Genomic DNA, 69,630 nt, shown 5'->3' with positions numbered 1-69,630 from the left:
CTCGAACTTCTGGCCTCAAGTGATCCACCCACCTTGGGCCCCCAAAGTGCTGGGATTACAGGCATGAGCCACCATGACCGGCCAGGAGGGCGTTTCTCACCTGTAAAGTTTGCAACTGTGAGTTCACATCAATTGCCCCACTTTCGGTTCTGCACCTGAGACTTCAATCTAGTTTTCTTGTTTTCCATAATTATAACTGTTCTGTCTAGTAGTGAGAAACCCAGCTCCCATCACCCTCAATATATTTACTTATGGAGTCCTCCTCCTCCATGTATCCAGTCTCCCATTCCCTCTGCCCCACTATCCTACTGCTTGGACTTGGGTACCCTTCTCTGGCTGCTGCCTCCACTGCCCCTACACAGATGCCCCCTCCAACCACGTGGATTCTGCCACCCTACTGTGTCCTCTCTTCCCCACCCCCACATGGACACCTACCTCGACGTTGTTGGCTGTACATTCCCCGTGGGTCTTCCCTTCCATGCAGGTGCCCTCCCTGCTTGGCCCCTTCTTTAATTCAGACATTAAAGATAAATCTGGCCAGGCGCGGTGGCTTAAGCCTGTAATCCCAGCACTTTGGGAGGCCGAGGTGGGCTGATCATGAGGTCAGGAGTTCAAGACCAGCCCGGCCAACATAGTGAAACCCCATCTCTACTAAAAATACAAAAATTAGCCAAGCGTGGTGGTGGGCACCTGTAGTCCCAGCTACTTGGGAGGCTGAGGCAGGAGAATCGCTTGAATGCGGGAGGCAGAAGTCACAGTGAGATGAGATCATGCCACTGCACTCCAGCCTGGGTGACAGGGTGAGACCCTGTCTCAAATAAAATAAAATAAACAAAATAAAGATAAATCCACTTGCATGGAATGATTGGCTCAAAGGCCACACATCTTTGAATACACATTGCCAAACTGCTTTCCTAAGTGTTTGTGCCAGTTTGTCCTGTGCGGAGAATCGCATCTGAGTGCCTGTTTAACGACACCTTTGCTGGCATTGGATATTATCTATATTTTTCCAGTCCCTTTTTCTTTTGGTTTCCTTCATAAGGGATGTGCCCAGGACAGAACAAATTCCAGAGCTCTTTCTGGAGCCATCTCATCCAGCTGCCTGACTCACCTACGTTCATACTCTGATTCGTTTTGATCACCAGTTTTGATCTGATTAACTGGTGAACTGCAGAGAACTAAATCATTGGTATAGTTACCACATTTCTTTAATGAGTTCATGATCCCCCCATTCAAAAAGCAGTGACTGAGCAGCGGTATGATGTGCTGAGTTTTATAGGCATTTGCAAACATGTGTAAGTTACAGTCTCTGCCCTCAAAGCTCTTGTATTCTTGAAAAGGCCAGATATTCAGATGATATTATGAATACAGCATTCATGTGATAAGAACTCCAACATCACTTGGGGTTCAGGTTATACACCTGGAAAGTGGTGCGTCCAAAATCTTCCAGTGCCAATGTTCAGAGTGATTCCACAGTCACACGCTACCACCCTTTAAACTGACCTCCCTCTCCTTCCCAACACAAGCCCTGTGCCCCCACCAGACTAGTCTCCTGGACTCCAAATACACAAATACACTGTGTTTACTACTGATGGCATATCTTATCAGAGCCCCTCTCACTCCTCAAATAGCTGCATACATACGTTCTCTCATTTAACTCGCACAGCGACTCTGTTGAGGCAGTAATTTTAATCTCCCCTTCTTAGATATTGACACAGACTTCAAAGATGGTCTTGAAATGGGGCAGAAAATGGGGCAGAAAGTTGACCTGTGGATATCAGACCCCAAATTGTGTGGGCGCCCTTCCCTTGCCACAGGCAGCTTCATTTGCCACAGGCAGCTTCATTTGCCACAGGCAGCTTCATTGCCAGGGCTTCCTTCTCCATGTCCTGCTCTTCTTCCCGCAGGGACCACCCTCCCTGTCTGCCCAGTGCCTGCCTCTTGGTTTTATCTAGGTCCTATCCATCCATCAAGGTCCAGCTGAAAAGCCCACGAAATTTCCCAGATCCTCCTGGCTGAGATTTCTCCAGGGAAGCTGAATCACAGCCTTTTGTAGGCTTTTCACAAGGTCATCTGGCAAGTTTTTGATGGAGATAGATGGGATCTCCAAAGGAATAATTCCTGGGCCCCAAGCTGACTTCTAGTGACATCCCCAGAGTCATATGTTCCTCTGGGTGGAAACTCTTTTAAAACAAATGTTCACCTTATTCACTGGTCTTGATAAATTCTCCCTGGGTGAAGGCCATGTGGAGCCCTGGTCTGATGGGGACAGGAGGGAGTGTGTGTGAAAAGAAAATTAATTTGATGCTTGCAAAAGGAAGATTCTATCAGGAAATATACCTAATTGGTGTAAAAGGCCACTGTGGTTGTTGGCACTGAGCCACTCTCACCCTGCCAGCCTCAGTGCTTAGTGTATTTATGTCCTTTGTCACCTTCCTAATTGGAAGGAGTCACACTACTGACTCACCATCTTTCCCCTGTTTATGGAAGAGCCATGGGAGGTGGTGTCACTCAAGGTCAAGGGCTCAGAATTGGTCTGGGTCTGCAGTGAGACGGTGTCGTTACCCTGAGAGCTGCCTGGCAGCGTTTGGAAGGTAAATTAGTGTCATCAGTTGAAGACTTGCTGCACAGATGGCCACCTTAGTTGGCATGACATCTCACTTCCTTGTCTCCCCCTCAGAGGAAAATGCCTGAGCTGGCTGGGCCTCGTGACTATGAATTTCCATTACTCCTTTTTTTTTTTCCGAGATGGAATCTCGCTCTGTCGCCCAGGCTGGAGTGCAGTAGTGGTGTGATCTCGGCTCACTGCAACCTCCGCCTCCCAGGTTCAAGTGATTCTCCTGCCTCAGCCTCCCGAGTAGCTGGAACTATAGGCACCCACCACCACGACCAGCTAATTTTTTGTGTTTTTAGAAGAGACAGGGTTTCATCGTGTTGGCCAGGTTGGTCTTGAACTCCTGACCTCAGGTGATCCACCCACCCTGGCCTCCCAAGGTACAGGGATTACAGGCATGAGCCACTGCACCTGGCCGAATTTCCATTACTTTTGAAACACAATGAAATAACTAGAAAGAGAAGCTTAAAATCGGCCCAGTATGAAGAACGTACCCATGAGGACAACAGAGGCAGCAGGATGTCGACACTGTTCTTGGGAAGCAGGCAGCTGGGGGGGCGCTCAGACACGCGGACTCAGGAGCTCAGTCTGCCCCTCATCGCTCTTCCCTTCACTTGGAGAATTCTCTTGCCCCCACATGCAAGTGTCAGGCTGCTGAAAAACTCCTTGAAGCTCAGGCATTTAGTCTTTCTATTCTCCTGTCCACCCTCCTGGCAGGGGCAATGAATCAAATTTCTAACAGCCTTTCTTCCTCTGCCAGCTTGGCCAGGTCCAAAGGGAAGTCATCTTAAAGCTGGGATGGAGAAAGAAAAGAGGTTATAAGCCATGCTCAGAACCTTCTGGGCTCAACTCTAGTGTCTGTTCCCACCCAGCCCCAACCTGAAAAGGCCTAGACTGAGAAAAGCCAAGCAGATCATAGAAAAGCCCTCGGGGACAAGGACCAAGGCCCTTGGCCCTCAGCCGAGCTCGAGCTCCCAGCCAACAGCCAACTCCAATTTCCCAGCCATGTGCACGACCCATCTTGTAAATGGATCCTCCAGCCCTCAGTGGAGCTACCCTGGGGCCCAGTCAATGCCATGTGGACCTGATATGAGCCTTCCCTCACCCCATCTGTGTCCCAGCTGCAGATCTGATGATCTGCTACTTCAGTGAAGCTTTGGGATGGCTTGCTACGCAGCAACACATAACTGGAGCACCAGGGTTCCAGCATTCCCTGAGGGAACCCAGAGGGAGGCTGACCGCTCAGCACGGCCCAGGAAGAGGCCACTGGACAGCCTCGCACAGGCAAGATGACACGAGCCCGTGAGATGGTGTCCGAACGGCAAGCCCAGCGCTGAACACCTTTCACACACCTTTCATGCTTTCCAGCCTCCTCTCCCGCTACCCCTCACCCGTATCCTTTGATCTTGGGAACCTGCTCAGTACTTGGGAGACTTGACCACGCTTGCTGTAGCTTAGTGAATATAAATGGGGAGTAGGAACCCCAGTCACCTTTTCTCCCAAGTCCAAGTCCATTACCCCCGCTGCTGTGGGGCCTTGTGCGGGCTCCCTTCCACACCCCGCACGGTGCTTTGTGGAAAATGGATCCCACAATGGGAACAAGGGGGTTTGGGGTCTAGGAGGAAATCCAAGGGATATGATTGCAACAGGAACCCAGGCAGGAAGGAGTTCAAGGAGATCAGGACCATCAGTGTCACATAGAACAGAGAGGCCATGCAAGAAAAGAGACTAAAGCATCTTCTGGATTTGGGAGAATGGACATGAGTTCCAAGAGCAGGAGGGACAGAAACTAACTTGGGGCAGTTTAGAGTGAGTAGGAGGGAGGAGGTAGAGCCAGTGGGGGCTTGCAGGCAAGCCCATCCTAAAGCTTGTTGAGAAGGGAAGGGAAAAGGTATGAAGTAGCCAAGGGGGAAGGTGGAGGGGCTAGGGAAGATCTCTAGTTTCTAGGCTAGTTTGGTTTTTAAGAATGAAATTGCTGGCCGGGTGCGGTGATTCAAGCCTGTAATCCCAGCACATGCCTGTAATCCTAGCACTTTGGGAGGCTGAGGCAGGCGGATCACAAGGTCAGGAGTTTGAGACCAGCCTGGCCAGCATAGTGAAACCCCGTCTCTACTAAAAATACAAAAAATTTGCTGGGCATGGTGGTGGGTGCCTGTAATCCCAGGTACTTGGGAGACGGAGGCAGGAGTATCGCTTGAACCCGGGAGGCAGAGGTTGCAGTGAGCCGAGATGGTGCCATTGCACTCTAGCCTGGGTAAAGGGTGAGACCCTGTCTCAAAAAAAAAAAAAAAAAGGAAAAGAATGAAATTGCTACACAAGTTTATTCAAGAGAACAGCTGAGGGGAGGGGCTGACCCTAAGGCCTGGTCCCTGGGCCATGTCCTGGTCCAGAATGCAGGAGCTGTCCCTGAGCAACTGTGGACATGCTGGGGGCTGAAGGGGCCCACAGGATGCAGGGAACCAAGCAAGGAAGGAAGTGCCTAATCAAAGGACCGCGCCAGCTCCTTCTGTGCCTGCGTGCGTGCAGGAGGGACTGTGGGGCAGCAAGCCATCGCCAGGCCACCAGCCTGGAAGCTACCTGTGCCTGCAGCTGAGCTCTAACTCTTAACTCAGACGGTCTTCCACAGACCAATAAAAATAGCATTTTCCAAATACAGGTTGATTACCCCTTATCTAGAATGCCTTGGGCCAGAAGTGTTTTGAATTTTGGAAGTTTTTCAGATTTTTAAATATTTGCATATACATAATGAGATATCTTGGGGATGGGACCCAAGTCTAAACTCAAAATTCATTTATGTTTCATATACACCTTATACACATCACCTGAAGGTAATTTTATAACATATTTTAAAATAATTTTATGCAGGCCAGGCATGATGGCTCACACCTGTAATCCCAGAACTTTGGGAGGATGAGGTGGGAGAATCGCTTGTACCCGGGAAGCAGAGGTTGGAGTGAGCCAAGATCGCACCTCTGCACTCCAGCCTGGGAGACAAAACAAAACTGTCTCAAAAAATAAAATGATAAGATAAAATAAAATAAAATAAAACAAAATAAAATAAAAGGTAGCTTTTGGCTACTCTGGGCACACTGCTATGGGGTAGCCCTGCTCCTCAAGGGGCAGTTAAAAAGAAAAAGAAAAAGAAAAAAAAGATGTGCTCCATTCTTTCTTTATGTAAGAGAGAGTAAACCTGGACTATCCACGCTGCAAGTGGCTGTGGAGGGGCTGGCCCGCTCCCCTTCCGCTCACTCCCCTTCCACGCAGTCTCCTCCCGCATCGCCTCTGTGACTGCTGTGCCCAGTCAGGCCCCGCAGAAGCGGCAAGCGACGTCCTCAACCGCAATCTCGGCTCCTCGGGCGCCACCCAGTGGCCTCAGGGCGGAATCTCGGGCAAGCTCGGAGGCGCTCCGGGGTGGCGGGGCGCAGCGCGGCGCCGGTAAAACAACCCTTTGTCTTCAGAAGGCGCTGGTCCTGCCAAAGCAAAGCACCGTGTTTACAGCCGCTGGAAGAGCAGTCCTGAGAAACAAAGCCGCGATTTTTTATAGCCACCGTGGAAACCAGACCCCACTTCCTTCCTCCTGGACCAGGGTTTTATTGATGCGGGCCCTCTTGTTTCAGGGCTGACCTGCTTCCATCTCTCCTCGAGAGACAGGAGAAAGATTGAAGTTCTCTCAGGGAATTTATCAAAGGTTTTTCTGTTCCGGTTACCAAACTGTTACAAACAACTCTCTTAGAGATCTCCTTCTCTTTCTTTTCTTTTTTCTTTTCTTTCTCTCTTTCTTTTTCTTTCTTTCTCTTTCTTCCCTTCCTTCCTCCCTCCTTCCCTTCTTTTTCTTTCTTTCTTTCTTTCTTTCCTTTTCTTTCCTTCTTTCTTTCTTTTTCTTTCTTTCTTTCTTTCTTCCTTTCTTTCTTTCTTTCTTTCTTTCTTTCTTTCTTTCTTTCTTTCTTTCTTTCTTTCTTTCTTTCTCTCTTTCTTTCTCTTCTTCCTTCCTTCTTTCCTTTGCTTCCCTTCCTTCCCTCCCTCCCTCCCTCCTTCCTTCCCTTCCCTTCCCTTCCTTTCCCTTCCGTTCCGTTCCTTTCCCTTCCCTTTCTTCTTCCTTCCTTCCCTTTCCTTTCTTTCTCTTTCATTTTTTTCTGTCTCTCTTTTTTTTTCTTTTATTTCTTTTTTTTTTTTTTTGAGTTTTTAAATAACACTGAGCTTGTGAACTGCCCTTCCCTGCACAGCTAAGAGGAAGAGGCTTGGGGGCACGTGATGAGTGACACCTTCTGTGCCCTTCTGTGCCCTCCTGTCAGGGAGGAAAACAGCTTCTGCCTCTGGAAGGGAGATGCCAGGAAGCTCAGCACCGAACCAAAAGGGACCCAGGTGAGGAGGGCGTTTGGGGCGGGGAGCTGGTGGGCACCATGGGCCCTGGTCTTCTTCAGGCCTCAGTGCCCACCGTCCCCCCACGCCCCCAGGGAGCCGTGCGTCCAGGTGCTGTGACCAACTGAGGCGGGACGGTGGGTGCTAGACCATGAATTCAATTTCTCATAAAGGAATTCAGGAGAAACCATATCAGAATAAAGTTTTCGCCAAATTCAGGAATGGAAATTCCATAACCAATTATTATCCAAAGACGGATGATGCGGGGAAGGTGGCCTTCCCAAGCAGGGGGGTCTGCATTGAAAGTTCTGCTGTGAGTGATCAAGTTACTTAACCCTTTGAAACTCAACCTCCTCTGCAAAGTGGGGACGTCAGTGACACCCACTTCATAAGACTATTGTGAGTTTGTACTGAGGTGATATACACTTAATGGTGATAAATTTTACTCATAGACTTGGAGTATTAAAAAAAAAAGTGCCACATTCAAATTGTTCCCAAATCATATTAAATCAGTTTGCCTCTGTGGTGAGAAATTCAATCCATTGAATTTGAGGTCTCCTTTTTGTCTCTAGGATAACATGAGAGGCATTGGTAACCTTGTGGTGTCCAGAAAGCCAGTGCTGAGCCTTTAGCCCTAGTCCATCAGGGTGATGCCAAGCCCTCGCTGTGCCCAGCTACCCTGGTCCCTAAGACTGTCACCCATGGAGGGCAGGGCCAGGCCTCCCAGGGCCCCCTCCCAGCCCAGCCCTCTGGGTTCCTTCCTCTTTCCTGAGGGGGCTGAGTGTAGGCTGATGGAGTAGGGCTTGTCTTTACTACCAGCAGAACACACACACACACACACACACACACACACACACACGCACGCATCTATTCCGCTGCCAGCCTTGGGAGCTGTCTCCAAGCCTCTGGCACTCTGCACCCTCCACCTCTTGCCCTCCAAGGGCTCTGTCTTGTGCCCTGAAGGAGAGATTTCACACAATCCCCAGCATGAGACTAGAGAGCCCAATACTTGGGATGGCAAAGGAGAAACAAAGACAACAGCAAGAACGACAACGTGGAAAACACAAATTAATTCCTCAATGAATTGCCCTGTAAAACCATAGCACATGTACAAGGCAAATCCTCAGTAAGTGGGAATTGTCATCGATGTCCGAGGCTGGATTGGGGACACATAAGCTATTGTCGTTAGTGCTGTATTATTGCTGTGCTGTGGCCTACTTGGCTTTTCCTTTTGTTGTATGAACCTACCTGCCCATTGGTGCCCTCCTGGTCTGGATGTAGGCCCTGGATAGCAGAGAGCAGCTTGCTCAGAGCTCACTCAGGGGACCTGCCTAAGCCTTTGGTCCCCTGAGTTTCTGGTGTGTGTGTGTGTGTGTGTGTGTGTGTTTTCAGTATCTACAGAGATAAATCAGTTCAAACAAACCATGCTATGTAAGTGAGCTGCCCTTGGTGAGCCCTCACTGCAGATTTGGTCTTTCAACCACAAGACAGAGAACTGTGCTCCAGGGGAGAGAACTGCATTGGGTCAGGAGGTCCGTGCTGTCCTTCAGCCCGCGGTGGCTCTGTGCTGTCCTTCAGCCCACGGTGGCTCTGTGCTGTGCTTCAGCCCGCGGTGGCTCTGTGCTGTCCTTCAGCCCGCGGTGGCTCTGTGCTGTCCTTCAGCCCGCGGTGGCTCTGTGCTCAGCCTCTGCACTGGGACCTTGACGTTCACTATCGGGTTTCTCTCCTATCATGGGAGATGGGGATGGGGGCAGGGGATCCCACCTTCCCTGCCTACTTCCCTGGGATCAAAAGAGGTCACAGGATATTCAGTGGACACGTTCTGAAAATCACTTGTCAGACGAGGTAATTATATTTCAGGTGATAACGTGAGCAGGGAAATGCCAATGCCTGAATCCCTGTGTCACAAAATAGCTTCATACTAGCCTGATACTCACGCACGACAGCAACGCAGAGCCCTGGCCGCTTTCCGGCCTCAAGCCTGCATTCTTCCATGGGGCATGACCGGGCCAACCGTCTCTGTCATCTGTTCCCCGCCTCCTGCCACTTGCCGAGAGTGGGGGCTGTGGAACCATCCCTTGGGGCCTCTGGACCTGTCTCTATCCCACCTTCCTCCTCTTCCACACCCGGCTTCCTGGGCCTCCTGCTTGCGGCAGCCCTGGCCCCTCCTCGCTGACCGCTCCCGCAGGGGAGAGAAGGCTGAGCCTCGCAGAGAAAAAGCTGGCGTTTCATGAACGTGTGTCATGAGCTGCATCATCTCATCAGAACTTGCACAACCCTCTGACTTGGCCATTTCATTTTTACAGATGAGGAAACTGAGGCTCGGTAACGTGTTCAATTTTGTGCCCAAATTCACACAGCTAAGAAGACACAGAACAAGACCCTGCGCCTTGGTCCCTGGAGCCTGTCTCTGCAGTGCCAGAGGGGCTCCGAAGCGCAGGTTTCCACCCCATTCTCTGCCTCTCCTAAAGGGACTGATTTCCAGCTTGGCCATATAGTGTGGGCAAAACACAACTGGCCCCACTCAGTCGCCTCTGAAGAGCTTTCCCAGCCCAAAAGGAAGACACCCAGCTAAGCAGACCAGCTGTCTGCACAGGCTTTGGGGAGACGGTGGCCCCAGGAGGGGTTCCCATTGATTCTATTTAAATAAGGGAGATGTAATAAGTATTTTTTGTCACAATGGTCAAAAGACAAAATGACAACAAATTTAGTTTAAAGATCTTAATTGTGGTCGGGCATGGTGATCCACGCCTGTAATCCCAGCACTTTGGGAGGCCAAAGCGGGTGGATCTCTTGAGGTCAGGAGTTCGTGACCAGCTTGGCCAACATAGCGAAACCCTGTCTCTATTAAAAATACAAAAAAAATAGCCGGGCGTGGTGGCGTGTGTCTGTAATTCCATCTACTCAAGAGGCTAAGGCTGGAGAACGGCTTGAACCCGGGAAGCAGAGGTTGCAGTGAGCCAAGATCGTGTCACTGCACTCCACCCTGGGCAACAGAGCGAGACTTTGTTTCCAAAAATAAAAATAAAAACAAACAAAAAAAACCCTTAATTGATTATTTATTCGTGATTTCAGAATCAGGCAGCCCCTGTACTGGAACAGGTTCAAAGCACCTTGGCCAGACAGCACGGTGGTCAGGCAGTAGCTGAGGATAGAAAATGGAAGGGCAACCTAGCATTGAATGGTTGCAGCTGTGAGTTTGCCTAAGTTGATTCAGTTGGCCACCCATGGTTGACTGAAGCTCAGCTGCTGTAATGAGCTGAGGCTCCGCTGTTTGTTACAGAAGTATACTCCTATGATAGGTTTTCAGTTAGTTTCTGAACTAAGTCAGGCTGCAGTTTGTTATTTCAGGGCTCGAGTGTGGGGGTGTCCTAGGGCCAAGTTTAGGTTAATTTAACACCACTGAGAGACCACGACATGACAAAGAAAAACCCAGCATTGATAAGGCACATCTAGACATTTCACAATACTTCTCAGCCTCCATGACTCTTGTAAATATTAATTTAACCCTCTGGGCAAATGGGTAATAAAATTCTCTTTGTATTAAGGCAGTGGTAAAAGTTAATAGGCTGTAAGCCAGAATCATTCCTGGGAGGTTTTACTGCTGAGCGTGTGAGTGCCTCGGATTGTACTGTGAGGCACTGAGTTTCTATGCCACACTCCATGACGGGAATAGCATTATCATTGCCTCATGTGGCATTCCCGTGATTGTTATGCAACCTGGTACAAAGTAGGTGTTCAATAAACATCATAAGGCCAGCTGTGGTGGCTCACTCCTGTAATCCTAGCACTGTGGGAGGCCGAGGCAGGTGGATCACCTGAGGCCAGGAGTTCAAGACCAGCCTGGCTAACATGGTGAAACCCAGTCTCTACTAAAAATACAAAAATCAGCCAGGTGTGGTGGCATGTGCCTGTAATCCCAGCTACCTGGGAGGCTGAGGCAGGAGAGTCGCTTGAACCTGGGAGGTGGAGGTTGCAGTGAACCGAGATTATGCCACTGCACTCCAGCCTGGGTGACAGAGCGAGACTCTGTCTCAAAAAAATTAAAATAAAATAAAGATAAACATCATTGTAATAAGTATTGAACTCAGCACACATAGCACAAAACAAAAATCTAGGGGCTACAGTTAATATTTTTTTAATGTCCATGGTTCAGGAATGGATCTAGAAACTTCTTCCTTTAGTGCCCTAAAACAGAGATCCTAAAAAACTAAGATGCTTTAGTTTGGGAAGTTTCCTGATCCCTCGTAGAATCTTCCTGATAGCTGACCCCAGTGCTCAGAACCATAACAAATTCTGAATTTTATACAGGAAGTGTGAAAAAAAAAAACCAAATTTTACCGCTGACCTCAACAAAAATAACAACCCCAGTCAAAGGTCTAGTGACACCAGGGTATCTTTTCAAAATGCCTGCAGCCTGGACGCGGTGGCTCATGCCTATAGTCCCAGCACTTTGGGTGGCTGAGGTGGGCGGATCACCTGAGGTCAGGAGTTCGAGACCAGCCTGGCCGACATGAGGAAACCCCGTCTTTACTAAAAATACAAAATAAGTCGGGCGTGGTGGCAGGTGCCTGTAATCCCAGCTACTCGGGAGGCCGAGGCAGGAGAATCCCTTGAACCCGGGAGGCAGAAGTTGCAGTGAGCCGAGATCGCAGCATTGTATAATAGCCTGAGCAACAAGAGCAAAACACCATCTCAAAAAAATAAATAAATGAAAAATAACAACAAGGGCGAAACACCATCTCAAAAAAAAAAAAAAGCCTGCTACCTGGTCACTGGTCACTAAACCTCAGGAATCCAAGGCCCTAGCTCACTCGGTGCTCACGGTTTGAGGGTGACATCTACCTGGTCTCTCTAAAAGAGCAAAAAATCATTCCATAGCATCACTATGAACACTATGAACCATCATTCTCCTCACTTCATCCCATGATCAGTCAAGCCAGGAAGGAAGAAGTCAGTAAGACACTGACACCCTTCCTGTTAGACAGGCAGGAAGACCCGCGCTTCGTTATCACACTGTAAATCAATCCTGACAGCTTCTCTGTGATCCTAAGTCTTCCTGCGGCATTCACTATTTTGTTTATGTCCTTTTGCTTTAATTCAAGAGCCTGTGACCACATCTTGCCCAGATCATGCTCCGCATTAGTAAAGTTGTGGCAGCTGTGGTGTTTGGCTGTTTTTCTTGCCCTCGAGTTAGCTCAAGCACTGGGGCTTTCACGTGCAGACACGCAGCGATGGGTGAGCAAGGATCTGGAGGAGCCTGGAGGGTCTGGGGCTGGTGGGTGGTTCTGGAAACCAGCAACTCTGGGGCCCCACCGTTCACCTGACTCTGCCACTGTCTCCATCTCTTTTTCTTGTGATGCTTCTCACTTCTCCTGCCCCCAGGCAGCCGCCGCATGGTAATCTGCTTGTCATTGTCTATGCCTCCTGCCCAAAGGAAGCCTTATCCTGCAGTGATCCCTCCTAGCCCTCCTGCTTCATTGCCTTTCCCGTGCAGGCTCTCGGGAAAGTCAGGTTCCACTGCTGCCAGCCTGCCTCTGCGTATTTCAGAGAGGTGACCTGGTGGGCGCTGGCAGAGCTCTCTGGGTCAGGCCCCTGCAGGGCCGATGACAAGCCTACCACATGGCCCAGAATAAGACACCACGTGCCCCCGGCAGCCGGGGTCTGTGCAGGTGCAGCTGTGTTTCAGGAGCAGGCTGATGTGGACACATCCAAGACAACAGCCTGGGGCACAGGAGCCTTTCCTCTGCCTCTCTATTTGGGTTTATGCATCCCTTCCTCTGGTCTACTCGGGTCACCAAAGTCCTCCGTGTTGTTGAGTCCAGTGGCCAATTTCCAGGCGCGGTTCTCCCTGACTTTGCGCGGGCTTCCGACTAGCTGTCTCCCTCTCCTCCTGGAAGAAACTCGGCCCCGGGACACCACGCTCGCCTACCACCGCCTGACTCTCCTGGCAGCCCCTTTCTTGGTCTCCTTCACTCTTCTGCCCCTCCCTTTATCATTCCCTAAGCAAGGGCTACAGATTCCTCGATTCCCTCATCGATGTCACCAGTCTGATCGCTTTCAATACCATCTCCACGCTGACGACTGGAATTTACACCTCCATCCCAGGCCTCCACCTGAACTCCAGCTGCAAACTCGCAGCTGCCGACCTTCCACTCAGTTGCCTAACACTCATCTGAAACCTAAAGTGCCCAGACTCCTGATATCCATTTCTAAGTTTAGTTTAATTTTTGTACATTAAAAAATTTAGGCCAGGCATAGTAGCTCATGCCTGTAATCCCAGCACTTTGGGAGGTTGAGGCAGGAGGGTCGCTTGAGCCCAGGAGTTTTGACCAGCCTGGGCAACACGTTAAAACCCTGTCTCCATTAAAAATATATATAAATTTAGGCTGGGCGCGGTGGCTCACACCCGTAATCCCAGTACTTTGGGAGGCCGAGGTGGGTGGATCACCTGAGGTCAGGAGTTCGAGACCAGCCTGACCAACATGGTGAAACCCTTTCTCTATGAAAAATACAAAAATTAGCTGGACATGGTGGCATGTGTCTGTAATCCCAGCTACTAAGGAGGCTGAAGCAGGAGAATCGCTTGAACCTGGAGGGTGGAGGTTGCAGTGAGCTGAGATCATGCCACTGCACTCCAACCTGGGTGACAGAGCTCTGTCTCAAAAAATATATATATATATATGTATATGTATACACACACACATATGTATATATACACTTATGTATAAATTTAATAAAAATGTTTCTGTAGGGAAACATCTTGGTATGTTGCCCAGTCTAGTCTCCAACTCCTGACCTCAGGTGATCCACCCACCTCGGCCTCCCAAAGTACTGGGATTACAGGCGTGAGCCACCACACCTGGCCTGATAGCCATTTCTATCAACTCCTCCCATGATCCTTCCCAAAAAAACCCCTGCTCCTCTGGGCTTTTTTGCAAATGGTAACTTTATTCTTCATGTTGCTCAGACAAAATCTATATATATGATAAAATATCTTAAGAGATATATTTGATACAGTCATCTTCAACTTCTCTTTTCTCTCACTCCCACTTCCAGTCTTCAGCAAATTCTGTGAGTTCCGCCTTCAAAATGTGTCCAGAATCCACCCTCTGCTAACCCACTCCCCGGCTCCCACGATCCTCCTGGCTCATCACCCGCTTCCACCTTTGCCTGCTGCAGTCTCTTCTCAACTCGAGTCAAGCCACTCCGTTCAGATATGATTAGATCGCGGAATTCCTCAACTCCAAACCCTCCAATAGACAGTTTCTGAAATTCAGTCTGTTTCTGTTACTGAAATTCAACCCAAGGTCATACAAGGCTCGCAGGCCCACGGTACCTGGACCCTCGCTGAATCTCTGACCCTTCTTCCTCCTTCTCTTGGTTCTCTTGCCGCACTTCCTCCAATACCCAAACATGCCCCAACCTCGGTGGCCTTTGTTCCTGAGAGATACCCTTATGGCTGCCCCACCATCTCCTGCAGGTCTTTATTCAAATGTTGCCTTCTCTTGAGGCCTTTCCTGGACACCTCAGCTAAAAACTGCCACCCATTCCCTGTAGAGCCCCCCTCCCTTCCCGCCTCAGTTTCCCTCCTGAGGACAGACCACTGTCTAACACCCCACATCCTTACTGATTTATTATCTGTATCTCCCATTGAACAAAGGCTCCGGGAGAGCAGGCATTTCTGTCTGTTCTGTTCTGTGCTGTATCCCTAGCACCTAGAAGAGTGTCCCACATGAGTTTCCATGAATACTTCTGGAATTCGCGAACCCGTGAACATTGCCCTGTTCACCAGTCTTTGCGAGGCAGCTGCTGTCTGTGTGTGCACGCTTTCTCATGGCTGGTTGCTAGCTGTCCTTCAGCCAAAACAGAACCTTTCCAGGGCGTGTTTGCCTGGAGAATACATTATTCACCTATGTGTTGTAGATCGACTGAGAGAGGGATTTTTTAAAAACAATTTATTTACTTTTAGATGGAATGTTGTTCTTGTTGCCCAGGCTGTACTGCAATGGCATGATCTCGGCTCAATGCAACCTCTGCCTCCTGGGTTCAAGAGATTCTCCTGCCTCAGCCTTCTGAGTAGCTGGGATTACAGGTGCGCACACCACCACGCCTGGCTAATTTTTGTATTTTTAGTAGAGACAAGGTTTCACCATGTTGACCAGGCTGGTCTCGAACTCCTGACCTCAGGTGATGCACCCGCCTTGGCCTTCCAAAGTGCTGGGATTAGAGGCATGAGCCACTGCACCTGGCCGAATTTTTTTATTTTTTTTTTAAATTCACAAGACTTTGTTACTCTGTTCCTTCACTGGTACAGTATTAAAAAATTAAGAATATTCACTTCACCCGATAGTCTCATTTGCAACTAAAGATGGTTCTATATGACATGGGCGCTATAAATGTTGGAAAGGCAGTAGAAGAGTCTTTGTCAGGCCGGCGCGGTGGCTCAAGCCTGTAATCCCAGCACTTTGGGAGGCCGAGACAGGTGGATCACGAGCTCAGGAGATCGAGACCATCCTGGCTAACACGGTGAAACCCCGTCTCTACTAAAAATACAAAAAACTAGCCGGGCGAGGTGGCGGTTCCTGTAGTCCCAGCTACTCGGGAGGCTGAGGCAGGAGAATGGCGTGAACCCGGGAGGTGGAGCTTGCAGTGAGCTGAGATCGCGTCACTGCACTCGCCTGGGCGACAGAGCGAGACTCCGCCTCAAAAGTAAAAAAAAAAAAAAAAAAAGAAGAGTCTTTGTCAGAGGCCCTTGGTTACTCACTACTAAAGTCTCTAAGCTTCAAGAAGTTGGACTCTCAGAGAAGGAAGGCATTCTTCGTTGAGGGCCAGGGAGGGCGTGTATGGGAGGCTTGCTGACATTGAATTTGTAGATCTAATCAGGAAACTGCCCGACCACCTGCCAGAAAGCAATTATTTCTATTGTATTGTAATTGTTCCAGCCACATGATAATATGATGATAATCATCATGAGGTCATTTAAAACTATGTCAGAATGACATTTAATTCATAATCCCTGAGGTGAAATTTAGGAGGAAAAAACTTTCTGTAATTTAGTTTAAAATGTCCATATATTGAAATGAACAGTGTTCAGTGTTTACTGCATGACACTTCCTCGCTTTCTCTTGTATATATTTGTCATGTTATATGTTAAAGTATGAATGATTGTCAGGCTCTAGCTGAAAAGAGAGGGCTGTAACAAGTCACCTGGGGTTCTGATTCCTTTCTCCATTTATTCCAGTCACCCCACAGTTGACGATGTCTAGTCCATCCGGCAGGTACAGGGGCAACTATAAAATAGGAAGAGGTTTTTATTACTTTCCAGTCCCGTTCTAAATGGAGCTGGTGACTGCAGTAGCCTGTCAACCTGCTGGTGATAAAACCTTTCAAATAAAACCTTCTCTTCTGCAAAGATAAAGAAAACTAGATTCAGAGTCTAATCTCCTTGCTTCTTATAACCTTCTTCTTCTTCTTCTTCTTTTTTAAGAGCCACTGTGAACATTATTTTTAAAGCCAACAATGAAACTCTGTGCTTCCACAATACAACTTAGGCCTTCAAACACACAGATGCTGCTGCCTTTGAATCACGGCCTCGCTCACTTCCCTCAGTCCTGGCAAATGAAGCAATTCAGAGGGATTGAACTGAAGCCCATCTCTATCCGCCCTGCATCTCCTCTACCTTCCAGGCTGTGTTGCTGAAGGAGACAGCTCAGGGGAGATGGCATGGACGCATGCTGGAGGATCCTGCAAAATTCCGACCAGCCAGCCATGAGGCCAGTGGTGCTGACCCTCTACGCCAGATGGGAAGGCAGAAACACAATCTGTTTCGCTCTGCAAACATCTGGGAACAAAATGGTCTGTCCACCAGCGCAAAATACCACCCCTAAGCAGTATTTCCAATTGTTCTTTTCATGGGCTGTCTTTGCACACACTCAGTGAGGCCAGCTCAAGCGATTATTACTATAGTCCATGCTTTGCAACCACACCCGCACATAGAAAAAGAAAGAAGGCTTTCCGGTTCATTTCTTGATGTCAAAACAACTCTGGCACCAACACATCTGGCAAATACCTTTCTGCGGGCACACCCAAACGAGACCAATATCATTTATGGTAGATGCACACATTCTAAATAAAATACTAGGCCAGGTGAGGTGGCTCATGCCTGTACTCCCAGCACTTTGGGAGGCCGAGGAGGGTGGATCACCTGAGGTCAGGAGTTCGAGACCAGCCTGGATAACATGGCAAAACCCTGTCTCTACCAAAAATACAAAAAAATTAGCCGGGCATGGTGGTGCATTCCCATAATCCCAGTTACTTGGGAGGCTGAGGCAGGAGAATCAATTGAACTCGGGAGGTGGAGGTTGCAGTGAGCTGAAGTCACACCACTGCACTCCAGCCAGGGCAACAGAGCCAGACTCCATCTGTATAAATATATAAATAAATAAATACTAGCAAATATATCTTGGACAAGAGTGAAAAATAGTGCAAATGGGTCCTGTGTTGGTCTGTTCCTGCTGCTGTAACAAAATAGCTTGTATTGGGTAATTTATAAACAATTGAGGCCCTGAACTCCTGGCCTCAAGCGATCCTCCTTCCTCAGCCTCCCAAAGTGCTGGCGTTCCAGGCATGAGCCACCATGCCTGACCTGGAAGATGTGACAGATGAGTCTTTTAGTAGAAAAACTCCCCTTGTGAATTCCTCAATCCAGCCCCTCCCACCCTCACCCCTAAAAATAAATAAGAAGAGAAAAAGAAACTCCCGTGGCCACACCATCGACACACACTTCATGGCAATCCGGAATGTGCCGAACTTCAGGTCTTCGCCTTGGCGGGTGGCCTGTCCACTCCCAGGACCACAAGCTGGTCTCTCTGGTGAGGCTCTAGGGCAGCTGCTCTGGGGCTTCGCATTCTCTTGTTCCACCCTTTTCACGTCGCAGGCAAACTCGGCCTCTGCTGGGCTTGGACTCCATGCAATTGGCCTCAGTGGAAATCGCAGTGTCCTCCAATCTGCAGGAAGGGGTGGGCATTCAGGGCCACAATCCGGGTTTGCCCTGGCAGGGCCACGTCAGCCAAAGTCACATCCACCACGGCCATGAGCACGTGGTACTTGTGCTGCCGCCGAGCACCCTCCAGCACAGGAAGGATGTTGGTCCTCTTCTTGGTCAAGTTAATAACGCGAGGCCAGAGCGGTGGGAGGACTCCACGGCCTAGACTAGACCACCTGGGCCTACAATGTCAGAGACATGGGAGACGGTGGTGTCCGAGGCAGCCCCGAGGGAGAGCACCTGGGCCCTGGCTTGATGTGGAAGGGGTTCCATGCCTGGGACTCCATGCTGTCATCTCCTGGTGAAATGGGGACTCTCTCCTCTCCATAAACTGATTCTCCAGGGACCAGATTCTCAGTGACTACTGCATGATCTGATCCTTTCCTCCACAGTCAGACACCTCAGCCCATACGGATCCACTGTCACATTCTTCCCAGACTGCTTTCCTCCTCCATTCCCTTCCATTTCTTCCATTCCTCCTTCCTTCCTTCCACCACCACCTTCCTTCCTCCACCACCTCCACCATCCATCCTTCCTGTCCATCCTTCCTCCACCCTCTTCCTCCACCTCCTCCACTATCTTCCTCTTCCCCACACTCAGATCATTCCTTCCTCCCCTCTTCCACCACCTCCCCTTCCTCCCCCTCCTTCCCTCTATTCCTTCCACCTCCACGGACTCAGTCCACCAAAAGCCTCCTTATTTCCCTACCCACGGACACCAATACCCCCCTCACCAGCTACCCCTAGGGACTAAAACCTGGCTTCATGGTGAGCCCTGACTTGTGCAGTTCCAGAATCCACAACTCCACAAGTCTGGGACTTTCGCACATGGGAAAGAGTGGAAGACATTTTTAAAAACAGGAGTACTGAAGAGCGATTTATGCCACCATGCAGTTCAGTGTGTCTTTTAAAGAATGCTGCAATAGCTATGCAATTTTAGGAGTAACTACATCCAATAACTGTTAATGCAAGTAATGCATTTTATTAAACTACACAAATACTTAATAAAACAGTAGTACTATTGGATTATCCAACAAGCAGATCAATGAAACAAAATGTATTGAATGAAAATTGAGTACGTCGGCCAGGCACGGTGACTCACATCTGTAATCCCAGCACTTTGGGAGGCCGAGGTGGGCGGATCACCTGAGGTCAGAAGTTTGAGACCAGCCTGACCAACATGGAGAATGGAGAAACCCTGTCTCTACTAATAATAGAAAAATTAGCCTGGCATGGTGGTGCATGCCTGTAATCCCAGCTACTTGGGAGGCTGAGGCATGAGAATTGCTTGAACCTGGGAGGCAGAGGTTGCAGTGAGCGGAGATCACGCCACTGCACTCTAGCCTGGGCAACAAGACTGAAACTCTGTGTCAAAAAAATAAAAAGAAAAAAAGAAAAAAGAGAAAAAAAAAGAAAATTGAGTACCTAATATGTTCCAGGCACTGGGCACTACAGAACCTATGTTTACATGTGGTTCCTGCCTGTGAGGTTAGCTATAGTGGAGACTGACCCTCAGTGATGCTGTAGTAACTAATGACCATAGTGGTGGGGAGTTGGGGGAGGTGTGATGGGTAGAATGATGTCCCCCAAAAAGATCTGTGCACCTGAGACCTGTGAATGTGGCCTTATAGAAAGAGTCTTGGCTGAGTGCAGTGGCTCACACCTGTAATCCCAATACGTGGGAAGGCCAAGGATCGCTTGAGCCCAGGAGTTTGAGACCAGCCTGGGCAACATAGCAAGATTCTATATCTAAAAAAAAAAATAAGAAAAAAATTAGCTGGGTGTGGTGGTGCACACCCATAGACCCAGTCACTTGGGAGGCTGAGGTGGGAGGATCACTTGAGCCCAGGAGTTCCAGGCTGCAGTGAGCCATGATTATGCCACTGCATTCCAGCCTGAGCAACAGAGTGAGACCCTTTCTCAAATAAAAGAAAAAAGAAAAAGAAACACTGAGTGTGCCTAAGCCCCTTGAGTGTGTATTCTGTCATGCCTTTCCCTCTAGAAGATAAAGTTTGATAGTAGAATTGTTATAGATTTCTATCCTTGGATAAAATACCCAGAGATGTGCCTCGTCACTCCGGGCCCAATCCCCGAACAGAAGGCACAGCCTCCCGACTCTCCCTAGACCAGAGTTTCTCAGAGTATGATAAACACAGCACCTGAAAGCCTATGTTAAGGTTTAAAATCCAAGACCCACGCCCAGATTTCCTGAATCAGAGTCTCCTGGGGTGAGGCCCACGAGTGTGCATTTTGAAAGATCGTCTCACGTATTTGGATGCACACTTAAATTTGAAAGCCCCTGCATTCACGCATCTATGACACCCCTTCTCAGCTCTAAAGCGTCTGACCTACACTGCATTCTTGATTCTGTTCCCACCTATCAACTGAGCCTCCAACTACCCATCTAGAAAATAGAGAAAAATCTTACCTGCCACTAGGTCCTTGTCTAGCATTCTTTGAAATCCTGAGATCGGAGGGTCCAGAAAAAGGAGCACTATTATTTATCCACCTTCACTTACCAGAGATAGCCCTCAGTGTTTTCCTTCCCTATTTGTGCTGGAATTTGCCAAAGTCGGAAAGGCCTGGGAGCCTGGAAGATCCTGGTTTCTCTCTCACTCCACGTACGTGGCAGGTTAACAGAGTCTTCCTCTGTCACCCAGGCTGGAGTGCAATGGCCCCGTTTCGGCTCACTGCAAGCTCCGCCTCCCAGGTTCAAGCGATTCTCCTGCCTCAGCCTCCCGAGTAGCTGGGACTACAGGTGCATGCCACCACGCCCGGCTAGTTTTTGTATGTTTAGTAGAGACGGGATTTCACTGTGTTGGCCAGGCTGCCCTCCAACTCCTGACCTCGTGATCCGCCTGCCTTGGCCTCCCAAAGTGCTGGGATTACAGACATGAGCCACCACGTCTGGCCAACAAGGTAAGTTTCGTGGGCTTCAGATGTCTCTTTTTTCCCCTTCCTTGAAATAATTTGAGTCAAATCTGGAGACTGCCCTCAGGCCCAGTTGAGCTCCGAGGAGTTTGAGCTAGTCAAGTCTCCAAAGGATTCATAGCCAAGCTCTGAAACTGGTTACTCCACAGGAAAGCCCATCTACCTCCCAGCACCTCAGGGGCCCACAGCGCAAGCAGGTGAGCTGGCTGCAGGATTGAGAGGCTGCTCAGTACATGGGGTTACTCGTTTAACACTGCAGCAACCCCACGAGCTGGGGTTCATCCTTTTCATTTTTGAAACAAGAACAATGAGGCTCAGAGAAGTTAAGTCACACGACTGGTAAAGTGGCATCGTTGTGATTTGTGGTCGACAGCATCCTGTCTGTGGACAGGAGGCACACTCTGGCACTCAGCATTGAGTAGTCCGGGATGCAGGGCCCTGCCCCAGGCTCCAGCCAGGTCATCGCCATGGTGAGTACTGGCTCCTGCTGGTCCTGCAGGCTCAGGGAAGGTGCTCCACACACATTTGGTGAGAGCATGATGCCTCTACCTAGGAGTGGCTGCCTGTTCCTGAACTTGAGCTGACTTCTCTCTTACAGGCTGCCTGACCCCAGAATGTGCTCCCCGAAACTATCCATCCCGCAAGCCCCACTCCTCTGTCCCACTATCAGACGGGACCCTATGTGTATTGGAAACCCCCTCCACTTCCCCACCAACTGCTTGGCTACGATACCAGCTGTTTTCCAGGCAGGTAGATTCCAAATGTTTAGTTTGCTGGACTGAATTTCCCTGTGGTCCCTACAAGTAAAGATTTATTGTTTTTCAAGGGCCTGACCCATCTCAGTGTGAGGATCTTTGTCAAGGGCTGGGCCTATTCCTCCCACCGTTTGACTGTGGCTAACCATCCTAGGCCCTGTTTCATTCTCAGACAGGACAAGGTGCTGGATGCCTGACTCTTGTGCAGGGACTTGCTACCTACAGAGATCACCAGCCTTCTGAGATTCTATATTCCTTTTCTCCTGGAGATCCCATTCAAGTGATTGCGAGTAACAAAACAGCACTAATCCCACAATGCCAAGGATACAGAGGTGCATTCAGCAGGCTAGGTATTTCAACACATTTAGAGAAGATGGGGAGGGTCTGAAGCGATGCAGGGAAAGCTGCCCTCCAGAGGGGACGTGTGGCCGAGCAGACGGCTGAGCTGCCGGGCACAGCGCCAGAAGCTCCAGGTGTACACAGCTCAGGTGTGACAGAGGAAGGAGGTGAGAGGAGAGCGAAAGAATGAAATGCAATATATATATATATATATATTTGTATATTTCATTTTCTTACAAAAGCCACACATGCTTCTGTAAAGATTCAATGAATGCTGGAATGCCTAAAGTAAAATGAGTCATCTTTGCCTGTCACCCTCCAATAGTTGGAATGTACTTCCTCGGCATAATTACGGTTAACAATTTTTTTTTGTGGTGGGGGACAAAGTCTTGCTCTGTCGCCCAGGCTGGAGTGCAGTGGCACAATCTCAGCTGACTGCAACCTCCACTTCCCGGGTTCGAGCAGTTCTCCTGACTCAGCTTCAAGAGTAGCTGGGATGACAGGCGCGTGCCACCACACCTGCCCAGATGATTTTTGTATTTCTTTTAGTAGAGACAGGGTTTCCCATGTTGCCCAGGCTGGTCTCAAACTCCTGGCCTCAAGTAGTCCACCCACCTTGGCCTTCTAAAGTGCTGGGATTACAGGCGTGAGCCAATGTGCCCAGCTGACTGTTAACAATTTTTTAAATCTCTATCCTTGAATTTTCGTTTATTTTTTGAAACACATGCAAACACATGTATTTGTAGATTTTTAAAACATAAAATAGGATCACACTATATGTTTTAAAATGTAGGTTTCATTATTATTCAGGTATGGTGAGGCCAACTAATCAGGAAACAACTGCTATTAAAAACACAGTTTTGGCCAGGCACGGCAGCACGTGCCTCTAATCCCAGTACTTCAGGCAGCCAAGGTAGGAGGATCACTTGAGGCCAGCAGTTTGAGACAACATATTGAGACTTCATATCTACAAAAATAAAAATGAAAATAATTAGCCAAGCACGGTGGTGCACGCCTGAGTCCCAGCTACTCGGGAGGCTGAGACAAGGGAATCACTTGAGCCAGGAGTTGGAGGCTGCAGTGAGCTATGATTGCGCCACTGCACTCCAGCATGGGTGACAGAGCGAGAGCCTGTCTGTCTCCAAAGAAAAGAGATAGTTTATTATTCCCATTTCCTGAGAGGAGAGGAACACTATAACAGGCAGGGCCACTTGGGAAAGTGCCAGGGTCAATCAGAAGGCAGCAGGAGTGAGGGCAAAGGCTGGCCAAGAGCCTTTATTGTGGTTTCCTGGGAAGAAATGGGCAATGCAGTGTCAGCAGGACAGGCAGGTACAGGAGTGCCTAGTCTGAATAATGGATATAGGCACTACCCCAGTTGCTTGTGCCTGGGCCTGGTGTGATTCGAGCAGAGGGACAGTGGCCCAACCTGGCAGAGGTCAGTAAAGGCGGGAGGTGGCAGGGATGGGTTCTGGATTCATGAAAATGTGAAGTGCATTCCCAGGGGAGTCATTTGCTGTTGTAGGAATTAGCCAGCCTGGGAGGGTCGGTTTCTCCATGATCAGCAACACCTTAAGATGCCAGATTAGCAAGAGTACAGAAAATTAAAAAATAAAAATGAAAGGTTAATATGGCATATCTCTAACTTTTAAGCTAAATGGTATAGTCAGGCTGGGCACAGTGGCTCACGCTTGTGATCCCAACACTTTGGGAGGCCGGGGCGGGCAGACCGCTTAAGGCCAGGAGTTGGAGACCAGCCTGGCCAACATGGTGAAGCCCCGTCTCTACTCAAATACAAAAATTAGCTGGGCATGATGGTGCACACCTGTAATCCCAGCTACTCAGGAGGCTGAGACAGGAGAATTGCTTGAACTCGGGAGGCAGAGGTAGAGGTGAACCGAGACCACGCCACTGTACTCCAGCCTGGGTGACAGAGCAAGACTCCATCTCTAAGCATAAATCAGAATAAATAAGCAATGTATCCAGAACAATAGTACATACATAATGGCTTGTTCTTTTTAATAACTTCGTCATATCCCATAATTTGGATGTTCCCCATTTGAATGTGAATCCCATGAAGGGACAGTTTTGTCTCCTTTTATCCAGACTCAGAGTAGATGCTCAAAAATATCTGTCAAATGAACAAACAAATGACCCACCATAGACTCAACCACTGCCTTATCAACAGATATTCAGATTATTTATTATTATTTCAGACAACACTTCAATAAACCTATCTGTATCTATAGTTGTCACTCAGTATCCATGGAGGGTTGGTTCTACAATGCCCCAAGTCAGATACGAAATCCCCTGATCTAAAATGGCATAGTATTTCCATAGAACCTACACACATCCTCTTGTACAGTTTAAATAATCTCCAGACTATTTATAATACCTAATACAATGTAAATGCTACATAATTTACTGTTTTACTATATTGTTTAGGGAATAACGACAAGAAAAAATCAGTGTATGTTCAGTTCAGACACAACCACCATTTAAAACACAAAAAATTTCCATCTGTGGTTGGTAGAATCCATGGATGCAGAATCCAGGGATATGGAGGGCCAACCCTACATCTTTATGTATTCGAATTAGTTAGGACGGGGCTTGGAGAGCAAAAGAATGACCCAAATAATTGTGGCTTAGCCAAGATAGATTTTTAAAATATTTGCATTCATTTATTTTTATTTCAATAGTTTTAGGGGTACAAGTGGTTTTTGGTTACATGGATGAACCGTGTAGTGGTGAAATCTGGGTTTTTAGTGCACCCATCCCTGGAATACTGTACATTGTCCCCAATAGGTGATTCCTTATTCCTCACCCCCTCCCACCGTCCCCCCTTCTCTGTCCCCAGTGTCCATCATACCACTCTGTATGCCTTTGCATACTCATAGCTTAGCTCCCACTTACAAGTGAAAACATCTGGTACTTGGTTTTCCATTTCTGAGTTACTTCACTTAGGATAATGGCCTCCAGTTCCATCCAAAGTGCTGCAGAAGACGTGATTTCACTCTTTTTTATGGCTGGGTAGTATTCCATGGTATACATATACCACATTTTCTATATTCATTCATTGGTCAGTGGGTACCTGGGTTGGTTTGATATCGTTGCAATTGTGAATTGTGCTGCAATAAACATAAGTATGCAAGTTTCTTTTGATATAATGACTTCTTTTCCTTTGGGTTGATGCCCAGTAGTAGGATTGCTGGATTGAATGGCAGGTTGGTCTACTTTTAGTTCCTTGATAAATCTCCATACCGTTTTCCATAGAGGTTGTACTAATTTACATCCCCACCAATAGTGTATAAGTGTTCCCTTTTCACGACATCTGTGCCAAATTCTTTCTTTAAAAAATTTTTAATAAGGGCCATTCTGACTGGGGTAAAATGGTATTTCACTGTGGTTTTCATTTGCATTTCCCTGATGATTGGTGATGTTGACCATTTTTTTCACATGTTTGTTGCCAAGATAGATATTTCACTGTCTTATGTTCAAGAAGTCTGGAGGAGGTCAGGTCAGGACTGGTCTGGAGCTCCCTGGATTCAGGACTCAGGCTCCTGCTACCTTGCTGTCTCTGCCCTTCACAGCTTCCACTCCCAAGAATCTTGCATGGCCCATCTTGCTCCCAGAGCTCCAGCCAGCAGCCTGTATTACAGGAGGAAGAAAGAAACAAGTCCCAGAGAGCATCACTCCTCCTTTTAGAGGTTACTTCCTGGAAGCTGCTACTTCTGTGCATATTGTATTGCCAGAACTGCAGTGCAAGATCAAACCTAACTCTAAGGTGTGATGGGAAACATCATTATTCCAGGTGACCATGTGCCCAACTCAGCATCACAGGCTTTGTTACTGAGGAAGGCAGGGTGGATGGATATCAGAAAACAACTTGCTCTTATTTCTGTCAGATAAATTTCCAGAAGTAAAATTGTTGTGTTGAAAGGTACATGCATTTAAACATTTTTAATAAACACTGATAGATACTTTCAACAAAGGCTTCAGTAATTCAATCCCAGCAACAGTGAATGAGAGGATCTACTTCCTTACTCACTAACATGGATGCGGGCAAGATTCTTTTTTTTTTTTTTTGGCAGGAGGGGAACGGGTGGCGGGGGACGGAGTTCTTGCTCTGTTGCCCAGGCTGGAGTGCGGTGGCTCAACCTCAGCTCACTGCAACTGCTTCCCAGGTTCGAGCAATTCTCCTGTCTCAGCCTCCTGAGTAGCTGGGATTACAGGTGCTTGCCACCACACCCGGCTAATTTTTGTATTTTTTTAGTAGAGATGGAGTTTCACCATGTTGGCTAGGCTGGTCCCAAACTCTTGACCTCAGGTGATCCACCCGCCTTGTCCTCCATAAGTGCTGGGATTACAGGTGTGAGCCACCATGCCCGGCTGAGATGCAGGCAAAACTTTTTTCTTTTTTTAGATGGAGTCTGGCTCTGTTGCCCAGGCTGGAGTGCAGTGGCACGATCTCCCCTCACTGCAAGCGCTGCCTCCCGGGTTCACGCCATTCTCCTGCCTCAGCCTCCCGAGTAGCTGGGACTACAGGTGGCTGCCACCATGCCCTAATTTTTTGTATTTTTAGTAGAGACGGGGTTTCACTGTGTTAGCCAGGATGGTCTCGATCTCCTGACCTCATGATCTGCCAGCCTCAGCCTCCCAAAGTGCTGGGATTACAGGTGTAATCCAGGTGTGAGCCACCGCGCCCAGACTGCGGGCAAAACTTTTAAAGACTGATAATCTGATAAGCAAAAGAAGCTATCCCACTGTCGTTTTGGTTTGTATTTATATGATTACTAGTAAAGCTTAACCTCTTTTCACATACTTACTTGCCGTTTTCTAGTACTCTTCTATTAACTGCCTTTTTTTTTTTTGACAGGGTCTCACTCTGTCACCCAGGCTGGAATGCAGTGGCATGATCTTGGCTCACTGCAACCTCTGCCTCCCGGGTTCAAGCGATTCTCCTGCATCAGCCTCCCAAGTAGCTGGGACTACAGACGTGCACCACCACGCCTGGCTAATTTTTGTATTTTTAGTAGAGACAGGGTTTCGTCTTGTTGGCCAGGCTGGTCTCGAACTCCTGACCCTGGGTGATCTGCCCCTCTTCGGACTCCCAAAATGCTAGGATTAAAGGCGTGAGCCACTGCGCTGAGCCAAAACACAGTTTTAAAATCCTTGCTATACAGAATGTCAATGAGGAATCCTTTGGTTGCAAGTGGCAGAAATCCCCCCCAAACTAGCTTTGACAAAAAAGGGGTTCATTGGTATGAGAAAGAAAAGTAACTCAAAGTGGCCGGGCGCGGTGGCTGACACCTGTAATCCCAGCACTTTGGGAGGCCAAGGCAGGCGGATTACAAGGTCAGGAGATCAAGACCATCCTGGCGAACACGGGGAATCTCAGTCTCTACTAAAAACACAAAAAATTAGCCAGGCGTGTAGGCGGGGCCTGTAGTCCCAGCTACTCAGGAGGCTGAGGCAGGAGAATGGAGTGAACCCGGGAGGCGGAGCTTGCAGTGAGGGGAGATTGCGCCACTGCACTCCAGCCTGGGTGACAGAGTGAGACTCCGTCTCAAAAATAAATAAAGAAAGAAAGAAAAGAAAAGTAACTCAAAGCAACCCTAGGCAAAAGATGCAAAATGTATCAGGCCCAGAGACATATGAGTATGAGACTTCAGTCGTGCCCCCTGCCATGCCCCAGGGCCCTCGTTTAAAGGCATTTTGTCCTTTTTCTTCCTTGTAGTTTCCAGACTAGCTGATAAATGGCCTAAAATGTTATTACAGATTAAAGGTGAGGTGGCTCATGCCTGTAATCCTAGCACTTCGGGAGGCCGAGGCCGGCAGATCACTTGAGGTCAGGCATTAAGACCACCCTCCTGGCCAACATGGTGAAACCCCATCTCTACTAAAAATACAAAAATTAGCTGGAAGTGGTGGTGCACACCTATAATCCCAGCTGCTCAGGAGGCTGCGGCAGGAGAATTGCTTGAACCCGCGAGGGGATTCCCGTGGTTCCAGTGAGCCTAGATTGTGCCACTGAACTCCAGCCTGGGTGACAGAGGGGACTCTGTCTCAAGAAAAAAAAAAAAAAAGGTTATTACAAGTTATATAATGTGACCCTCACCCATCATCTTCTTTTTCCTAGAATTCGTGATACAAAGAACAATGTGTAGTGAATCAGTAGCTTATTTTCATGTTATTTTAATGAACCAATGTAAGAACTGCCCCTTCTTTTTCTCTTTAAAAACTTACTGGCAACTGGCCGGGTGCGGTGGCTCACGCTTGTAATCCCAGCACTTTGGGAGGCCGAGGCAGGTGGATCACGAGGTCAGGAGTGGTCACAAGACCAGCCTGGCCAAGATGGTGAAACCCCATCTCTACTAAAAACACAAAAAATTAGCCGGGCCTGGTGGCACGTGCCTGTAGTCCCAGCTACTCCGGAGGCTGAGGCAGAGAATTGCTTAAACCTGGTGGGGCGGAGGTCCCAGTGAGCTGAGATCGCGCTGCTGCACTCCAGCCTGGGCGACAGAGGGAGACTCCATCTCAAAAAAAGAAAAACACAACAAAACTTATTGGCAACTGCTGCTAATCGAGCATACATTCAAGACAACTGCAATCTGTCTCCCAGGTTGCAGTCCTCAAATTTGGCACAAATAAACTCTCTGCTTATATTAATTCTGCCTCAGTTTCTTTCTCTAGGTCAATAGGATCATTGATAACACTATCTAAAACAGTACTGCCCCAATGAATAACCTCTCTGCTTATATTAATTCTGCCCCAGTTTCTTTCTGTAGGTCAATAGGATCATTGATGACACTATCTACAACAGTACTGTCCCAATGTGTTTCTTTTTTCTGTGACGGAGTTTTGCTCTTGTCACGCAGGCTGGAGTGCAGTGGCAAGATCTCGGGTCACTGCGACTTCTGCCTCCCGGTTCAAGCGATTCTCCCTGCCTCAGCCTCCCGAGTAACTGGGATTACAGGAGTCTGCCACCACGCCTGGCTAACTTGTATTTTTAGGAGAGACAGGGTTTCGCCATGTTGGCCAGGCTGGTCTCGAACCGCTATCCTCAGATGATCCACCTGTCTCGGCCTCCCAAAGTGCTGGGATTACAGGTATGAGCCACTGTGTCCAGCCCCTAATGTGTTTCTACTTCTGTTCCTTTCTCTTTAATAAAACGTATCACTATAAGAATGATCTGTAGGTCTACATATCCATCCATGCGTGCATCCACCCATCCATGCACCCCATCCATCCACCCACCCACCTATCACTATGTCTTGGTGTTTTCTTCACCAGAGCTTCACAAGGACCGAGACTTGTTCGCTGTTGAATCCCATTGCCTGCACAGAGCAGATGCTGACACCTGACCCTCGCTCTCTCCATTTCTGGGTTCTGTAGCTGCCTGCTCCTTCACGATTGCATTCCACACTCTGTATTCTGTGCATCCAAAGGATACACACATTCTTTTCCCAGTTGTTCCAGCAAAAGTCTCACAATTGACTTTCACTGACCAGGCCTGGGTGATGTGTCCCCTGGATCTAGTGATTGGGGCCAGCCCCATACAGACCACAGGGACTGCGAGAGGGAGAAGAGCAGAATCCTGGGGAAATCAGGGAACTGTTATCAGACGAAGGGGGACAACAACACAGATCCATTCTTTGGTCAGGCTGCTTCAACCATTTAGGAAGAGGTCAAGGAAATGTATAGACACAGACACACTGAGGGCTGTAAGAATTCACATGTGACAAACGTTACGGTGGAACAAACAGGAGAAAAGCACAACCACTCGGGCCGCATCCCTCACCAACGATTTCTTCTTTCGCAAATGTTCTAGTGTTTGTTTTCTTTCTCACTGCGATCTCCTAAGTCCAGCTCTTGTCAATACACATCCCTTAATCGAATAGAAATGGTGTATTATTAACAGTAGCAGTATTTATCAAACATCCACAAAATGCTAGGCAAGATGCTAAGATATGCATCAGGATTATCTCATTTTTAAATTTATTTTTTATTTTTATTTTGAGACAGGGTCTCACTCTGTCGCCCAGGCTGGAGTACAGTGGTGCAATCAAGGTGCACTGCAGCCTCAACCACCCGGGCTCAAGCGATCCTCTCACCTCAGCCTCTCGAGTAGCTAGGACTACAGGCGTATGCCACAACGCCTGGCTAGTTTTTGGATTATCTCATTTTATCCTCACAACAATCCTAAGAGGTAGTCACCACTGTTGTCCCATTTTACAGATGAAGCAAGCAAGGCTCAGAAAGGCTCAACTCCCTTGAGGTCAAACAGCTGGCACGCTGAGAAGGAGATCCTCGTAAGCTTGGAAGCTTTTCTGCACGGGCAGGGCAGAGCAGGCAGAGCAGGACTGGCTTGAGTGTGGGACCGCAGAGAGAAGGAACTCTTAAGACACAGGGCTGGGTAGGGTCTGCACCAAGAAGGATGGCTTTCTCAGTCCCCCAGGAGCAGGGGTTTACTGGCCTCAGGGGAGCTCAGGGCCTAGTCAGCAGACTCGAATGCAATCCCTTAGGAATGCCTAGCGTCCCCCACTGCCTCTCTCCTCCCTTCCGAATCCAGAACTGTGAGAACGACCAGGAGAAACGGACTGAGCCCCAGGCCTGCGCTTTGGAGAGGCTGCCAGGGTGTGATTTCCTCTGCACTGCTTGGGCCTCTGGCACTTCCTGCCAGGCAGGAGATTTCTTGAGACTTCAAAGGCGGCACACAAGAGGAGTGTTAAGCAGATTGAGCACTAATAAAGAACTAACGCCTAGCACAATCACAGCTTCCCTGTGATTCCTGAGTGGCGAAAGCACAAAGAAGAAATGAAAGTCTCTCGCTAACCTTGGGAGAAGCTAAAACATCCAGGAGCAGATTCTATGCACAGTAACGTGACAGAGTTCACAAAAAGGTTACATTCACATTTAAAGCCACCGAGGCCCATGCTCAGCCGCATTGAGAGAGGTATCACCATACCCAGAGAAAAATGGCCTCCTGTGGAAAAAGCTAAAGTCATATCATGCATATTATTCTGGAACAAAATAAGTAGAATAATATACCTTATATTTCTAGAGTGCTTTTACTGTTTAAGGATTTTAATACAAGAGCAGCCAACATTATCTTGTTGCTTTCTCGCATTTCCTTTCTAAAAATTTCCTTTAGTATGTTCAAAACCACCTTCTTGCTTCCAGAAAGTCGTAAGAATAAAATTACATTTCTCTCTCTCTCTTTTTTTTTTTTTTTTTTTGAGACAGCTCTGTTGCCCAGGCTGGAGTGCAATGGTGCCATCTCAGCTTACTGCAACTTCTACCTCCTGGGTTTAAGTGAGTCTCATGCCTCAGCCTCCCAAGTAGCTGGGATTACAGGCACCCACCACTGCACCTGGCTAATTTTTGTGTGTGTATATATATATGTATATATGTAAAAAATATATGTATATTTTTAGTAGAGATGGGGTTTCACTATGTTGACCAGGCTGGTCTTGAACTGCTGACCTAGGTGACACGCCTGCCTTGGCCTCCCAAAGTGCTGTGATTATAGGCATGAGTCACTGCGCCGGCCGAAATTGCATTTTTAAATGTAAAAGCCCCTAGAAGGAAGGAGACTAAATACAGTTCCCAGGCTCCATGCATCTCTCCCCACAGTCCTACATGGGTCTCCATGTTGAAACCTCAGGGTGAGGGGGAGGGCAGGGGAGGGAGTCACACATCAGTGGCCAGTGTGGCTCTGAAGGAGGTGCTGCTATGTGGTTAAAACTCTTCACATTGTGGTATGTACAGTCTCGTGTTGTTTTCTTCTTGCCTTTTCAAGCATTGTGAATTCCCCAAATGAGTTTAACTGTAAATCAACTTGGATCCTGGATCCTTTCTTTGTATCTGACTAGGGGACTTCAAGTGGTAGCCTTGACTAGCCTTTTCTCTTCTGGAGACCAGGCTCGTAGAAACAGTACTGACCTGGAAATTGTGTTAGTCACCGCTAAACGGCCTCTCTGAGCCTCAATTTCCTAATCTTTCCTAAATTTCCTAAAAATGAGGACACAGCTTCAGTTACCCCTAAGGAACCTGCCTATAAAAGAATTCCATGAATCCATGATGTCATAAGACAGCAGCCCCCCACTTTTTTGGCACCAGGAACTGGTTTCATGGAAGACAGTTTTTCCATGGATGGGGATGGGGGGTGGTTTGGGGATGATTCAAGCACATCACAGTTGTTGTGCACTTTATTTCTATTATTATTACATTGTTATATATAATAAATAATCACACACTCACCATAATTAGAATCAGTGAGAGCCCTGAGCCTGTTTTCTACAACTAGATGGTCCCATTCGGGGGTGATGGGAGACAGGGACAGATCATCAGGCATTAGATTCTCATAAGGAGCTCACACCCCAGATTCCGCACACCCCAGATCCCTCACACCCCATATCCCTCACACCCTAGATCCCTCACACCCCAGATCCCTCACACCCCAGATCCCGCACACCCTAGATCCCTCACATCCCAGATCTCGCACACCCCAGATCCCGCACACCCCAGATCCCTCACACCCCAGATCCCACACACCCTAGATCCCTCACATGCGCAGTTCACAGTAGGGTTCTCACTCCTATGAGAATCTAATGCCGCTGATATGACAGGAGGTGGAGCTCAGGTGGTCACGCGAGCAATGGGGAATGGCTGCAAAGACAGATGAAGCTTTGCTCACTTGCCAGCTGCTCACCACCTGCTGTGTGGCCCGGGGTGGTGGGGGGACCCCTGTTATAAAAGAATTGAAGTGTTTAGAATTGAGTAATTCGATTTGAATTACTTTCCAGTTTTTTCTAATAGTTCTTCCCTCCATCCCCCAATGGGTATATGACATCTCCTCTCTCTGAACCAGTAACTCAAGCATATATGAGCTCTGTCTTGAAAGACAACCAATGGTGATGCTAAGTCCACAATGCTATGACCCAGAGCCCCTGAGGCCAGGCCAGCGTCCAGTGAGCAGCGGGACAGTCCACACACACCAAGCTCCTCTCGTGAGTCTAAGCTGAAGCCATCAGCCGCAGTGTCTGACTCTACCTACTTGCTTACTAAAACGTGCCACCAGAGGCCTTCCCCCATGATAAGAAGTAAATTCACAGCCTTAGGGGTGATATAACCATGTTCTTTTCCCTTCCTTTCTAGTCCTAGTTTCAGGTGGCAGTGATAAAAGGAGTGTTCTCCTCTTAAACGGTAGATCAGAAAAATAAATGAATGTGAATAGATATCCCCCGCTCTCCTCAGTCTGTATCAAAGCCCTGGGGAATCCATTTTTACCACACTGAGTCTCACTGAAGTCAACAGCGTAAGCTCCTGCATTCATTTCCATGGGACTCGGCATTGTGAAAATAATTGGATTGCACTGCACCCTAACATTCCTTTCAGGAAACAGAAAATGTGCCTTTGCTAGTAGGTGTGGTGAAAACTCGTCGGAGTGCTGGTAGGTTTCACCCTGTGTTTTCAGTATTGTCTTGTCAAGAGCAGTTATTATCAAGTCCCAAATGAGCCTGGAAGTACAACCCTCAATGAGGTGTTTAAAACCGCCTTCCCTACTGAGAAAGAAAACACTGCTTTTGTTCTTGTTTTTAAAATTAACTGCATAGTATTACCACTATCAATGAGGTGTTTAACATCAAAATTGCCTTCCCTGGTGGGAAGAAAAACACTTACTTTGTTTCCTTTCTTAAAATTAATTGAGGTTTTAAAAAACTTATCCTTATTCAATCAAGAGTCGCATAAAAGGGAGAAGAGACGAAAATGGGATTTTAAAATGTTGTCTTTGGTGGCCCATCCAAGATTGTCAGCCCATTCTTCCTGCTTAGGCCACTTGCTGAACACTTTTCTTTGCCTTTGCTTCATTTCTCCCCCATTATATTTTATAACCTCGGCCTCATCGGTGTAGTCCTTGGTAGCGAGCTAATCATGAGATCTTTGCAGGAATGACTACATTGATCCACGTATTGGTTTTTGTGTGTTTGGTTGGTTGGTTTTAAGATGGAGTCTTGCTCTGTCACCCAGGAGTGCAGTGGTGTGATCTCGGCTCACCTCTACCTCTGCCTCCCGGGTTCAAGCAATTCTCCTATCTCAGCCTCCCGAGTAGCTGGGATTACAGGCACATGCCACCACACCCGCTAATTTTTGTATTTTTAGTAGTGACGGGGTTTCACCATATTGGTCAGGCTGGTCTCAAACTCCTGACCTCGTGATCCACTGGCCTTGACCTCCCAAAGTGCTGGGATTACAGGAGTGAGCCACCGCGCCCGGCCTGATCCACATATTCTTTATTAGTTTGCAAATTTTCCACAAGGCTGCTCTACCTATTCTAAAAGATTAAAGAAATTGCTTATGAAAAGTTAAAATCAGCCTGTAGTATTAATATCTAAGGGGGCTTTGGCAAATATGGCTAACGATGCTCCCTTCCCTCATTTCCTCAGGGGATTCTAGGGGCGGTTCTAACCTTTAAAACTGTCTCTGCCTCTGCTTGAGGCATGGGAGTTCTATGGTCACTGTCTTTTACAAGATGCAGCAGAATAGAGAAGGCAAGAGAAGCAAAACCCTGACTTTTATGGGCATAATAACAGTAGGTTTCGGAGGACAAACGAAGACCCAGGCTACCTCATATCCAGATAAGAAATTATCCAGTGGAAAGGAAAACTCGAAGGGTGAGGGGGGAAGCTAGGGAATTCGACTGCTGGTATGGTTCCCTGAAGAGAGGCCCCTTGTCCTGCCTACCTGTACCTCCAAGGCCAAATTGTAACGGGGCCGGGGGCGGGAGGTGGGGCAAGAAAGGGAAGCAGAGAGGTGGGGAAGGATGATGGCAACCTTAGAAGGTTTGGGGGATCCATGAGTAAGGTGACAATGCCCATTCCCAGTAGAAGGCAGCGAAGCTGCAAGATCTGGAGCATCCATCCCTTCTCCCTGGCACGGCACGGAGGAGTAGACTAGAAATGACGGCGTCCCATGTGTGGGCAAGTGAACTGAGAGGGCCTCATAGAGAACCTGTGCTCCCCAGCACAGGGCAGTAGGCGACAGAATGTTCACCCGTGCCTGAGAGAGGCAGGAGCACAGCAGGGAGAGTCGCCTGACCTAAAGAGGCGCTGCTCTAGGCATAGGGAGGAAGCAGCAGTGGCCTACGTGGGCCTAAACCTGGTGGGAAGATGGCTATTTCAGGAGATGCCTGGGAGCACCGCACCTTGTCCCTGACCCTGCCCTTGTGCCTCAACACTGTGTCAGCTCCCTGGAATGGATACTCAAATTCGTACAGGAGAAAGTAAAAGCTTGAGGTGACTGAAATTAAGTTTCCACCATTTGGTAGGATGGGACGTTAAGATAGAAGACAGACTGAGGCCGGAAGCGGCAGTTCGCGCCTGTCATCCCTGCACCGGCTTGAGCCTGTCATCCCAGCACTCTGGGAGGCCGAGGCGGGTGGATCACCTGAGGTCAGGAGTTTGACACAAGCCTGGCCAACGTGGTGAAACCCTGTTCACTACTAAAAATACAAAAAATTAGCCGGGCGTGGTGGTGGGCCCTTGTAATCCCAGTTACTAGGGAGGCTGAGGCAGGAGAATTGCTTGAACCCAGGAGGTGGAGGTTGCAGTGAGTGGAGATTGTGACACTGCACTCCGGGCTGGTGAGAGAGCAAGATTCCGTCTCAAAAAAAAAAAGGAAAAAAAGAAAAGAAAACAAATTTAGTCAGAGAAAAATATTGTAGCTACGTTTGTTTACACACCTTGAAATTATGGACAGAGATTTGTACCTACCATACTCAGGACGTATTTTAAAAAAATGTTATCTGCATAAACGAAAAAGAAACAATTATTAAACTTTGTCAATATTACCAAGTAAAATCTAAGATGTTTCTAAAGTTCATTAATTGGATTTAAACTATGTGCCTTTATATACATCATCTCATTTACTTCTTATGATTTGTAGGTACTGGTATCCCCTTTTACAGGTAAGGAAATGAAAACTTAGAAAAGTGGAATAATTTGCCCATGGCAACAATGATGGTGATTAGTAGAACCAGAATTCCACCTCAGGAATGTCTGACTCCCAAGTCTATATTCTTGACCACTAAATTAAGCTCTATGCTGTTCTTTCCTTTGGCTTTCTAGATCCCTCCAGGAACACTCCTTTCTTCTTCCTCCGCTGCTCACATTTACAAGGCAATCACACATTCATGAACTGCAGCCCTGGGTACAAAAAGCACAAATTTTTTTTATCCTTCCTGCTCCTAATTTCCAAAGGGCCCAATAATTAAGTGGATTATTGTGGTTATAATCTTAGTTTTTGGATTTAACAAGTCTTTTTTTTTTTTTTCTTTTGAGACAGAATCTCACTTTGTTGCCCAGGGTGGAGTGCAGTGGCGCCATCTCGGCTCACTGCAATCTCCGCCTCCTGGGTTCAAGTGATTCTCCTGCCTCAGCCTCCTGAGTAGCTGGGATTACAGGTGCGCACCACTATGCCCGGCTAATTTTTGTATTTTTAGTAGAGATGGGGTTTCATCATGTTGGTCAGGTTGGTCTCAAACTCCTGACCTCTGATCCGCCCACCCTGGCCTCCCAAAGTGTTGGGATTACAGGTGTGAGCCACTGCACCTGACCGGAAGTCAGTAGAACGACTATATTCTTTGGTTTCCTGTTCTTGCTCTGCCATTAACCAATTGTTTCAGCTTGGACAATAAGTTAACCACTCTGAACCTAGGTTTCCTTGTCTATGAAATAAATGCAATCTCTAAGGTCTTCCTCCAGCTTAAACTTTCCATGATTCTGAAGAATCAGGATCAAGTTTACTGTTTTATGGGAAGCTGAACTGCAGTTCTCCAAATACTAACTCTTCTCTGATCTCCATCTCTTTCCTACATTTAAATCTCCCACATTCTGGGATGAGGGATAGGTGTAGAGCTTTACAAAGGGATGGGAAAATAAAATCTAATAATATCTCACCTTGTTGGCATGAGGAGGAACATGAAGACTAAAAAGATGAAATTGTCTTCAGTAAGGCTCTATGAAACAGCATATAAAAATGTAAAAATTAGTATAAAAAGGTTTTTCACTTTGGCTAAAATGGAAGCCATCCTGACAGCAGTGCCTCTTAGAATTGCCTTGTGTCATTTAAACCTGCTTACTACTATCGTTTCTTTAATATCTCTTCTGGTATTTGGCCATCCTTCTGTTCATATTGTTGTTATCTCCATTTCCTTGAGTGTAAATTCTTTTATTTATTGAGTTTGTTATTTTCCTTTCATGATACTGACCTTACTCAGATATTTTATCATTCTTAGGGCTAGTGCATGACTCAGACCTGTACAATCATTTCATACACCTGACTAGAGTGTTTATGTAAGGGATATATGACTCAACAGGACCAAAGAACTCCCAACAGAACCTTAGGACGTTGGCAGAAACTACCAGAAAAGAGAAGCTCCCTTGCTCCTGAAGTTGCTGAGCTATGAAGAATGTATGCTGTGAGCTAACAGGAACCCTTTTGCCACTCTGTAGGAAGAGCTTGCCTGAAACTGTTGAGACAAGAGAAACAGGTTTCCTGACTATATTGTTTCAGTACCCGGATCCCACAGTCTACCTCGGGACTCTCAATAACACGGCCAATAAATTCCCTTTTTGTTTCAGCACAAGCCATTTTAAATAATAATTTTTTGTCACTAGCAACTGAAATTAATCAAACGAGAATGTGTGAACCTGTAGAGAAAGTCCATAGTTCTCTAACTTCACATCAGTAGATGCCCAAGGGGCCTTTTTGTTTTTTTGAGATGGAGTCTCACTCTGTCGCCCAGGCTGGAGTGCAGTGGTGCGATCTCGGCTCACTGAAACCTCTGCCTCCCTGGTTCACGCAATTCTCTGCCTCAGCCTCCCGAATAGCTGGGATTACAGGTGCCCGCCACCACGCCCGGCTAATTTTTGTATTTTTTTAGTAGAGACGGGGTTTCACCATGTTGGCCAAGCTGGTCTTGAACTCCTGACCTCAGGTGATCCACCCGCCTCAGCCTCCCAAAGTGCTGGGATTACAGGCATGAGCCACCGCATAGAGGTCAATTGCGATACTACAGGAAAAGAAGGTAAAGTGGAGTCACATCTGATTTCCATTTACATGCCGGTTTTAGAAACTCACCCCCATGAAAGGTATAACTTCACAATCTACTTAATCCTCACAGCAGCACACAAATTTATTAACATTTATTAATGTTAAGGCTTAATGTAAAAACAATGGCGTAAATCCTGCAGATAAGTAGGAAAACTTCAGAATTATCTATCTGTTGTCAATTTATCACGAGAGATTGGATTTTATCCTAAAGGCATATTTTGGGAATATCCAAATATCTGCAATATAGTCTCTCCTTCAGAATTTTCCTACATGATGCAGAAATCAAGAGCTACCTGCCTGAAGTTGACAGATTAAAAAATGATGATTAAGTATAATATCTGAATTTATGACAGGTAGCCAACGGGAAAACAATAAAAGATAACAAAAATTACGAGAAAAAAGGGTTAGCATAAATGATATGGATTTCTCAGCTTCAACATTCAGGAGTGAAATAAGTACCGCTTAAAGTTGAAAAATTAAGAAATGGAAGTATAAGCACTTAATTTGGAGTTATGAAAATAATCACCCAAAGAAATCAAGAAGAAATGACATGAATGCTGATGTCTACCGAGGGGGACCAGGGTGAGGGACATTGCTTGCTTTCATTTATGCCTCTTTTTTCTATTTAGATGTTTCATTTTTGTGTGCACACATTATATTTTCATTTTATTTTATTTTATTTTTTGAGACAGTCTCTCTTTATCGCCCAGGCTGGAATGCAGTGGCGCGATCACAGCTCACTGCAACCTCCACCTCGTGGGCTCAAGTGATCTTCCCACCTTAGCCTCTCGAGTAGCTGGAACTAGAGGTATGTACCAACACACCCAACTATGTTTTGTATTTTTTGTAGAGGCAGGGTCTTGCCATGTAGACTAGGCTGGCCTTGAACCCCTGGGCTCAAGTAATCTGCCCACCTCAGCCTCCCAAAGTGCTAGGATTACAGGCGTGAGCCACCACGCCCAGCCTGTAATTTTAAATTGGCCAAAAAAACTATGTTCATCTAGGCAGCCTGCTCTTCTGCCCTCTAAAATATGCATTGCAAGCATTCTCTGCACCATCAGATGGCCTACATGTCAACTTCCCAGTTCCAAACTTACAAAAGTCTTCTTTTAAAATAGAGGAAGTGTCTGCCCACCTAAGGTTAATCTGTCTGCCTGTGTGTGAATTCCAGCCACACCTATGTCTTCAGAAATTGCTAATTACCCTCTTTCTCGTCAGGATCCTCAAACTCTCCTTTTCTGTGAGCTGCCTTCAAGCAGTGGAGGACACGCTCAGCCTACTCCCATCTGAAACTGAAAAGCCACCTTGACCCCATGACCCTGTCTAGCTTCCTCTCTCTTCTCCCCTTGACAGCCAAATATCTCCATTTCCGACTCCTGAACTCACTCTGATACGGAGTCTGCCTTCATCACTGCAGTAAAACTGCTTTGGCCAAGCTCACAGGTGGCTCTAATCCCTAATCAGACTGTCACTACCAATCTTCCTCCTACTTGATTTCTCGAAGCTTCTGACAGAGGGGATCACGCTTTTAAATTCTTGCTTGGATTTTCAGGACATCCCACCTTGTCACTGTCATTTGGCAGATTTGTGTCCTCACACATCATTAGCATAAAAGATTTCCCCTCACCATGAAGTATTTCTCACATCAAGTCATAACCTTGGCCATAACTGGAGTATTTGCTCCTCACAAGCCTCTGCACTCCACGTGCAGATCTTCCTGCCAAAGGCTTTCTTGCGTCCACAGTGACATCCAGGAACAGGGGCAATCCCTTCATGGTGCTCCACGGGAAAGCCACCTGCAGAAAGGCCAGCTTGCTGCTGGAATTTTTATTGGATGTCTTCAGACAGATATGCTACAGCACGTTTCAGTGAATGGACTTCCACTTACAGCAGAAAATTTAATCTTGTGAACTCAGTCACTTGTTTGAAACTCAATTTGGGATGATGGTGGCTCTTTCTCAATTCATTAGAATTCTCTCCCTTTTCTCCTCTGAGTAGATTTCTAGTGAGGGCAGTGGAGGGGAGAAGCTTGGTTATCATCCTAGCCTTGTCTCATGCTTTCTTCCCTGTGTACTCTGCTGAGAGTGTAACTGCCTGACCTACCAGCACAAGCAAGGCAGACTGATCATTTCAGGAGAGGTTGAGGGTCCTCTCCTGTTGATGTGGCCTGATGGGCACTGGTCTGATGACTTGCTAAAAACTAGTTGCATCTTCCTTTGCTGACAGGCTGACCACCCCCAGCCTCATTCAATTTGGACCCTGGTGCTTGGTAGGCACTTCACCATTCAACTCTTTCTTGGGAACCTTTTGGATCTCCTCTAGGCCCTGTTGGATATGTGTGTAAATGCGCGCACGTGTGTGTATATATGTGTATATATACACATACACACATACGTATATATACACACACTTCTGTGTTAGGGGCAAAGGAGGGAGCCGTATAGTTGGTGATCAAAGCTACAAAAGGCCCCTCTATGTTCATTTCTAAAGGCCAAGGCATACAGATTCAGAGCACTATTGCGCTGTCTTCTGTCAGAAACTCGGGCAGAGCCAAGTCTTTCTACTCTTAGACCCAAAATCTACTCAGCAATTTATAACAGCCAACACTTCCCTCCTTGCATCTTATTCCCTAATCCCACAGATTTTCCTAGCTATCACCTAAGTCCTCTCACCTTTTCTCTCAGAACATCTCCCCCAGCTCAGAGAGGAATTTGTCTCTGTAGGTGGGAGGGTCTTTAAAAAAAAAAAAAATGAGGCGGGGCACAGCGACTCATGCCTATAATCCCAGCACTTTGGGAAGCTGAGGCAGAAGGATCGCTTGAGATTACGAGTTCAAAACCAGCCTGGACAACATAGTGAAACCTTGTCTCTACAAAAAATAAAAAATTAGCCTGTCATGTTGGTGTCCACCTGCAGTCCCAGCTACTTGTTCATAGTCTTTGAATCTTTATATGCAAAGTCAACTTTTTAAGAATCAAAAAAGAAAAATACATGTATCTTTTCTGCCAAGCACCAGCTTTTTGCAAATGAGTACTCCACCTTTCAGACTCTATTGCTTTTATTATAATTTAAAACAAACTTTGAAATTCAGGCTCTATTTGTTCTCCCTTCAAGGCAATGAAGCCCATGAGTGGGAGGAAGCCTACAGGGCAACAACAAAAAAAGTGAGAACGTCATTATTATTATTATTTGAGATGGAGACTCAGTCTGTCACCCAGGGTAGAGTGCAATGGCGAGGTCTCGGCTCACTGCAACCTCTGCCTCCTGAGTTCAAGCGATTCTCCCGCCTCAGACTACCCAGTAGCTGGGACTACAGGCACGTGCCACCACACTCTGCTAATTTTTGTATTTTTAGTAGCGATTGGGTTTCACTACGTTGGCCAGGCTGATCTCAAACTCCTGACCTCATGATTCGCCCGCCTCGGCCTCCCAAGGTGCTGGGATTACAGGCGTGAGCCACTGCGCCCGGCCGTGAGAACATTCTTGATTTAAAATTCACATATATAATCTAGGTATGCGATCATAGCTTCTTTTACTTGCTATGGTCCATGAAAGGAGAAATCATAATTTCTCCACCTTTTAAATAGCCAGATTTCTGCAATCCGTCCACCCCCTCTAGATTTTCAGCAATTATCTGTGAAAAGGAGGAAGGAATAGCAAACTAGAAGCAAAATCATAAGCTTCAAAATTTCTTTGTGCCTCCGTTTTTATGCAGTTTCTTTTGGTATGGCAGGAAAATGGACAATATTGTTTTCATACAATAGCTGTATTTTGTTCCAGCATGCGCATAAATTACAGAGTTAACCTTATCTGACCTTACCTAAAGCGACCTTTTTTGCTTGATTATTCTGATTCATGCATTTTTACATCAGTCTACATTTAGTGAAAGAAAAAATTCATAATTTATATCATTTAACGTATTAATCTTAAAAGTGCATGTATACCTGGAATGGAAAACGTAATAAGCAAGCTAGCAGTTAGAGTACTTAACTGTGGGAAACGTAAAGTGGAAAAAAATATATAGAAGGAAAATATAGCTCTAACAGGGAGAGGTTTGGGGCCCCACAGATAAATAGGCACATTTCCACTCCACCTCCGGACATCTGCCGGTTGGTGGTAAAGTTGCTGATTTTAGGAAATTCTAGAGACAGAATGTTGTCGGGGTGGTGGTGTGCTATTGACCAAAACAGGAAGGCAACGCCTGGATTAACTAGAGACCTAAGAAACTGCGGGAACAAGCGCAATCGCTGCGGGGCCAGGACTAGCTTCGAAGGCAGCAAGCCTCACAGCAACACGGAGCCGGGTCCTCGTGTGACCTTGCTATGTAAGGAGACCGGCACCCTCATCCTCTTGACGGCGCCGAGACCCCGACGGCCTCGGAACGCTTCGCTGGGGCACACTGAAAGCAGCGCGAGACGCACTTCCCGACATTCTATAAACTTGGAGGCCGGCTTTTGTTTGTTTTGGCCCCGCTCACACACACGCGTCTCAGAGCGGGGACCATAGGCCCCGCGGCTGCTGGCGGCTCAAGGTCCCCCGGGACGCCGCCCTGGAGGACTTTGCCCGCCGCGCCCGGCTGCCTCCCTTGCCGGGCCCTGCCCCTCTCGCCTCTGCTCCCGGCGCCGCAGCTGACCCGGCGCAGGAGGAGGGCGACAGCAGTGCGTGGCGTCACAAAGCGAGGCCAGAACGCCTGGGGTTCCGCCGCGACTCGGTCGTCCCGGGGCAGCCCGACTTGAAATCCGCCCTCACAGGGAGTGAGACGCCCGACGCCCGCTCGCCCCACCCGCGGGGTCCCCTCCGTGGCCTGACCGGGACGCAGCGTCGCGGCGGCCCCGGCGCCGCAAAGCGTCCTGGGAGCGCCGGCTCGCGCCGGAAGAACGCGAGGGCGCGCGGCGGCGGCGAGGTTATAAAAAGGAAGAAGCCGGCGGCGGGCGGAAGTGGGCGGTTCGGCTGCTCCGGGCGCTGTTGTTTGGTCTTTGGGCCTCTGGAGGGGCGTTATCTGGAGGGCCGTCGGTGCAGGCCGCAGTGACAGGGCTGCTCTCCCGGCGCTCCGTGCCTGTCTCCCGGTGCAGCTGTGCTTGCGGCCTCCGCGGCCTGCAGGCCCAACATGGCGCAGGAGGTGTCGGAGTACCTGAGCCAGAACCCGCGGGTGGCCGCCTGGGTGGAGGCGCTGCGCTGCGACGGCGAGACTGACAAACACTGGCGCCACCGCCGGGATTTTTTGCTCCGCAACGCCGGGGACCTGGCCCCCGCTGGCGGCGCTGCCTCCGCTAGCACGGATGAAGCTGCCGACGCCGAGAGCGGGACCCGAAACCGGCAGCTGCAGCAGCTCATCTCCTTTTCCATGGCCTGGGCGAACCACGTCTTCCTCGGGTGCCGGTGAGTGAGGCAGCGTCCCTAACCAGCACGCCCCGTTTTGTCTGCCACCTGCAGACCGGCGCTCGGCGCCCTCCGCGGGACCGGCCTCGGCGGGGAGGGGAAGTTGTGAAGCGCGGGAATCTGCCGGCCCGGCTGCCCTCTAAGGGTGAGAAGGGTGTCCCTGCGAGGAGCCGACATGATTCCCGGACGTCTGTGTGCCCCGTGGTGTGGGGGGAGCTGCTGATAGGGTTGCTGGTGTTAGGGGACAACGCTCTTGGGGACGGGTGCTAGATTTAAGGTTAGTGAGGAGGTGCCCTGCCTCGTAGACCCTGGGGCACTTGTTTATGGAGGTCCAGGAAACAGTTCTTGGCGGTTGGTACACTTTCTTGATTGCAGCCAGGAAATGCAGTTCCTGTGGCCTGTTTTTTGCAAAGCACAAATAGGACCTTAGAAAAAACACTTTTTTAAAAATGACTTTTTCTTCTTTTTCAGATACCCTCAAAAAGTTATGGATAAAATACTTAGTATGGCTGAAGGCATCAAAGTGACAGATGCTCCAACCTATACAACAAGAGACGAACTGGTTGCCAAGGTGAAGAAAAGAGGGATATCGAGTAGCAATGGTTAGCAGATCATAGATGTGAACATACATAGGAGTTTAGAGCATAAGTTTGATATAATTAGGAATTATCGTTATTAATTTTTTTAACAAGCCAGAATTTTTATGTTATCAATAAGTAATAAAGTTGGAATGTTAAACCTAAACTATGTATCTGTGTCTTTAGGCTTTGAATTTGATAGTTTGCTTTGACTGCTTTAGATTTTGAAGTGTCCACTGTTGTCTGATGCTGTTTTTTTTTAAAATATTAGACATTCGTGATGTTATTCAACACTGTTTTAAGAAATTAATGACTCCACACTTTTTAAAGAAACGATTAGTCTTGAAATATTTTCACTTTGTGCCTTTATTTTAATGTGTATTTGTCTCACCCGTTTTATACGAGGTATTCTTAGTCATGTATCTATGTTTTTCTTCTTTTTAGAAGGGGTAGAAGAGCCATCCAAAAAACGAGTTATAGAAGGGAAAAACAGTTCTGCAGTTGAGCAAGATCATGCAAAAACTTCTGCCAAGACAGAACGTGCATCAGCTCAGCAGGAAAACAGTTCAGCGGGTACAGGGGCGGCCATCAAATCAGAGAGTGGGAACTCGGCTCGGAGCGCTGGCATCTCCAGTCAGAATAGCTCCACAAGTGATGGAGATCGATCTGTCTCCAGCCAAAGCAGCAGCAGCGTTTCCTCTCAGGTAACAACGGCAGGATCTGGGAAAGCTTCTGAAGCAGAAGCTCCAGATAAACACGGTTCTGCATCATTTGTTTCCTTGCTGAAATCCAGTGTGAATAGTCACATGACCCAATCCACTGATTCTAGACAACAAGGTGGATCACCTAAAAAGAGTGCTTTGGAAGGCTCTTCAGCCTCAGCTTCTCAAAGCAGCTCAGAGATCGAGGTGCCCTTGTTGGGCTCCTCAGGAAGCTCAGAAGTAGAATTGCCACTGTTGTCTTCCAAACCTAGTTCAGAGACAGCTTCAAGTGGGTTAACTTCCAAAACTAGTTCAGAGGCAAGTGTTTCATCATCAGTTGCTAAAAACAGTTCCTCATCAGGCACATCCTTACTGACTCCCAAGAGCAGCTCTTCAACAAGTACATCGCTGCTAACTTCCAAAAGCACTTCCCAGGTAGCTGCGTCACTTCTAGCTTCCAAGAGCAGCTCCCAGACCAGTGGATCACTGGTTTCCAAAAGCACTTCCTTAGCAAGTGTGTCCCAGTTGGCTTCTAAGAGTAGTTCTCAGACTAGCACCTCACAGTTGCCTTCTAAAAGTACTTCACAGTCAAGTGAGAGTGCTGTCAAATTCTCTTGCAAGTTAACCAATGAAGATGTGAAACAGAAGCAGCCTTTTTTCAATAGACTGTATAAAACGGTGGCATGGAAGTTGGTAGCTGTTGGTGGCTTTAGTCCCAATGTGAATCATGGAGAGCTTCTAAATGCAGCTATTGAGGCTCTGAAAGCAACACTGGATGTATTTTTTGTCCCACTAAAAGAATTAGCAGATCTGCCTCAAAATAAGAGCTCTCAAGAAAGTATTGTTTGTGAATTGAGGTGCAAGTCTGTGTATTTGGGCACTGGCTGTGGAAAAAGCAAAGAAAATGCAAAAGCAGTTGCATCAAGAGAAGCATTGAAGTTATTTCTCAAGAAAAAGGTGGTGGTAAAAATATGTAAAAGGAAATACAGAGGCAGTGAAATAGAAGATCTAGTACTCCTTGATGAAGAATCGAGGCCTGTAAACTTACCTCCAGCATTAAAACATCCTCAAGAATTACTATAATGTGTCCAAAATATCACTGCATACAATATCTGATATTTGAAGAGAAAAACTGACTTTTGTACAGCATAAAACACAGGCTTTCACAAATTTTGTATTGCTTTTTTTCCAGTTTTGCAGAAAATTTACATTCTAGTTCTCTTCACACAGTAGAAGTTGTAAATAATTTATGAATGACAGTACACATTAAAAGGTATGCATTAACAGCATATTAGTATGCTGTTTTATTTGCTGAAGAAAATACTGTCTTCTATTTTTAATGATACGTTAGGTACGACGTGTAGTTCGGTAGAGTTCTAAAATTTTTGTACTACTTTCAATTTGGTGAAAACGTATTAAGTTGTCTACCATGTTTTCTTTTCTAGCTAAATAAACCACATCAAAGAAAAGGGACCACAGTATTTGAATGTTTGAAAGTCTGTAAAGCTTAAGGTTTTAAAAATGTTGCCCGTAATGTTGAACATGTCTGTTAAAAAATAAAAGAAAAAATAGTTGCTTCAAACTATTTTTATGAGAAGTTGTAAGCATTTTTTAGATATAAAGCAGTATAAAGTACTTATTGTTATTTTATTCTGAAGTTGTTTAAAATTCACCATGACTTTGACCGCTGCAGATTCTTTAAGCGGGTTAATTTATGTTTTGAGGTGGAATACAATTTACACTTTTTCTTAAAGACATGAATGTGGGTTTCTATATTAAGCATATTTTGTGACTACTATTAACAGATTGATTTGTTTAGATATTAAATGCTTTAAGCTATTTTACCTTTTCAAGAAGTTGTGTTTTTTTTCTCCAAGTCAGAACCAATTCCTGCAAATAGGCTTCCCACGACTTGTCATTATAAATTAGACAGCCAGGTAATTGTGTGATATACATCTTTATTTTATTTTTTTACAGCAACTTCCTGAGCCAGAGTAGCTGCAAAGCAATTCCCTTCAATTTTCAAATCTAGAACTGGATGGTTTTTGTGTTTACGAATCTTTTAGAATCCTGGAAAGAACAGAGAGCCATGTTCAGCTCTTGATAATGAGCCTATTCAATTTAACTACATTCGTTAGTAATGAAGTGGAATTTTGTTTTTGTCTTAGGTGATTCTGCCTGTGTTTGTCATTGTATATTCTGTTTACTTTGCTTCAAACTGGCCCCAAGATGTTATTTTTGTGGTTTCTGGCTTTCTAGATTCTATTTTTAGATACTGCACATTGAGCAATAATGGTGATAATATACAGAGAAAAGAAAGACCTTTCATGGGCCAATCGTGTTGGAATAGGAAAATTGAACGTAAGCTTAATTTAAGTATGTAGCAGTTACTCCTATTTTGTATTCTAGTAATAAAAACGATACTTTTTTTATGCTTGAATTACATAATCAGATGTTTTTATTTTACCATATAACCTTTAAAAATGATTCATTTTTGAGGGTATTTAATTGGATACCAAAGCTAAAATCTATATACTGTAGTGGGTTGCTTTTATAGATTGCAGGACACAATAACATGAATGTATTGTGAAAGCACTTTTAGTTACCTCACTTTCCTCAGTCTTGGAATGTGTATTTTGTGGGATAATGATTATCAGAAAAGCAAAAATTACAAAGAACAAATAAATTTAATATATCTAATTAGGTGGTTTGGTAATTTCGTAAATTGGCTTGTTTCAAGTTAATATGAAGGTTATTGAAAATATTTTATAGTGACCTTTGATGTGGAGGAAGTTGTTTAGTGTACATTTATGATAATCCTATTTAAAACCCTAGAAAAATACTCTTGGTTAATAACATTTAAAGAATCCTGATTTAAGGGAAATGCATATTTTAGAATTCTGTTACTGAGAGTGAATCCTGGCTCTGCCTTTTACTAGACATGTAACCTCTGGGAATTTAACCTTTTAACCTTACTTCATCTGAAATAGGACTAATAGCTGTCTCATAGAGCATGACTGTTAGAAGAGATGATATATTTAAAGTGCCCAGCATGGTGCAAATATCCCATGGTTTACTTATGTATTCTCATTTCCTCTTATGAGGAGCTCTTCTCATTTGGCCTACTTTTCAGATGGAGAAACCTACACAAAGTAATTTGGTCAAATAATTCAAGGCCATGTCTGATTTCAAAACCCAAGCTCAAGTATGTTGTATTGCGTCTTATCATTGTCACTTCTCTATATGCTGAAATTTCTGAAAATCCCCCCCAGAACGTGATTTTCTACCAGATTAAGTGACTGCATCTTTCTAAAGCCTCCTTGAAATGAGTCACTTCAGAGGCTCTTCTATTATTAATGCTTCTAATACTTGCATATCTTGAATATCCTCAACTAGTGAATCATCCCATATGGATGCAGTTGAACTTTGTAAAAAGGCCATACACACACCAAGAAATCTGCACATAAAACCCCCCAAAACCAAAAAACCAAACACACCTGCCTACAATAATGTATAATCAAGTTTAGTGAATAAAGTTGGTTACCAAGATGAGATATACTATTTTTTTCAGATGAGTGAGGTGAGACAGTTTCCTGAGACATCGAGATTTTTCTTGATGCTAAAATGAGAATTTTTTTTTTAATGGTAAAGTTAGTTGACTTTGAAGAATGATATTGTCATAAGTTTTTGACCTAAATTCTTGGAGCCTGTCACTGCTGTCATTGGCTAGGATAATTGTCATAGGGATATGTGTAACTTTAAGGACTCTGATATGTATTATCAAGAGCCTGCTCCAATTTGAATTGTTTTCCCTGTCGAGTGCAGCTTTTTTTGGTACAGATTTTTCCTTGCTGTTTAGATTTTTGAGTAACAACAGTGAGAAAGTAACAAAAGCAAGCAGCAATTGGGAACCAGGTCAGTCCTACAGGGATTGTGTTACTACTTTGTGGGCTTTGTCCTCAAAAATTGTGCTAAAGTCCTATATTGACCTGCTTTCTAGACATTGGTTATCCATTCCTGCATGATTTTTGAATAATATTTTCTGTGATTGATGAATAAATTATTTCACTTTCCACTAGAACAGAATGTTCAAGTTGAATGAAGGGTTGTCAAGCCATTTATTGTCCAACTACTCCTCCCCAAGAAAAACATCAATCATATTTCTTTGGCGTCCCTGCATACAGCTTAGTTGTTATCCAGTTAGAACCATTTCTTACTATCAACTTTAATATCTCTCGATTTTTCTCCTTTTTTTTTTTTGAGACGGAGGGAGTCTTGCTCTGTTGCCCAGGTTGGATTGCAGTGGCATGATCTCAGCTCACTGCAACCTCAGCCTCCTGGGGTCAAGCGATTCTTCTGCTTCAGCTTCCTGAATAGCTGGTATTATAGGTGTGTGCCACTGCACCCGGCTAATTTTTTCGCATTTTTAGTAGAGACGGGGTTTCACCATGTTGGTCAGGTTGGTCTTGAACTCCTGATCTCGTGATCTGCCCTGCCTCTGCCACCCAAATTGCTGGCATAACAGGGCGTGAGCCACCGTGCCTGGCCGATTTTTTTCCTTTAAAGAAAGGAAAGTCATTATCTGAAAATTATTAGTTTTTAAAGTTCTTTTTCTGTTCCTTTGGTATTTATCTAGCAAGAAAAATAGTAGCCAAGGCCCCAAACTAAATTAACTTTAACTTTGAAGGGAAAAAAGAAAAGTAATGGCTAGGCCGGGCACAGTGGCTCACACCTGTAATCCCAGCACTTTGGGAGGCCGAAGCTGGCGGATCACCTGAAGTCAGGAGTTTGAGACCAGCCTGGCCAAAATGGTGAAACCTTGTCTCTAAACTACAACATTAGCCAGGCGTGGTGGTGCGTGCTTGTAATCCCAGCTACTTGGGAGGCTGAGACAGGAGAATTGCTTGAACCTGGGAGGTGGAGGTTGCAGTGAGCCATGGTTGTGCCACTGCACTCTAGCCTGGGTGACAGAGTGAGACTCCGTGTCAAAAAAAAACTAAACACAAAAGGTTGGATACAGGACATTTTTAGTAAAAACTAGAAATTTCATGTGTCAATACTGAAGAAGCAATCAAATACTTTGTGACTGAAACCTGATTAAATAGAATCAGAATCCTTGGAGGTCTTAGGAAGCAGCCAAACTAAACAATATAAGCAGTCAATACACTAAAGACTACCATTTTATTGAAGTCTGACTGTTAGGTGCCATGTATATAACTTGAAAAGGAATCTAGAGACAAATGTACAGAAAGGTGATTTGGAAGGAAATCACCTAGTGATTTCCTTATACTGTTTTCAGTGTACCAGGGCTTAGACACTTAAAAATGATAAAACCCAAGTTCTGAATATGTGATCAGTGGTTTTCAAACTTTATTTTAGCCATATTTCTTCAAAGAAAAATGGGGGCATTGTGTATGTAAAACAGAGAACTACTTTGGTCAAAGGAGGGTGGCCACACCCCACAACTGAATTATATGTTTGGTTCTTAATTTTTTTTCTTTTCTTTTTTCTTTCTTTTTTTTTTTTTTTTTTTTGAGAGATCTCATTCTGTTGCCCAGGCTGGAGTGCAGTGGTTCACTGCAACCTCTGCCTCCCAGGTTCAAGTGATTCTCCTGCCTTGGCCTCCTGAGTAGCTGGGTTTACAGGTGCAAACCACCACACCCAGCTAATTTTTGTATTTTTAGTAGAAATGGGGTTTCACCATCTAGGCCAGACTGGTCTCAAACTCCTGACCTCAGGTGATCCACCCGCCTGAGCCTCCCAAAGTGTTGGGATTATAGGTGTGAGCCACCACACCTGGCCTCTGTTCTCAGACTCAGTTTCTGAGTTACCTCCTGGACTATGAGCAGAGGGCATGTAGCAACTAGGAGGCTCAGTGTAAACAGCCAGCCTCCTTCTGCAGCAGGTATTAGAGTGGATGTGGGTTGAAGCTGCCAGTTTACTACGAAATTGAATTAGTTTTTTAAAGTAGATGCCATATTAAAATTTACCTGAGTGGGGACTCAGGTCAGGTTTAAGGGATTGTTACATAAATTAACATTTAAGTAATACTAAAAATAGCTGCCTTTTATTTCTTTTAATTGTGAAATACAGTTGCAAAAACCCGTAAAGTCCACCCGTGTAAAGTCCAACAATTACTCAATGCCCATATAATAAATATGTAGGCCAAAAAATAAAACTTTAGCAGCACTTCAGGGACTCAAATCCAGTGTTCTTCTAGAAGACTTGAACAGTGGTTTGGTTCTGATTTGGGGCACTGAATGTAAATGCCAGTGAGATGTGCTGTCCCATGAGCCTCGTTTCCTGTATTCCAGAAAATAGTGAGTGAAATTCACACTTTGAGGAAAATTTGAGAAGTTTTTTGTTCAACTATTTAGGAAGTTTCTAAAAAAAGTAAACTTTAAAGAAAACTCAAATGTGATCTGAATCATTAGAAAATTTTTCTAGACATTCTATTTGTAGAGTTAAAGGACAATTTACAGAAGCAATGATATAACCAATGCGTCGAGATGCATGATGTGTCTTAGGAATGCTGTCTGTTACTCTTCACCATTTGCATATTATTAAATAATTTTCTATACTAGCTAAGGAAAAAATGATTATCATGAAATAAAATCTAACAGAGTTCCCGGGAAGCGTTTCTAATGTATCTTACTTACGTGCACTGATAGTGGATCATATATACTTAATGCAGGAGTTTATCATGAATGCTCAACCTGCAGTTTGGAAACCAGTATGGGGTAGAAATATGTGCACCTTTCTGTCTTTGTTTTTTGTTTCAAAATGATATTAAATGTGATTAGCAAGATAAATAAGATGGGGTAAAATAAAGATACTATTTTGAAGGTATTCACTCCACTCCCCTGTAATTTGCATTCTCTAGCAATCATTCTGCCACTATGGTTTTCATAGGGAAGGATGTCAAGGAGAAGGTTAAAGAGGCAGGCATTGGAGACCTGTGGGTCCTGACCTCTATGACAGTGGTCCCCAAACTTTTTGGTATTTCAGGGAAGACCATTTTTCCACGGACGGTGGGTAGGGAATGGTTTTGGTATGATTCAAGCACATTACATTTATTGTGCACTTTCTTTTTTTTTTTTGAGACGGAGTCTGTTGCCCAGGCTGGAGTGTAGTGGCGCCATCTCAGCTCACTGCAACTTCTGCCCCCCAGATTCAAGCGATTCTCCTGCCTCAACCTCCTGAGTAGCTGGAATTACAGGTGTGAGCCACCATGCCTGGCTAAGTTTTGTATATTTAGTTAGTTTTGTATATTTAGGGTTTCACCATGTTGGTCAGGCTGGTCTTGATTGAACTCCTTACCTCACATTACCTACCTGCCTCGGCCTCACAAAGTGTTGAGATTACAGGCGTGAGCCACCACGCCCAGCCTGTACACTTTATTCCTATTATTATTACTTTGCAATATATAATGAAATGATTATACCATTCACCATAATACAGAATCAGTGGAAGCCCTGAGCTTGTTTTCTACAACTAGATGGTCGCATCGGGGGGTGATGGGACACAGTGACAGATCATCAGGCATTAGATTCTCATAAGGAGTGTGCAGTCTAGCTCCCTCACATGCACAGTTCACAATAGGGTTTGTGTTCCTTTCAGAATCTAATGCCACTGCTTATCCGACAGGAGGCGGAGCTCAGGTGGTAATGTGAGCAATGGCGAGCAGCAGTAAATACAGATGAAGCTTTGCTCACTCACCCGCTGCTCACCTGCTGCTGTGTGGCCCCGTTCTTAACAAGCCACACACTGGTACCAGAGGCTTGCGGGTTGGGAACCCCCTGCTCTATGGTGTAGCATGAATTTCACCTGTGTCAATATAGCAGAGATGAGCGTGATGAAAATTTTCATCCAATGATCCTGCTTCTTTTATCCCCAGCTATAATTAAATAATGCATCATTTCTTAGGAGGTTTCAAAAGAGCAAAACAGAGGGCTTGAGTTAGAAATAGTGAAAGCATCAGGACCTTAAATACAGAGCCACCGAGCTCTACACACCAGGGGGAGCCATTCACAAGCAATGTAATAGACATCATTTACTACAATGAGTGGTGCCCCTTGAAGTTGTGGAAGAAGGTGGCCCTTTTTGGAATCCCTGTGATTGCTGTATATAGTGAACTTATTTTTAAAACCTTACTTTAAAAAGGAATTTGATTCTGTAGTATGGAAAGAGCTACTAAATAAAAGTTGAAAAAAAATAGTATTAAAGGTCTATGAAGCATTGACAGCACATAAATTCTAAGAAACTCTTCTTGCCGGGCGCGGTGGCTCAGCCTGTAATCCCAGCACTTTGGGAGGCCGAGACGGGCGGATCACGAGGTCAGGAGATCGAGACCATCCTGGCTAACACGGTGAAACCCCGTCTCTACTAAAAATACAAAAAAATAAGCCGGGCGAGGTGGCGGGCGCCTGTAGTCCCAGCTGCTTGGGAGGCTGAGGCAGGAGAATTGCGCGAACCCGGGAGGCGGAGCTTGCAGTGAGCAGAGATCTGGCCACTGCACTCCAGCCTGGGCGACAGAGCGAGACTCCATCTCAAAAAAAAAAAAAAAAGAAAGAAACTCTTCTTGGAAGTAGCATATATGCTAGTTATGTGCTGATGCTGGAGGCACTATTTATACTTGGTCATGAATTACTTTGCTCAACACATTCTTCTACAGGAGGGATTATTTCAAGACTGTCCTAAAATAAAAGCATATGAGATAATGTAAGGCTACTTGGGTTATATTTGTTTTGTTTCTATTCCCAAACCTTGGGGGAAATTCAGGAACAAGGCAGATGAAGAATTGTGTTGGCTCAGATATGGAATAAAACTTGAATGTCTGCTTTATGTTCTCTCCTACAAATAGATAATGTCCTTTAATTTATCACATCACTTGTTTCTGAACATGTAGTGTAAACCTACCATTTCTTGCCCAATTTCATTTTCATCTATTGCTCCTAGCTTCCCCAAGATAACATGGCCTGAGCCAAGAACATACTTGAATTCAAAGCTATGGGACCAGAACAGAGGTTGGTTAACTTATCTGTCCCTGGGCATTGGACAACAGACCCTTGAACCAGCTAAAGTGCCTATCCTGAGCTGGGCACCTTGACTGCCATCCCCACTGAGACCACATGACCTGGGTATGGGCGGCTGGGCAGTAGTGGTGGTAGGGAGAATTCCTGAAAGTTCTCATTGCCTCAGGGATGACTTTCCAGAGGGATGTTTTAGCCATAAAAGGAAAAAATGTTCTGGGCAGGCCAAAATAGATGTCCTGTGGAATGACTCAAGGTGAGCAAACAGCCTTTGAGACTTCCAATAAGTTCTTGCCATGGTCCACGCTGTATGAAGATGGTCGTGAAAGCCATCCAGCACTCCCAGGTCCTAGAGCACACTCTCCCCCTCCTCAAGGTCTTTCTTCCAGCAAGTTCCCCAAACACTGTGCCTCAGAAAGAAAAATGGTCAGGAGATTTCCCTCAGAAACTCAAACAACTGATCAGAATAGGGTGATGCTGGTGCCCTCCCACAATGGATTTCCTCCCCCTGGTTCCTGTGGTTTTTCATTCTACTGGTCTCCAGGCTGCCATCACATGCAGCCAAAGCAGCTCTTTGCTACCAATGCTGCTAATATGGGCAGCTTTTTCACCAGATGTCTATCGATTAAAACCATTGGTAAGGGCTGCTGAACGATGCCAACAATCTTATCTTACAGTTGACTTGGTCTCTCTCAGTTCCCTACCCTAATTTTTTGGTTACCACTACCTTCCTGGGAAAGCTGTTTCCACTAAGATAACCGCTAATGTTTTGTTCCTTCCAACAGTTAGATGGATGGTCATCACAAATACAGTACATGCCTTTAAATCTGATATAATCTGTAAAAAGAATAGATCATTCAATCTTCCTTATTCTATCATTAGCAAAAAATTACTTGTGATATCACTTACAGCCAACGGGTGTCACACTGATGAAAATGAAAATTGCTGCCGCCTCAAGAGATGAAAGAGCCAGACTCACAGCATTATGCCCTTTTAGACAAAGTCTATCTCAGGAGAGCCTGGTAGCAGCATAGCTCTTTGGTTTTCTTCCATCCTCCAGGAGAAATCGTTAGTATTCTAGCAACACTGTTTTCAGGAGCTGGCTGGAATACTTAGCAGGCAAAAAACCGGCCACTCTTGGGTGTTCATGAAGCTCACGGTATGTCAGCACGTCATAACTGAGCTCAGGGTGCCTGTCCTAACATCAGGCGTATTCACCCATGTCCTCCAAAATACTTAATCTATCAAAAAATCCCAGAAACCTAAGAGCCTGCGGAGCCCTGAGGTACACGGCAGGCAGTCTCACATTCTCAGACCCTGTGGGCCACGTTATGAGCCAACAACGTTAGTCTGAAAATTAGGGCCAAACATTACTCCGTGAATTAAAAACGGCAGCAGCAACTTAAAACAGCAATCAGTTCTATGAAGCAAGGCTCAAAGCAGAAGTATAGTAGCTCAGGGAAGAAAGAATTCGCAACAGGAATATATAAAACGTAGGCTGGAGGGACTCAGGAACTGAGAGGAAGCAGTAAAGTCAGCAAAGAATTGAAAACGAGATCGGAAGAAGCATACGCAGGGAAGATGCTGACGACACAGGAGCAGAGAGTCGAAAGCAAAAAGTGGATCAAAGGAAGTATCAGTTTGGGATTTTAAAATTAGAGCCAAATGATAAAGAAAATAGACAAATGAGATGACGAGCATAATTGGAGTCTCAAAAAAATAAAGTTCAATTACTGAACAGGACAAATATTTAATAACACTTCAAAAAATTTTATAAAATAAAAAATAGAATCAACATACAAAAAGAGCACACCATATTTCAGGGAAAACTGGCCTATAATACTAAATATTCACATATTATATTTTTTTCAGATGGGGTCTTGCTATATTGCCCATGCTGGTCTTGAAATCCCGGGCTCAAGAGATCCTCTTGCCTTAGTGTCCTGAAAAGCTGGGACTACAGATGCATGCACCATGCCCAGCTCTAAATATTTACATATATCTTAATAAATTATTGGCCGGGCGCGGTGGCTCAAGCCTGTAATCCCAGCACTTTGGGAGGCCGAGACGGGCGGATCACGAGGTCAGGAGATCGAGACCATCCTGGCTAACACGGTGAAACCCCGTCTCTATTAAGAAATACAAAAAACTAGCCGGGCGAGGTGGTGGGCGCCTGTAGTCCCAGCTACTCGGGAGGCTGAGGCCGGAGAATGGCGTGAACCCGGGAGGCGGAGCTTGCAGTGAGCTGAGATCCGGCCACTGCACTCCAGCCTGGGTGACAGAGCGAGACTCTGTCTCAAAAAAATAAATAAATAAATAAATAAATAAATAAATAAATAAATAATTGGACTTCATTGATTTTAGAAGGGATCCATTGGGTGTCCAGGCAAAAAGATCAAGTAATGTATAAGAAAAAACTCAGGGTAAACTCTTACCTCTTCATAGCAACATGAAGCACCAGAAGACAGAAGAATTTTATATCCAGGCAAACAATGATTCCAATACAGACACAATTTTTCTTTTCTTTTCTTTTTTTTTTTTTTTTTAGACGGAGTCTCGCTGTGTCGCCCAGGCTGGAGTGCAGTGGCGTGATCTCGGCTCACTGCAAGCTCCGCCTCCCAGGTTTACACCATTCTCCTGCCTCAGCCTCCCGAGTAGCTGGGACTACAGGCGCCCGCCACCTCGCCCGGCTAGTTTTTTGTATTTTTTAGTAGAGACGGGGTTTCACTGTGTTAGCCAGGATGGTCTCGATCTCCTGACCTCGTGATCCGCCCGTCTCGGCCTCCCAAAGTGCAGGGATTACAGGCTTGAGCCACCGCGCCCGGCCTACAGACACAATTTTTAACACCAAGAACTCAAGGATATTGTCTCATGAACTCTGCATAAGTAAGGAAGTTTTTTTTTTTTTTTTTTTTTGAGACAGAATCTCTCTCTGTCGCCCAGGCTGGAGTGCAGTGGCGCGATCTCGGCTCACTGCAAGCTCCGCCTCCCAGGTTCACGCCATTCTCCTGCCTCAGCCTCCGAGTAGCTGGGACTACAGGCGCCCGCCACCAAGCCCGGCTAGTTTTTTTTTTTTGTATTTTTAGTAGAGACGGGGTTTCACCGTGTTAGCCAGGATGGTCTCCATCTCCTGACCTCGTGATCCACCCGCCTCGGCCTCCCAAAGTGCTGGGATTACAGGCTTGAGCCACCGCGCCCAGCCAGTAAGGAAGTTTTAACCGGCAAAAGCTGACTGGGAAAGTTAGCGCATAGGGATGGGAAGCAATCATTGACTATTTAACAGTATAACCAAGATGAAAGCAAACTCAGGGATTAAAGTGACAGAAAAGAAAGCACATTTTCTATTTTCTGATAATGTAGAAATGGTATAATAAAAGTTGGGGCAGAAAAGGGAAAGAAGGTAGGTAGAAATAAGTGTGCAAATTTACTCATCTTTAATAGATGAGGTCAGCGTTTACCATTCCACGCTGGCAATTCAAATAATAGAGGGTTTTAGGTTTTTAAAAAACACATTGAAAGGTAAACAATGAGAAAGATAATCAACTAAATTTGGGAATAGTATTGATTTGGTTTGGACGTTTGGCCCCTGCAAATGTTATGTTGAAATGCGATCCCCAGTGTTGGAGGTGGGGCCTAAGTTCACATGACATCTGGTTGTTTAAAAGCGTGGCACTGCCCTCTCTCTCTCTTGTCCCCGCTCTTACCATGTGACACACTGACTCCCCTTTGCCTTCTGCCATGATAGCAAGCCTCCTGAGGCCTCCCCAGAAGCAGATGCTGGCACCATGCCTCCTGTGCAGCCTGCAGAACTGGGAGCCGATTAAACCTCTTGTCTTTTCCTTTTTCTTTTCTTTTTTTTTTTTTTTTTTGAGATGAAGTTTTGCTCTGTCGCCCAGGCTGGAGTGGAGTGCTATGATCTCGGCTCACTGCAACCTCCGTCTCCCAGGTTCAAGCCATTCTCCTGCCTCAGCCTCCCGAGTAGCTGGGATTACAGGCGCCCGCAACCATGCCCGGCTAATTTTTGTATTTTTAGTAGAGACGGGGTTTCATCATGTTGGCCAGGCTGGTCTCGAACTCCTGACCTCAGGTGATCCGCCCGCCTCAGCCTTCCAAAGTGCTGGGATGACAGGTGTGAGCCACTACACCTGGCCTTAAACCTCTTTTCTTTATAAATAACCCAGCCTCAGGTATTCCTTTATCACAATGCAAGAATACATAAATAGATACTCTCTAAAGAAGTGAGAGATTAAAGGCACAATATAAAGTCACACTTATAAGGGTAACCTCTGGGAGGAAAAACCCAACTCTTACTACCTTTCAAAAGAAAAACACACACACAACACAGAAAATAGGTCATACAGCGACATCTTTTAAAAGATGTAAAAAGAGAAAGCACAAAATAAATAGGACAGAATCAACACCAAATGTATGTGGTTCATCAAAAGTATAAATGAATAAACTTACCTAAAGAAAACAATTTTCGGATTGAATCACAAAGCAAAATACAACTTTATGCTGCATTCGGGGGACACAATTAAAAATACGCAAAAAGTTTGAAAATGAAAGGATAAGCAAAAACATATTAAAAGTAAAAAGTATTAAATGAGGTAACGTGTAGAGTGCTCACAACATTGCCTTGCACCTATTTTAACATGTAGTATTAAAATATTGACCAAAAATAGACAAACTACTCAAAAAGAAAGCAGGAACTGAGCTCTTACTATTAGACAAGGTTAAGTTCAGATTCAAAAATAAGAAACAAAACAGAATGGCGCTTCATAATGGCAGAGGACGTAATTCACAATATACATCTAATAGTTACAAACAATTGACATAATTCACAATATGCATCTAATAGTTACAAACAATTAAGCACCAAATAGCAGAGCATTAATATTCAACATTCAAAAGGAAAAATTATAGGAGATACCAGAAAAACAGACATCAGTGCATTGATGACTTTCAGTCACCTCTCAAGGTCCATGACAGATCAACTGGACAAAAATCAAGGCTACAGAGGAGCTAGATAATATAGTTAATGAAACAGATCTCAGTTATATATCCAAATATATATCAAATGATGATTGCTGAAGAAAAGGCAACGGTTTGTTTTTACAAGTCCTCATGGAATATTCATAAAAATGAAAATGTATAGACAACAATCTCAATCACAGCACAACGAAATTAGGAGGTAATAACATCGCCCAAAACAAAAACTATCTGCCATCTGGAAACTTTAAAATACTTTCTTAACAGCTCTGGAATTCAAGATGAAATCAAAGTAAAAACTGCAAAATAGCAAATAAAAATAATAGAAAATATTACATATTTGTATGTATGGGATATGAAGCTTAGTTACAAAGTCAAAGCAAATAAGGAAAATACAAATTAGAAAAATAAAAAATAAATGTAAGGAAAGCAGAAGAAAGAAATGAATAATGATAAAATCATAAGTTCATGAAATAGAACAATTCTTTAAATCCATAGAACTGGAAAATAAATTTGAAATCTTTTTTTAAACAATAATATAGGCGAGGTGCAGTGTCTAATGCCTGTAATCCCAGCACTTTGGGAGGCTGAGGCAGGAGGATTGCCTGAGCCCAGGAATTCAAGACCAGCTTGGGCAACATGGCGAGATCCTGTCTCTACAAAATATATTTTAAGAAATTAGCTGGGCATGGTGGCACATGCCTGTAGTCCCAGCTACTCAGGAGGCTGGGCAGGAGAATTACTTGAGCCTGGGAAGTTGAGGCTGTAGTGAGCTGTGATTGCTCCACTGTACTCCAGCCTGGGTGACAGAGCGAGAACTTGTCTCAAAACAAAACAAAACAAAAAACAGTAAAATGGACAAGCCATTGCTTAACCTAATGAAGGAGAAAAACAAGTATGCAAATAAGAATTTATTGAGGCCGGCTGTGGTGGCTCACACCTGTAATCCCAGCACTTTGGGAGGCCTAGGCAGGCAGATCACCTGAGGTCAGGATTTCGAGACCAGCCTGTCTAACATGGTGAAACCCCATTTCTACTAAAAATAAAAATAAAAAAATTAGCCAGGCGCGGTGGCTCATGCCTGTAGTCCCAGCTACTCGGGAGGCTGAGGCAGGGGAATCTCTTGAACCCGGGAGGGGGAGGTTGCAGTGAGCAGAGATCAGCCACTGCACTCCAACCTGGGAGACAGGGAGAGACTCTGTCTCCAAAAAAAATTTATTGATAAGAGGAAAATAATCACAAATATAGTGGAAATCTCATATAAAAATGAATAAAATTGTTTTCTAGAAAAGTATCATTTACCATAATCAACTGTTTTTTTTTTGAGACAGAGTCTTCCTCTGTTGCCCAGGCTGGAGTTCAGTGGCACCATCTCAGCTCACTGCAACCTCCACCTTCTGGGTTCAAGTGATTCTCCTGGTTCAGCCACCCAAGTAGTTGGTATTATAGGTGTGCGCCACCACGCCTGGCTAATTTTCGTATTTTTAGTAGAGACACGGTTTCACCATGTTGTCCAGGCTGGTCTCAAACTCCTGACCTCAAGTGATATGCCTGCCTCGGCCTCCCAAAGTGCTGGGATTACAGGCATGAGCCACCGTGCCGGGCCCACAAACGATTTAGAAGAGAAAAAACTTTAAACAGATAAATTACTATAAAAGAAATAGGAAGTTGTTAAAAAAAAAAAAAAAAAAAAAAGGACCCCTCAAATTCCAGCAGTTATAGAGGAATTCTGTAAAATCTTTACAGAAAAGACAACTCCCATATCTTATTTTAATTTTTCCAGAGCATACAAAAAGAGGTAACATTTCCAATGTTTAGTTAATGAACCAGGTATATTTCTACAGAAACATATTGTTATTAATAGGTATAAGAAGAAAAATTATATACAGATAAGTATCACTTAATGATGGAGATATGCTCTGAGAAATGTATTCGGCAATTTTGTCACTGTGCAAACATCATAGCATGTACTTACGCAAACCTAGATGGTAGAGCTTTCTACACACTTAGGATTTATGGTATGACCTATAGGTATGGCCTGCTGCTCCTAGACTGCAAACTTGTACAACATGTAAGTGTGCTCAATACTGTGAGCAACTGTAATGCAATGCTAAGTATTTGTATATCCAAACATAGCTAAACATAGAAGAGGTACAGTAAAAATATGGTACAAAAGATAAAGAATGAACGCCTGCACAGGGCACTCACCATGGAGGGAGCTTGCAGGACTGGAAGTGGCTCTGGGTGGGTGGGTGGGTGGATGAGTGAGTGAGTGAGTGAGGAGTGAGTGAGGAGTGAGTGAGTGAGGAGTGAGTGAGGAGTGAGTGAGTGAGGAGTGAGTGAGTGAGTGAGGAGTGAGTGAGTGAGTGAGTGAGGAGTGAGTGAGTGAGGAGTGAGTCTGAGGGCCCAGCACATTACTGTGCATGGGTATAGACTTTATCAACACTGTACACGTAGACTACGCTAACTTTATAAGCAATCATTTTTCTTTCTTCAATAATAAATTAACCTTAGGCTACTGTAACTTACCTTTTCAAGTTTAATTTTTTAAACTCTTTCGTAATAAGAGCTTAAAACACAAAAACATTGCATAGCTGTGCAAAAATATCTATAAGCTTTTCATGTTTTAAAAAGTTATTATTATTTTTACTTTAAAAATATTTTTTGCTAAAAACTAAGACAAACATACACATGAGCCTAGGCCTACACAGGGCCAGGATGATCAGTATCACTGCCTTCCACGCCCACAGTTTGTCGTCTCCTGTAATAACGAGCCTTCTGCTGGAATCACTCGTATAGGGCCTGCCTGAGGCTATTTTGCAGTTTTCTTTCCTTTTTTTGAGAGGCAGTCTTGCTCTGTTGCCCAGGCTGGAGTAAGTGGTGCGATCTCAGCTCACTGCAACCTCCACCTCCTGGGTTCAAGCGATTTTCCTGCTGCAGTCTCCCAAGTAGCTGGAACTACAGGCACACGCCACTACAGCCGGCTAATGTTTGTACTTTAAATAGAGACGGGGTTTCACCGTGTTGGCCAGGTCAGTCTCAAACTTCTGACCTCAAGTGATCCACCTGCTTTGGCTTCCCCAAGTGATAGAATTACAGGCATGAGACACTGCAAAGCAGGAGTACACTCTAAAATAACAATGAAAAATATAGGATAGTAAATACATAAGCCAGTAACATAGCCCTTTATTATCAAGCCCTTCATTATGTGCTGTACATGATTGTATGTGTCATACTTTTAGACGACTGGCAGTTCCGTAGTTTCTTTACACCAACATCTTCACAAACACGTGAGTAATGCATTGCATTATGATGGCTATGATGTCATTAGGAGATACGAATTTTTCAGCTCCATTATAATCTTATGGGACCACCATGGTATACGTGATCCATCGTTGACCAAAACATCATTATGTGGCACATAACTGTACTCATGTCTGAAAAAGCTATCAAAGACATTTGAAAAATTCCATATTAAAAAAAGAAAAATTCCATATTCATACTTGATGTAAGTTCTTAGCAGGAGTATACAAATATGTTCTTAGCATAATGAAGTATATTTATCTCAACCACAAAGAATCTGTTTAATATGGAAACAGCATGGGTGTAATATTGAAACACTCCTGCTAAATTATGGACAAGATAAGCACCGTCTTTTGTTTTGCGGGGGGGATGGAGTCTCACTCTATCGCCCAGGCTGGAGTGCAATGGCGTGATCTTGGCTCACTGCAACCTTCGTCTCCCAGGTTCAACCAATTCTTCTGCCTCAGCCTCCTGAGTAGCTGAGATCACAGGCACACGCCACCACACCCACCTAATCTTTGTATTTTTAGTAGAGACGGGGTTTTCACCATGTTGGTCGGGCTGGTCTTGAACTCCTGACCTCATGATCCACCTGCCTCAGCCTCCCAAAGTGCTGGGATTACAGGTGTCAGCCACGGTGCCTGGCAAATACTATCTTAAGCTGAGGAGAGAGGCCATTTCTCTTACTGTCTCCTGTCTCTGAAGAGAATGAGGAAGTAAAAGCTGAAAAACAACAGGAATGAAGTCAGTGGCAAGACTAACAGCACCACTGACCAGGCCTGAGGTTAAAGATTAACCCCCTTCTCTAACCACATGTGTTACCTATAGATCACTTGCCCAATCTATCACAGCTCTTTCACATGGACCCCCTTAGAGTTGTAAGCCCTTAAAAGGTGTCCTGAGTTGGTTCCCTCTGGTGGGTTCTTGGTCTTGCTGACTTCAAGAATGAAGCTGTGGACCTTCACAGTGAGTTTTACGGCTGTTAAAGGTGGTGCAGACCCAAAGAGTCAGCAGCAGCAAGATGATTTATTTTGAAAAGCTAAAGCACAAAGCTTACACAGTGTGGAAGGAGACCCGAGTGGGTTGCTCCTGCTGGCTGGTGATGGCCAACTTTTATTCCCTTATTTGTCCCCGCCTACATGCTGCTGATTGGTCCATTTTACAGAGTGCTGATTGGTGCATTTTTACAGAGAGCTGATTGGTGCATTTACAATCCCTTAGCTACACACAGAGTGCTGATTTGTGCATTTTTACAGAGTGCTTATTGGTACATTTACAGTTCTTTGGCTAGACATGGAATGTTGCTTGGTGCATTTTTACAGAGTGCTTATTGGTGCATTTACAATCCTTTAGCTAGACACAGAGTGCTGATTGGTGTGTTTTTACAGAGTGCTGATTGGTGCATTTACAATCCTTTAGCTAGACACAGTGCGCTGATTGGTGTGTTTTTACAGAGTGCTGATTGGTGCATTTACAGAGTGCTGATTGGTACGTTTTTACAGAGTGCTGATTGGTGCATTTACAATCCTTTAGCTAGGCACAAGTGCTGATTGGTGTGTTTTTACAGAGTGCTGATTGGTGCATTTACAATCCTTTAGCTAGACACAGAGCGCAGATTGGTGCATTTTAACAGAGTGCTGATTGGTGCATTTACAATCCTTTAGCTAGGCACAAGTGCTGATTGATGAATTTGCAATCCCCTAGTTAGACAGAAAAGTTCTCCAAGTCCCCACTCGACCCAGGAAGTCCAGCTGGCTTCATTTCTCAAAAGGACCACGAATTTTTTTCTTCTGGGAGCTCAGTTCTTGAGACACAAGTCTGCCAATGCTCTCAGCCAAATAAAGCCTCTTTCGTCTTTCACCTGGTGTCTGGGGGTGTTTTCTGCGGCTCATCCTGCAACAAAGCAATAGAATTAAATGAGAGAAAACCAGCCTGGCCAACATGGTGAAACCCTGTCTCTACTAAAATACAAAACTTAACCAGGCATGGTGGCGGGTGCCTGTAATCCCAGCTATTTGGGAGGCTGAGGCAGGAGAATCGCTTGAACCTTGGAGGCAGAGGCTGCAGTGAGCCGAGACGGTGCCATTGCACTCCAGCTGGGCAACAAGAGCGAAACTCCATCTTAAAAAAAAAAAAATTCAATGAGAGAAATATATGTTTAAACATTGGAAAAAAGGTAAAATCATTGTTATTTAGATATAATTGTATACTAGAATTCCCATCCCTAATCAATTTAAAAATCTAAATAAATAAATAAGGGAATTCAGTCAAGTACCTGGGTATGAAATTAATGCCAAATACCAATACAAATCTGGTGCTTCAGAATATAAAAATAACCACCCAGAAGATATAATAGAGAAGACCTTATTTACAATAGCAACAGAAAATAAAATATTTAGTGATAAAAAAGCATTTAAAACCTACATGCAGAAAACCTTTAAATACTCAGGGACAAGAACGAATTTTTCAGCAAACAGGAAAACACATAAAGCTCTTAGATACAAAAACTAACTTCATAAGTGTAACAGTTATGTTTGTTTATCTATATTTTAACATGATCCCAAGAAAAATACCAAGAGGATTGTTATACTAGATAAGCTGATTCAAAAGTTTGTAGGAAAAAAAAGTATAGTAGTCAGGAAAATTCAGAAAAAAAAAAGAATAATGAAGGGGTATTATCCCCGCCTGATATTAAAACATATTTTAACCCATGGAATCATAAAAGTCAAAATTGTATAGTACTGGAGCATAGCAAGGTTAAAGATAAATGGGACAAAATAGAAAGTTCAGAAATAACCCAAATTTTCTAGGGAATATAAAATATGATAAAAACAGCATTTTGAACTAATGGGAGAAAGATAGCTTAATCAATAACTAAATTAAGTAGCAAACTGGAAATGAAATTAAGATCCATCTCTGCTTTCCAACTTACACCAAGATAAATTCAAAGACTTAAATATAAAATGTAAAACTATGAAAGTACTAACATGAGCAAATTAATCTTGAAGTGTGGTGCAGTCGGGGGTGGTGCTTTCTAACTATGACACAAAATTCGGAAGCCATTAAAGGAAAATGCCAATTAATCTGCTGATATGTTTTGGTTGTGTCCCCACCCAGATCTCAATGTGAATTCTATCTCCCAGAATTCCCACATGTTGTGGGAGGCACCCAGGGGGAGGTAACTGAATCATGCGGGCCAGTCTTTCCCTTGCTATTATTGTGATAGTGAATAAGTCTCATGAGCTATGATGGGTTTATCAGGGGTTTCTGCTTTTGCCTCTTCCTCATTTTCTCTTGGCGCCGCCATGTAAGAAGTACCTTTCACCTCCCCCCATGATTCTGAGGCCTCCCCAGCCCACATGGAACTGTCAGTCCAATTAAACCTCTTTTTCTTCCCAGTCTCAGGTTATGTCTTTATCAGCAGTATGAAAACAGACTAATACAGTAAATTGGTACCATTAGAGTGGGGTGTTGCTGAAAAGATACCTGGAAATGTGGAAGTGACTTTGGAACTGGGTAACAGGCAGTGGTTGGAACAGTTTGGAGGGCTCACAAGAAGAAAGGAAAATGTGGGAAAGTTTGGAACTTCCTAGAGACTTGTTAAATAGCTTTTCCCAAAATGCTGATAGCGATATAGACAATAAGGTCGAGATTGAGGTGGTCTCAGATGGAGATGAGGAACTTGTTGGGAACTGGAGAAAAGGTGACGGTGACTCTTGTTATGTTTTAGCAAAAAGACTGACAGCATTTTACCCCTGCCCTAGAGATTTGTGGAACTTTGAACTTCAGAAAGATGATTTAGGGTATCTGGAAGAAATGTCCAGCAGCAAACTATTCAAGAGGTGACTTGGGTACTGCTAAACGTATTCAGTTTTGTAAGGGAAGTAGAGCATAAAAGTTCAGAAAATGTGCAGCCTCATTATGCAATAGAAAAAAAAAATTTTTTCTTGGGAGAAATTTAAGGCAGCTTCAGAAATGTGCACAAGTAGCAAGGAGCCTAATATTAATCCCTAAGACCGTGGGGAAAATGTCTCCATGCCAGGTAAGGGATCTTCACGGCAGCCCTCCCATCACAGGCCCAGAGACACTGGAGGAAAAAGTGGTTTTGTGGGTCAGGGTCAGGGTCCCTGTGCTGTGTGAAGCCTAGGGACTTGGTGCTGTGTGTCCCAGCCCCTCCAGCTGTGGCTGAAAGGGGCCAACATACAGCTCGGGCTGTGGCTTCAGAGGGTGGAGGCCCCAGGCCTTGGCAGCTTCCACGTGGTATTGAGCCTGCAAGTGCACAGAAGTCAAGAATAGAGGTTTGGCAACCTCTTCCTAGATTTCAGAAGATATATGGAAATGCCCAGATGCCCAAGCAAAAGTTTGCTGCAGTGATGGGGCCCTCATGGAGAACCTCTGCTAGGGCTGGGTGGAAGGGAAATGTGAGGTCAGAGCCCCCACACAGAGTCCCTACTGGGGCACTGCCTAGCAAAGCTGTGAGAAGAGGGCCACCGTCCTCCAGAGCCCAGAATGGTAGATTCCCTGACAGCTTGCGCTGTGCACCTGGAAAAGCCACAGACACTCAACACCAACCCATGAAAGCAGCAGGAGGGAGGCTGTACCCTGCAAAGCCACATGGACGGAGCCGTCCAAGACCATGGGAATCCACCTCTTGCATTGGCGTGACCTGGATGTGAGACTTGGAGTCATAGGAGATCATTTTGGAGCTTCAAAATTTGACTGCCCTGCTGGATTTTGGACTTGCATGGGCCCTGGAACCCCTTTGTTTTGACCAATCTCTCCCATTTGGAATGACTGTATTTACCCGATACCTATACCCCCATTGTATCTAGAAAGTAACTAGGTTGCTTTTGATTTTACAGGCTCATAAGTGGAAAGGACTTGCCTTGTCTCAGATGAGACTTTGGACTGTGGACTTTTGGGTTAATGCTGAAATTAGTTAAGACTTTTGGGGGGGCTGTTGGGAGGGCATGTTTGGTTTTGAAATGTGAGGACATGAAATTTGGAGGGGCCGGGGCAGAATGATATGGTTTGGCTGTGTCCCCACCTAAATCTCAACTTGAATTATATCTCCCAGAATTCCCCTATGTTGTGGGAGGGACCCAGGGGGAGGTAATTGAATCATAGGGGCCAGTATTTCCCATGCTATTCTCATGATAGTGAATAAGTCTCATGAGATCTGATGGGTTTATCAAGGGTTTCTGCTTTTGCTGCTTCTTCATCTTCTCTTGCCACCACCATGTAAGAAGTGCCTTTTGCCTCCTGCCATGATTCTGAGGCCTCCCTAGCCATGTGGAAGTGTAAGTCCAATTCAACCTCTTTTTCTTCCCGTTCGTGGGTATGTCTTTTTCAGCAGTGTGAAAACAGAATAATACATCTGTTTACGTAGAAAAAATTTGCAAGGCAAAACCCTTTGACAGAGCATCTATCTCTGTCTTTGTGGATAGAAAATTGTAGCATTTTAAAGGATCAGGTTTAAAATATACAAGTGCACTAAGCGTTAAGTGTCTGTGGACAGGGATGACCTGCTTTTGCACATCACCAAACCTTGTTCCAGTGTGGTGGGTGGACAACAAATGTTTGAAGTCTCTATGGGACAGAGGAGCTCCAGAATGCATGTGCCACAGTAGACTGAGACGTCACCCTCTCCATCCTGAATCGCCTCAGTCCCCCAGTCTCCTTTCGGATGCCATGACTGACAGCAGTAAATAAGGTCTTCCAGTTGGAAAACTGGAGTGAAAGTTTCATTCTAAAGGAAGAATTTTAATGCCCTGGGACTCAGCTGCCCATTCCTGTTGTTTCGCTGCTGTAAACATTGCAACACATGGATTGTGCAGGGTAGAAGTGAACTGTGTTGTTACTTTTTAACTTTTGCTTGCAATTCTCTTGTCTAGTATTTATTATGCCCTCTGTTCATATTTGTTGGTGTTTTTTGTTTTTTTTGTTTTTTGTTTTTTTTTTGAGACGGAGTCTCGCTCTGTCGCCCAGGCTGGAGTGCAGTGGCCGGATCTCAGCTCACTGCAAGCTCCGCCTCCCGGGTTCACGCCATTCTCCTGCCTCAGCCTCCTGAGTAGCTGGGACTACAGGCGCCGCCACCTCGCCCAGCTAGTTTTTTTGTATTTTTTAGTAGAGACGGGGTTTCACCATGTTAGCCAGGATAGTCTCGATCTCCTGACCTCGTGATCCGCCCGTCTTGGCCTCCCAAAGTGCTGGGATTACAGGCGTGAGCCACCGCGCCCGGCCCTTGTTGGTGTTTTTTAAAGTCTGATGGTTCAATGTAGCAGTTTTTAAGGAAAATATACCAAATGGAAGAGCAGTGTTCATAGGCTTATACCTATGAATAATTCTGATTAAAGCTAATTACAACCTTCTGAATCATTTCATGATTCAGCATTAATATGATTAAGGATGCACCAAAAAGTAACTATCAAAGTTATTTGTCGATGAGTTTTAGGTGTCTGCTAATTCAAGTTGGCCTAGTCTGTTATATGTTGTGTGTCATCTTACAAATACAGCAGTGGCTCCGAAAAACTGGAAAAGAACTTCCCTACAAATCACAGCCATTTGATAGTAAAAGTGCTGATTTTTTTTGAAATGGCTATTGGAAATTCCAAACAGGGAAAGCTTTGCAAGACAAAAAAAAAAAAAAAGAAAGAAAGAAAGAAAGAAAGAAAGAATGAAAAGAAAAGATAATCACATTCAGTGGAAAGACTCACAGCAATTTATTTACTAGCTGGACTAATTGCTCAAAAAAGGAAAAGTCACACCGTTGGTAAGAATCTCATTAGGCCAGCATGTAAAATCATAGTGAGCAAAACGACAAGATAAGATGCAGCATGGAGAAGTTGACAAGGTTCCACTTTCAACAGTATACATCAACATAGTGATGACACGTCACATGGCGTGGAAGAGGATTGGAATATACCACCCCAAAATGTGCCACTTTGGCATATGAATTATTTTGAGCTGAAGGCATTTGAGAATTAGCAGACGCAGAGAGAACCTTCCTGGGGCTTTTCTTATCTGACTAGAAGCAGAAACGCCTAAGAAATGAGAACTGCCATAAATCTCCTCTCCCAGGGACATTTTATGACCATGAAGAAAACAGAAAGTTGGCACCAAGATGGACCTGCACAAACCGACCTTACTAAATTAACCCGTATCTTCCATTACTTTCCCCATATATCTACAATCCCACAGAGTGTAGCCCCTAGAAGCTTAAAACCCTTTTCCAGCTGGTGTGGTGGCTATACCTATAGTCACAGCTACTCGGAAGTCTGAGGTGGGAGGATTGCTTGAGCCCAGGAGTTCCAGGCCAATCTGGGCAACATAGCAAGACCCCATCTCTCTTTAAAAAATGTCATTTGTCTTGTCACTTTTCCACAATTTATTGCTCTTTGTTGAAGATGGTATATAAGTTCTCAGATCTGTCCGCTTCTTTGGCTCTTCACTTCTTTTCCAGGAAGGCCCTCATATATAAAGACTAAGATC

At 45.4% G+C, this 69,630-nt stretch overlaps 1 protein-coding gene and 1 pseudogene across 3 annotated transcripts; one reads left to right on the top strand and one right to left on the bottom strand.

The window, feature by feature from the left end:
* Positions 1-17,787: 17,787 nt before the first annotated feature.
* On the bottom strand, positions 17,788-20,472 carry LOC101020788 (annotated as a pseudogene).
* Positions 20,473-42,380: 21,908 nt separating this feature from the next.
* Positions 42,381-47,255, top strand: CDKN2AIP (CDKN2A interacting protein). Of its 3 annotated transcripts, none has more exons than XM_021938964.2 (3): positions 42,381-43,536; positions 44,008-44,107; positions 44,559-47,255. In XM_021938964.2, the coding sequence occupies exons 1-3, from the start codon at positions 43,265-43,267 to the stop codon at positions 44,565-44,567; spliced, it is 381 nt and encodes a 126-aa protein (XP_021794656.1). In that variant the 5' UTR covers positions 42,381-43,264; the 3' UTR covers positions 44,568-47,255. The 3 variants fall into 3 exon arrangements, with proteins under 3 accessions (XP_021794656.1, XP_003899444.3, XP_017814727.2); XM_003899395.5 differs by having other exon boundaries at positions 42,883-43,536; positions 44,008-44,138; XM_017959238.3 differs by having other exon boundaries at positions 42,901-43,536.
* The last annotated feature ends 22,375 nt before the right edge of the window (positions 47,256-69,630 follow it).

This window comes from Papio anubis, chromosome 3, assembly GCF_008728515.1.
Source record: "Papio anubis isolate 15944 chromosome 3, Panubis1.0, whole genome shotgun sequence".
Lineage (NCBI taxonomy): Eukaryota > Metazoa > Chordata > Mammalia > Primates > Cercopithecidae > Papio > Papio anubis.
Note: the sequence above shows the minus strand (reverse complement) of the source record. Positions and strands in the feature narration are given on the sequence as shown.

Coding starts and splice junctions, on each gene's coding strand:
- CDKN2AIP (XM_003899395.5), top strand. CDS start 43,265: ATGGCGCAGGAGGTGTCGGAGTACCTGAGCCAGAACCCGCGGGTGGCC. Junction 43,537..44,007: donor CACGTCTTCCTCGGGTGCCG/GTGAGTGAGGCA, acceptor CTTCTTTTTCAG/ATACCCTCAAAAAGTTATGG. Junction 44,139..44,558: donor AGGGATATCGAGTAGCAATG/GTTAGCAGATCA, acceptor TCTTCTTTTTAG/AAGGGGTAGAAGAGCCATCC.